The sequence below is a fragment of the Saccopteryx bilineata genome, chromosome 1 (genome assembly GCF_036850765.1).
Source record: "Saccopteryx bilineata isolate mSacBil1 chromosome 1, mSacBil1_pri_phased_curated, whole genome shotgun sequence".
NCBI lineage: Eukaryota > Metazoa > Chordata > Mammalia > Chiroptera > Emballonuridae > Saccopteryx > Saccopteryx bilineata.
In genome coordinates, this window is record NC_089490.1 from 142,383,728 (window position 1) to 142,455,022 (window position 71,295).

The 71,295-nt window shown below is 48.0% G+C and overlaps 2 protein-coding genes across 9 annotated transcripts in view; one reads left to right on the forward strand and one right to left on the reverse strand.

Annotated features, from left to right (window-relative positions):
* The window catches only part of EPS15L1 (epidermal growth factor receptor pathway substrate 15 like 1), a 127,184-nt gene extending 123,931 nt beyond the window's left edge, over positions 1 to 3,253 (forward strand). For 5 of the 7 annotated variants that reach the window (XM_066270920.1, XM_066270929.1, XM_066270966.1 and 2 more), the window contains one exon: positions 2,684 to 3,253. In XM_066270920.1, coding sequence (XP_066127017.1) covers positions 2,684 to 2,830 — 147 coding nt within the window. In that variant the 3' untranslated portion in view covers positions 2,831 to 3,253. The remainder of the gene's footprint in view (positions 1 to 2,683) is intronic. The other 2 variants (XM_066270957.1, XM_066270976.1) reach the window with 1 other exon arrangement.
* A 28,112-nt stretch (positions 3,254 to 31,365) lies between these two features.
* Positions 31,366 to 33,830, reverse strand: KLF2 (KLF transcription factor 2). 2 transcript variants are annotated; one of them, XM_066270806.1, is made up of 3 exons: positions 33,637 to 33,830; positions 32,618 to 33,425; positions 31,366 to 32,039 (listed from the first exon to the last, which is right to left on the reverse strand). In XM_066270806.1, exons 1-3 carry the CDS (start codon positions 33,709 to 33,711, stop codon positions 31,864 to 31,866), a joined length of 1,059 nt encoding a protein of 352 aa, XP_066126903.1. In that variant the 5' UTR covers positions 33,712 to 33,830; the 3' UTR covers positions 31,366 to 31,863. The 2 variants fall into 2 exon arrangements, with proteins under 2 accessions (XP_066126903.1, XP_066126894.1); XM_066270797.1 differs by lacking the exon at positions 33,637 to 33,830 and having other exon boundaries at positions 32,618 to 33,627.
* Positions 33,831 to 71,295: the final 37,465 nt, after the last annotated feature.

The window sequence follows — 71,295 nt, forward strand, 5'->3', positions numbered from 1 at the left end:
AGTTAATGGGAGGTGGTTAGAAGTGTCACCGCAGGTGAAGGGGTGGTACCGTTAGATGTCTTGGGTGCAGGTGTCAGTCCCCAGTGAGGAAGGGCACCCTGTCCTCGTGTGAGGAGTCATCTGAATCATGGATCAATAAACCCGCCCCGCGTTTATGCTGAGCAGGCGCCCTCGGGTAGGAGTCTCAGAGGGACAGCATCCTCATGCTCCGCTGTGTCTCAGTTGTGTGGTAGCACAAGAGTGACACAAATCAGAGCTGCCCACAGGCATCCCAGACTCTGGCCAGGTTAGAGGACGAGAGTAGCCTTGTCCAGGTGTCTCCACCAGGGCCCAGAAAGGAGTGTCAGCTGATTTGAGAAACAGATCCCCCTTCCTCCAGTTTTCTCTCAGACATCACAGCCCACGGTGCTTCTCCAGTGCACGTAAACCATATGCCTGATGCAAGTCCACACACTGGGGCCTAGGCCGGCCCTGAGCCAGTTCACTGTGAAGGCTTCTGGAGCATCGCTGTCAGCACGCTTCATTGGGAAATGCAGGCCCATGGGCAGGTGGTGACCCAAGACACCTGGGCTGAGCAGGAGCCATGGCATGGCATCAGCCTGTCACTTGACCCCTCTGGGCCTTGGTTCCAGGCTTTGATCCAGATGCCCCGTGTCATTACCCGCCCACTCCCACCACCGCTGCTTCAGGCAGGCAGGCAGAGGGCAGGCTCCCTGTCAGCGGACCTGCCCTCCCCGTCAGCAGCACCCTGGGGTCATTTCCACCAGCAGTTGTTTTTTCCTTGTTTTTCTTCTATTGTGTTGGAAAATTCCCCACAGAGTGCAGGAGATGATGGGGCTTACTTGTGACCAGTGGTGGAAACAAGGGAGATCCATTTGACCCCTGAACATTTTGCTAGGCAGTTTCTCTAAGAAACAAAAACTCAAAACCTTTCCTTCCAGGACAGTGCTTCATTCTGATTCCTGAGCCCAGGTGAGGAGAGGCCCCCTGGGCTGCCCGTACCTCTTCCTCCAGGCCACCTCTTCTCTAGACCAGGCTCCCTCCATCCACTCCTCCCTGCTCCCCTATCCGGGTCCCCACCAACAGGCCCCTTCCCACCCCCATATTGGCCATAAAACAGTAAAACATTCAAAACTGCCAATTCGATTATCCCACTCACTGGCCCAGGGAACGTCTGAGGGGGACTCTTAGCTCCTTTCCGGGATCCACAAGCGTGTCTCAGTCCTGCCCCTCCGCCGCATCCTCTGTTTGGCAGGGCCAAGGTTGGGTGCTCAGTCCTGTCTCAGTCCAGTCCATCTGTCCCCCAGCTCTTCCTGCAGTGACAGCTGACAGCCCCCCCACCCGCCCAGGGAGAGTCCAGGATTCTGAGGACTTGGATTCTGTAGCTACCTCCCCCACCCCAGGCCTTGGTGTCTCACCTGTTTCAGGATCCCACCTCCTGGGTTGTCGCTCAGACTCAGTGTGTAGTCTGTGTGTGAAGAAGTAGCTGTGAATTCCTATCTCCCTGCCTTTTCTCAGCACTCTGGTTGGACCTGCAGGGGCTCCACAGTGGCCTGTGTTGGATTGGGATTGTCTATCAGTCTGCTCCTGCAGGCACCTGTCGGAGGACCAGCCTGCCTCTTTATTGCTGGTGTCACTCAGTGCTTAGCAGAGTCAGTGCCAAGAACAGAGATGCTAGCTAAGGGAGGCCAAGAACCCAAACAGGCCACAGCTTTGCTCAGAGCAGAGTGGGGAACCCGGGGCCCACTCTGGGAGAAGAGCATGTGAGATCTGGCTCTTCTGTTTTTTCTGTAGAGCTAAGGGACTTCAAATGGTTTGAAATTACCCATCTCAGGATCAAAACTGTTTTCTCCCTTGTTTGAAAAATATATACATATTTTAAAATTTAAACCTTTCGGATAAGGACACCAACAATGAAAATCTCGTGGACTGAATGGCAGTGTAAATTCCAGGACACCGTCCAGAGCGAGTCAGAGTGAGGCTGGGCAGGAGGAGATGCCACGTTTCAAGACCGTTGTCTTCACACTTTTGGCCTCCAGACCCCTTTACACATTTGAAATCAGAGATCTGTTCAAGGCAGACTTGCAGTCCCAGCGCCTATAACCCACCAGCGTCAGGAGCCTGCCATCGAGGCCCAGGATTTGCAGGCTCACCATCCTAGCCCCTTGGGGTTCAGCTGACCTCTGCTCCCCAGCTGCTTCAGAGACGCCCCACCAACCTTGAGAGGAGGCCGAGAAGGGTTTCTCCCACGCTCATGAAGCCTGATAGACTCAGTCCTGGGGGATCACTGGAGTTCTCTCATTGTCCCCACACTAATGCATCATGTTGCCTGCTTCAGTTCCCTGCAAGGGGCAAGGGGCTAGTAGCTCTGAGGTCCAAGGTGGTGGTTAAGGTCAGACTCAGCCCTGCTTCTCCATGCATGTGATCCTTTCCAGACTGGGTGTCAGGGCTGGGGTGTACGTGTCCCATCCCCATCCCCAACCAAGATATAGGCTTTTGGCTTTTTCTGATTGTTCACCCCTCCCCAACCCTCCATGCATCCCAGCATTGCCTGTGGTCCCCTGTCCCCTGCCCACCTTTGACAGGCCTTTTCTGAGTCGTCGTCCCCCCCCCCCATTCCTCACCCCCAACTGAGTGCAGCTCCCACACCATTTGTAACCCAACCTTTGTCTTTCCTTTGCAGTTTGGCAATGAGGAGCAGCAGCTGGCGTGGGCCAAGCGGGAAAGTGAGAAGGCAGAGCAGGAGAGGCTGGCGCGGCTGCGGCGGCAGGAGCAGGAGGACCTGGAGCTGGCCATCGCACTGAGCAAGGCCGACATGCCGGCCGCCTAGGCGAGGGCCAGCATGCGTATGCGCAGCGGCAGGACTGCCACGGGGGGGAGGGTTCAAGAGGAAAAAACTCCAAAGTCTGTATATACACACACACTCTCAGTGGTCCCCATTTCATGTTGTGACATGTCAGCCACTATAGGTCAAGGACTCGCTGGTCAGAGGGCCTCAGGCTCTGAGTGGCTTGTCCCAGGTGAGGAAATGTACCTCTCCCTGCAGAAAGGCCTGGAAAGGCACAAGCCACTACCGCCATCATCTCTCCCATGTGACATCCCGGGCTGGTGACAGTGTCCTGGGCGGAGCGAGCAGAGGTGCGCAGCATCTCCGGCCTCCCATGCTCAGCTCACAGCTGCTCTGAGTACCAGTGCCAGGGCACACCCACCACGCCACCTCCCTGATCTAAGACGGACACTGGCGATGTATGCACTCGTTGTATAAAAATTAAGTTTGAATGATTAATATAAAGTATTTTAATATAAAACACAAGAATCTCTTTCCCTTTTATTTAAACATTATTTTCCTTGCATTAATGTTTACATATGATATCACAGAGGCAGACCAGCCCCACAGTGACATGGAAAACCAGGCTGAGTGTGTTTAAATTCTGTTTGAGTAGATTCTAGGACCATAGAGAAAGCCAATTTTGGAAGTTTTTATGGGTTGCCCTGTCCCCTCAGGATGCAGCCCTTTGTCACCTCACTGCTGTTTGAAGATTCCTGCACACAGTTCACTGAGGCCTGATCTGCACGAGGGGCGAGGCCATGGGGCAGTCTTCACCCCATGGGCTCAGAGTCTGGAGACTGGGAGAGCTTTCCACTAGGACATAGCTGAATTTCCCTAGAACATTCCAGAAGCTTGGATATAACTTTTGGGATGACCTCAGGACACGCTGAGGACATTGCAGACTTACCCCTGCTTTGCTTTTCACTGTCCCCAGCCAGACAAGACAGCCTAAGCCAACTTTTTTTTTTTACAGAGACAGAGAGAGAGAGGGATAGATAGGGACAGACAGGAACTGAGAGAGATGAGAAGCATCAATCATCAGTTTTTTGTTGCGACAATCAGCTTTCTCATATGTGCCTTGACTGTGGGCCTTCAGAAGACCGAGTAAAAGCTAGTGACCCTTGCTCAAGCTAGCGACCTTGGGTCCAAGCTGGTGAGCTTTGCTCAAACCAGATGAGCCTGTGCTCAAGCTGGCGACCTTTGGATCTCAAACCTGGGTCTTCCGCATCCCAGTCTGATGCTCTATCCTCTGCGCCACCACCTGGTCAGGCTAAGCCGGCTTTTCTCAGGTGAAGGTGGTCAGGAATTTTTATTTTTTTGTAGAGAGAGACAGGGACAGACAGGAAGGGAGAGATGAGAAACATCAATTTGTTGCTGCACTTTAGTTCATCGATTGCTTTCTCATAATGTGCCTTGACCAGGGGGCTCCAGCCGAGCCAGTGACCCCTTGTTCAAGCCAGCAACCTTGGGCTTCAAGCCAGTGACCATGGGGTCATGTCTATGATCCCACGCTTAAGCCAGCAACCCCACGCTCAAGCTGGATAAGCCTGCGCTCAAGCTGGTGACCTCAGGATTTCAAACGTGGGTCCTCAGTGTCCCAGGCCGACTCTTTACTGCACCACTGCCTGGTCAGGTGAAGGTGGTCATGATTTGAGTTTGAGTGGCCTAGACACAGCCTTGGAGCAGCCTTTATCCCAAAAAACCTGACCTCAAAACCATACAAGCCTGACCAGGCGGTGGCGTAGTGGATAGAGCGTTGGACTGGGATGCGGAGGACCCAGGTTTGAGACCCCGAGGTCGCCAGCTTGAGTGCAGGCTCATCTAGTTTGAGCAAAAAGCTCACCAGCTTGAGCCCAAGGTCGCTGGCTCAAGCAAGGGGTTACTCGGTCCGCTGAGGGCCCGCGGTCAAGGCACATATGAGAAAGCAATCAATGAACAACTAGGGTGTCGCAACGAAAAACTGATGATTGATGCTTCTCATCTCTCTCTGTTCTGTCTGTCTGTCCCTATCTATCCCTCTCTCTGACTCTCTGTGTCTGTAAAAATAACAAAAAACAAAAACCATACAAGAAGGGAGCGAGATGCCAACACCAGGACTAAGTAGGCTTGGAATGTTCCACAATCAGCCCTTACTAGAAATCATAGGGCACATACAGCCCTAACCCATTTGATTGAATTAGATCTATCAATAGAAGCCCTTATGAAAACTTCCTTCTCAGTGTGTTCTGTGTGTCTGGGTCCCAGTCCCTGCTCTCTCCACCTCCTTCCCCAGCTAGCACTCCTGACCCACTCCACACTGGCTCTTAGCTGCCAGATTCCAAATGTTTTATCCCAGCCAGGAGATCATTCTGAGAGAGGTACCAGGAGGCCCTCCAGGTCTGCAGAGTCTGCATCCATGGATTCAACCAATAGTGAATAGAAAATATTGTGGTGGGGAAGTTATGCTGTTGCTGATGTATCTGTGGTGAACATGCACATTTTTTTTCCTTGTCATTCTCTGAACAATAGTATGATAACTATCTACATACTATTTACATTATATTAGATATTATAAGTCAGTGGTTTTCAACCACCGGTCTGCAGACTGCTGCCAGTCCCCCAGAAATTTCATGCTAGTCTGCAAAAGAGTTAACCACCTTGCTGTTGTATGAAGATCAGACCGGTGGTTGGAAAACACTATTGTAATGTAGGTAATCTATATTTACGTAGATTGCCTCGGAGCTGATTGATTGAAAGCATATGGGGGGATAATGCATAGGTTACAGGTAAATACTACATATTTGTGGAGATTCTAGAATTAATCCCCTGTGGATAACAAAGGATAACTTTATTTCTTTGCTTGTTTTGCACTTTTAATTTTACTTTTCAGACCCAGTTTTAGATTTGCAGAAAAATCAGATACTACTACAAAGAATTCCCAAAAGGCCTTCACACCGTTTCCTCCATTTCTAAAGTCTTACATTTGTGTGGTTCATTTGTTATAATTTTTTTTCTTTTTTCTGAAGCTGGAAACGGGGAGAGACAGTCAGACAGACTCCCCCATGCGCCCGGCCGGGATCCACCCGGCACGCCCACCAGGGGCGATGCTCTGCCCACCAGGGGGCGATGCTCTGCCCCTCCAGGGTGTCGCTCTGCTACTACCAGAGCCACTCTAGCGCCTGGGGCAGAGGCCGAGGAGCCATCCCCAGCGCCCGGGCCATCCTTGCTCCAATGGAACCTTGGCTGCGGGAGGGGAAGAGAGAGACAGAGAGGAAGGAGGGGGGGTGGAGAAGCAAATGGGCGCCTCTCCTATGTGCCCTGGCCGGGAATCGAACCTGGGTCCCCCGCACGCCAGGCTGACGCTCTACCGCTGAGCCAACCGGCCAGGGCCTCATTTGTTATAATTAAGGAACCAATATTGAGATGTTATTAATAACTAAAGTCCATATATTATTCAGATTTTCTGTTTTCCCCCTAATGTCCTTATTCTGTCCCAGGATCCCACGTTATATTTAGTCATCACATCTCCTTAGGGGCCTCCGGGCTGAGACAGTTTCTGAGACTTTCTTGGTTTTGATGACCTTGACAGTTTTGAGAACTGGTCAGATGTATGGCTTGTCCCCGACTGAGATCTGTCTAGTGTTTTGCTTGTGGTCACCCTGGGGTGATAGGTGTAGGGAGGACTACAGAGTGTAAGCACCCTTCATGTTCCATTATATCAAGAGTCAGTGTCACCAGCATGATTTGTCACTGCTGATGTTGACCATCACCTGGAGATAGATTTTAAAAGACAACTTTTTAGACACAGGCATTTTATTACATAGATTTGTCTCAGAGTGTTAACTCATGACATTGAAAGAAACCATAAATTGAGGTTTATGATAGATCTAGGCAGAGGCAGATTGAGGTCTATTGAGGTCCCGGGCACAGAAGAAAATATGGGCCCCTTAAAAAAAAGACAGGGAAAATCAAAATACATGTTAACCATATTTTTAAGTAAATAAAAAATATTATGTACTATTGTTAAAATTGCACATATGAAACCAAACGGTATCATTAGAAAAGAGTGTAAAGTTGGGGTTTTGCGGGGCCCTTCAGAAGTCGGGGCCCAGGGCCAGCATCCGCGCCTGCCATTAAATCCACCTCTGGATCTAGGGGGATGTGGAGATCAATGGGACAGACTGAGCCCTGGGCAATCTCTTTTCCAAGTTATAGGTGAGGGGCTTCTGAGATTCTGGAGAGAATGGGGTTTCCTGGTGCCTATGAGACATCAGTGCAGTGACATGGGACTGGGACCTGGTATGAAGTTTATGGGCTTCCTAATCTGTGAGGTGCCCCTAATCCTCACTGGGAGAGTGAGCAGTTTCCAGACTGTGGCTGGAGGTGATTCCTAAGGCTTCCTGCTCCTGTGGTAGAACCACCAGAATAAATCTGAAATATCTGTGCCACGTGCCCCTATAGCCCTTTAAGGAAGGCACCATAGCACCTCTCCAAGGTGGTTACAGTTCCCAACTTGAACGTGAGACCAACACTGTATTTGGCGAAAAGTTCAATTTTCAGAGAAATTCAACCTCTATCATGTTGTGCTAACCTCAGAGCTGCATTGTAGGTGAGGAGGGTGGAGTGTTAGCCCATTTTCCTGACAGGAAAACCAAGGCTCAACATCTGCAGTCATTTGCTCAGAGACCCAAAGCCAGTAGTGACACTGGCTCAGCATTTGGCTGGTCTTAGAAAAACTTTTTTTCTTGTTGCAGATTGCTTCTTTACATATCCACTGTACCAGAAAGAGGCTCTTTATGTCTCTTTCATAAGTGGGAGACCGTACAATGAATTGAAGCCCATGCAATGAATTGAAGGAGTTCTTAGCCAGGGGAATGGGGTGGGCTTCAGGGAACCTGTCAATTCTTGAATGCATGTTTGTATATTTTCATTGTTTGTTTTTGTCCTTGACTTTTTCATCCCATTCTTAGAGGTTCCCAGGTGCTCCAAAAATGGTTTTGAGCCAGTTTCAAATCTTGTGTTCTTCCCTAGCCACACATACACATAGACATGCACACACACATCTGCTGTGTACATAATCAGCCCAAATCCACCAATCTATCCCCTGCCCCACACGCTCTGGTCTGCCTCTTCCTTGGCAGAGAACACTCACACCCTTTCCTGAAAAACACAGTATCCAGTTTGAAAAAAATGTATTATGAGAATTTCCAAACACAACAGTAGCCAGAAGAGCACACTAAAGCCGCACATTCATTGCCCAGCATCAGCTCCACTGATTTCGCTTCACCAATCTCTTTCATTCTTTCCTCCTCTTAGCAGATATGCCTTAAAGCAGTGTTATTGTGACGTCATTTTACCCATCCATGTTCAAGTATGTGTCTCTAAGAAATGTGGCACCTTCCCCTATAACCGCTGTGCCATGATCACACCTAACAAAATGAAAAGTAACACCTTGTCAGTCACATCTTCAGATAAGCAGCAACTTCTGATTTTGTAATATCATGCCCTCTTGGGGGATACATGCCACCTGTGGCAGCTGTCTCCCCACCCGCTTGAGGCCCAATGATCCAGCTTCAGTAGCAGTTGGACCAGAACCCAAGGGCTCAGGATCCCTGGTCCTAACATCTTTTTGGAAAAAAAATGGTGATTGCCAACTTGCTCCAAAAAAAATGAAGTCACATCTTCAAAGTCAATTTTATTTAAAAGTACATTCAAGTCCTGGAATAGTTGTGGAAAGCTATTTTTAAAACAGGAAGTGTCTAAGAGAAACAAAGAAACTGCCTCTTGAAATAATGGAGTAAATATTTCTGCCCCCTTATCAGATCTGATGCCTTTGAAACATGGTCCTTTTTTTTTTTCTAAAATTTTCCCCAGTCCCAGCTACCAGGAGCTGTACAAATTGTATCAGGAGCTGTTGTTGGAAAAATATAAAGGGAAATGGAAACGTGATCCTTATCACAAGCTTATTCCAAAGATATTACGTGATGTGGGCTTGCCTAGTTCGAGCTGTGTTTATGTTTAGTGGGTCTTTAAATACCTCTTTGATTTGCTTTCTGGTGGCCATGCTGTGTACGCACTCTGATTCATGACCTTGGAGACACTACCTAACCTCTCGGGGCCTTAGTTTACTCATTTGGCCATGGAAGTTGGACCGGACCACCAGTGAAGCTTTACAGTTCTTAAGATTATTATTCAAGTTTCTAGAAAGGCACATATTTTAGGATTTTGGGTAACATAACAGAAGAAAATGGAATAGATGTCATCCATGCTAGCCTCATCTTTAACATATTTGGTCCACATGTAGATAACACGATTGTATTAGAATCATCAAACTTGCTAAGAAATTAGAACTTAAGTATTCCAACCATTTATAAGAACTGATAATTATGTAACATGATAGCGGTGCTAATTATCATTACAATGGCAATCATATATACATACAATACATAAATATATAAAATTAACATGTATACCTTAAATTTACCTCGTGTTATATGTCACGTATATTTCATTAAAAAATATCTTGCCCACTCTTAATAGTCATTTGATAGCTAAGGGAGAAATGCTAGTTTAAATAAATATATAATAAATACACCAATAATATAAATTATATCAATGTTAATAATATATAATACATCAATATATATTTATATAGACTTTAAAATTTTTATATAAGAAATACTAGTTTAATAAATGAATAAATCTGTAACTTTGCAATGATTTTCCTACACTAACCTTCAACTAAAGAGTCCTCTCCGAGGACCAGAAACAGGACTTCAGAGATAGTGGTCTGCAATGAATATTGTTTCTTTGTACTAACGACAAAGAGCAGAGTTTCCACTCCAAGAGCCAAAAAACGACCCAAGACAAGATGTAGCCATTGTTGAACTATAAACACGCTTTTCAAAGGATCCTGATTCTAAGAGAACAATGTGGTAGACCAGCACTCTGATTCCTCTCTGGTTCTAGATCCCGGGATAAGAGATGAAGGGCTTTCTTTCCTCTCTTGAGGGCAACCAGAGGAGTCACAGAGCTATGAAGAGGCTATGTGTGGGCTGGAAAGGGCAGAGCCCTGGAGTCAGACAAACTGGGTGGGGATCCAGCTCCCTCCTGTAAGCACTGACTTTTAGGAGCTCACTCCACCTCTTGGAATCATTCTTCCTCATCTGTCAAGTGGAGATAACAGCATCTCTCAGGGCTGTTGTGTGGATCCACAGCAGGGTTCCCAGCATATTCCAAACACTCAAGCCAGGTACTGAGAACAGTAGTAGTTTTTCTTTTTTAAAAAATTACTAATTGTGGTTTTAAAGAACACATAACATAAAATTTGCGATCTTAATAGTTTTAAGTGTGCAGTTTAGTTGTGTCAAGTATATTCATATTGTTGTGCAATAATAGCTCTCTAGAATTTTTGTCTTGCAAAACTGAAACTCTATACCCAACAACTCCCAATCTCCCTTCCCCCAGCCAGTAGTAGTGGTTTTTGTTGTTACTGATTCAGACGGTTATTATTACAGTGATGGCTCAGTGAATGCTTCACACTTTGATAGCAAGGCTGATACATTCTAGTTCTACTACCCAGGAACAAGCTGATAGATGGCTCTGTCTATATTAGCTAAATGACTATGTTAATCCTCATTATGGAATCTTTTCCCAAAGAAAACTGGTGTAGGATACAGAATAGGCAGGAGGCCAAGGCCTAACACTAACTTTCTGTGCAATCGTATAAAGATCTTCGGAGAGAAGGGCGCTCAATAGACCAAGTCCATGACTGGCCACCATATGGAAAATGGCTGTCATGTCCCAAACCAAAACGTCACCTTTAATTCAGAGGTCAGGGGACTTTCCACTTGAGGGGGACAGATGCCATTGCCCTTCTGTGGCACTGCTGGACTGTATCATGGGTCTGTCACTACGTCCACAGCGATTATTTTTATAGCTGATGATGAAACTTATGGAAATGGCTTTGCATTCATGTGTAGAAACTGCCTGCATTTAAACTTGAGGTGTTGGAGTGTGTGAGCGCTGGGATGTGGGTCACTCTTCAGGCCTTGACCAAGGCATTCCCAAAGGCTAGATCCCTTTACATTAGGAAAAATTCCAGGGGCCCTCAGGCTCTCTGGGAACCTGTTCTCTTAGAACATCTGTTTGAGGCCAGAGTCAACCTCTAAGCTATCATGGTCCTCTGACCCTCCAGGCATACCGCAGGCAGTCTGGTTGCGGCCACACTGGCCCTCCCAGGGAAGGCTAACAGGTGGAGAAAATTCTCTCATTTTCAATTTTTCATTTCACTTTCTTGAGTTGTATGAGCTTCCCAGTTGCATTCGCGCTCTCTCCTGTGTGCGCATGCACTCTCTCAAACATCAACTGGGCTAAGGACAGAGGCAGATTTAACAGCAGGCGCACTGGGCATGCGCCCTGGGCCCCGACTTCTGAAGAAACCCACTAAACCCCAATTATATACTTTTTTCTAATGACACCAAGTTTGGTTTCATATGTGCAATTTTAACATTAATAGTACATAATATTTTTTATTTATTTAAAAATATGGTTAATATGCCTTTTTATTTTTCCTTTTTTTTTTTTTACAGAGTCAGAGAGAGGGATAGATAGAGACAGACAGACAGGAACGGAGTCTTCCTATCTCTTTTTTTTAAAAGGCCCAATATTTTCTTCTGTTCCCGGGACCTCAACCGACCTTAATCTGCCTCTGGCCAAGGAAGATGGTATAGTTGATGGAGGAGGTGACAGGACCCTGATTTTAGCTGTGGGACTCCTTTCAGACAAAGAGCACATCCCTCTCATTGCAGACACCTCTCTGTTCCCATGTCCATGGCCCAGCTTGGGAGGAACTCTGTGTGTGACATTTTTTAATATTTTGTCCTTAGGGCATTGGCCACATTTCTAGCAACTCTGTTTCTCTGTCCTCCACAGTCTCTCTCACACCCACACCAAGCCCTGTGAACCCCACTTCTGCACGTGTGCTGTTGCTGACAGTACTCCCCACTACCTTTGTCAGCGCCATGTGTTTTTCCTGAACTAAACTTCTTTGGCAGTGTGGTTGACCTACGAAACAGGCATTTTCCATCAGTCATGGGCTGGGTCACCACCCTGTGAAACATACATGGGTCCCCCACTGCTGCTGTGCACTTTCCTGGGGGACCCCAGGCAGACAGGATACTTTGGCAAGGTGCCTCTACAGGTTTATGTCAGCACTAAAACTGGGGAAGCCATCCTTATTTGGCCTTCAGAGAGGACCTATGGTGGCCATGAAACTTGATCTAAAAAGTTCTTCCCACTTTAAGTCAGTTAAGCAGCCTTAGAGCCCATTCACCCCAAGTCACCCCAAGTCACCTCCGTCTGATGACCTGAGAGGCTGGGATTGCTCTGACCAAGCCCTGGGGCCTGGGGCTGTTGCCTACTGTCTGTCACTTATGGCTTTCTCTCAGGAACCTCAGAAAATCATACAAGGTAGAATTCCTGTGTTTCTTCAAGAACCAGATGCCCTCCAATGCAGTTGTGTTTCCAGAAACAGTAGATGCTGCCAGCAGCCGATTCCACTTTGAATCAGAGTTTATTCAGCAGACTTTTAGTGGCATTCACTTTGTCCTAAACCAGGTACAGCAAATTTTCTGTAAGGGGCCGCAGAGTAAATATTATTGGCTTTTAGGGCCACATGGTATCTGTAACAATTATTCAGGTCTGCCATTGTAGCACAAAAACAGCAGGAAAATATGTCAATGAACTCATGTGGCTATGTCCAATAAAACTTTATTTACAAACAGTTGAGGGAGCAGTGCACATTTGAACCTTAGGCCATAGTCTGCCATGCCAGGTCTAGGTCCTGAGCTGGGTACTTGGGAGGTGGTGATGAGCCAGACCTTTTTTTCTGCCCTTGAAAGGGCCAGCTGAATTTATTTTTTTCATTAGGGCTGAATCATTTCTGATTTCTGTGTAATTTGATTTCTATCTTTCTCTAGGGTGCAGGTGGTATTACTCTGAAGAATGAAAATTACTTACTACATTGTTCTCAACACCATTAAACCAGAGATTCCCTTCCTGTTTCCCCATACGTTTAGAGTGTTTTAAGAAGAAATTATGCAAGCTGTGGCTGGTTGGCTTAGCTTTTGGCATCGACTGGGCGTGTGAAAGTCCCAGGTTTGATTCCCTGTCAGGGCACACAGGAAAAGCACCCATGTGCTTCTATACCCCTCCCCCTTCCACTTCTTTCTCTCTCCTCTCTCTCTTCCCTTCCTGCAGTCATGGCTCGATTGGAGGCTCCATGGCCTCTGCCTCAGGTGCTAAGAAGAGCTCGGTTGCTGAGCAATGGAGCAATGCCTCAGATGGAGAGAGCATCGTGCCCTAATGGGCTTGTTAGGCGGATTCCAGTCAGGGCACATGTAGGAGTCTGTCTCTGCCTCCCCTCCTCTTGCTAAAATAAAAAAAATTTTAATAAAAAAGAAATTTTGTGAAATAGGAACAGCTCCTCCTGTGAATCTGAGGATAATGTTAACATTATTGCATTAAAAAAATTTTATTGATTGATTTGAGAGAGACAGAAACATTGACCTGTTGTTCTACATATTCATGTATTCATTGGTTGATTCTTGCATGTGCCCTCACTGGGGATCAAAACTGCAACCTTGGCCTATTGGGATGATGCTCCAACCAACTAAGCTACCCAACCAGGGCTTCACTGCATTTTTTTTTATTCCCCACTCTCCATCTTAGGGCCTCTCTTTCCCATCTTGACTCAAGGCTGACAAAAGTATAGGATGAAAAGATTTTTTTTTAAACCATAAAATGGGAAGTCCATTGTTTTCCTTTTTTTCTTTTTTCTTATTTTCCAAGTGAAAGGAGGGGAGATAGAGAAACAGACTGTCACATGCACCCTGATGGGGATCCACCAGGCAACCCCATCTGGGGCCAGTGCTTTGCCCATTTAGGGCCATGTTCACAACAAAGCTATTTTCAGTGCCTGAGGCAGACTCCACGGAGCCATCTTTAGTGCCTAGGGCCAATGTTCTCAAACCACTTGAACTATGGCTGCAGGGAGGGAAGAGAGAGAGAGAGAGAGAGAGAGAGAGAGAGAGAGAGAGAGAGAGAGAGAGAGAGAGAGAAGGGGGAGGTGAAGGGGTGGAGAAGCCGATGGTCTCTGTTCCTGTGTGCCCTGACTGGGAATCGAACCAGGGACATCCACACACACTCCAGGTCGATGCTCTACCACTGAACCAACCGGCCAAGGCCTATTGTTTTTCTAAAAATCACTCATGTAGCCAATTATGCACATTACTAGCATTCTCTATGCTATTACCTAAAGAAAACGGAAGGGTTTGAACTATCACAGTTTCTCTGTACGTCTGGTGTTACTATAACGAGCAAATGTTACTGACAGCCTAGCCAATGAGCAATTACTGTTTGGGAGTCTGAGAAGCTGCAGGTTAGTTCCTTGTCATTATGTCTGATTTTTCAAGTTTTCCTTCCCTCCCTCCCTCCCTCCCTTCTTTCCTTCCTTCCTTCCTTCCTTCCTTCCTTCCTTCCTTCCTTCCTTCCTTCCTTCCTTCCTTCCCTCTTTCTTCCCTCTCTCCCTCCTCCCTTTCTTCCTTCCTCTCTTCCTATTTATTTATAAAATTGTGGTAAAATACACAGAAAACAAGTCACTGCCATAACCATTTTAAGTGTCCAGTTCAGTGGCATTAAGTACATTCACACTGTTGAATAACCATGCCCAGCCTGACCAGGTGGTGGCACAGTGGACAGAGCGTCAGACTGGGATGCAGAAGACCCAGGTTCAAAACCCTGAGGTCACCAGCTTGAGTGCGGGCTCATCTGGCTTGAGCGTGGGTTCACTGGCTTGAGTATGGAATCATAGATATGACCCCATGGTCACTGGTTTGAGCCCAAAAGTCACTGGCTTGAAGCCCAAGGTCGCTGGCTTGAGCAAGGGTTCACTTGTTCTGCTGTAGCCCCGGGTCAAGGAACATATGAGGAAGCAATCAATGAACAACTAAGAAGCCATAATGAAGAATTGGTGCTTCTCATCTCTCCCCTTTCTGCCTGTCCCTCTCTCTGTCTTTGTCAAAAAAAAAAAAAAAAAAAAAAAGAATTACCATGGGCCTGACCTGTGGTGGCGCAGTGGATAAAGCATCGACCTGGAAATGCTGAGGTCGCCGGTTCGAAACCCTGGGCTTGCCTGGTCAAGGCACATATGGGAGTTGATGCTTCCAGCTCCTCCCCCCTTCTCTCTCTCTGTCTCTCTCTCCTCTCTCTCCCTCTCTGTCTCTCTCTCCTCTCTCTCCCTCTCTGTCTCTCTCTCCTCTCTCTCCCTCTCTGTCTCTCTCTCCTCTCTAAAAATGAATAAATAAAATTAAAATTTTTTTTTAAAATTAAAAAAAAAAAGAAAAGAATTACCATGTCCACCATCCATCTCCAGAACTGCTTTTACCTTATACAACTGAAACTCTTGACTCCATTAAACACTAATTCCACATTCCCCACCCACCCCCAAGCCCGGGCTCCTGCCATTCTACTTCTGTCTCCCTAGAGCTGACTACTCTAGGAAGATCATGTAAGTGGAGTCACATAGTATTTGTCCTTTTGTGACTGGCTTATTTCACTGAGCATAATGTCCTCAAAGTTCATCCTTGTTGTAGCAGGTATCAGGATTTCCTTCCTTTTTAAGACTAAGTAGTATGTCCTTGTACTATATATTGTATACATTGTATACACATTGTGTACATGTGTATACAATGTTTTGTTATCTATGCTTACCACCATGAATTTTATTTTATAATCACATTCACAAAAATAATTTCATTTAAAAAAGTGTAAAGTTTTACAATTGAAGCTCCTATTTTCAATTGCTTCTTAAAATTTTTTTTTTCTTTTAAAAGGGGCAGGGAAAGGGAGAGAGAAACATTGATTTGTTGTTCCACTTATTTATGCATCATTGGTTGATTTTTATATGTGTCCTGACCGGGAATAAAACCTACAGCCTTGGAGTATTGGGATAACGCTCTAACCAACTGAGCTACCCTGCTAGAGCAAAACCATTTTGTTTTTGAGGTGAAATTCACATAACATAAAATGAACCGTTTAAAGTGTACAGCTTGGCCCTGGATGATTGGCTCAGTGGTAGAGCGTCGGCTGGGCATGTGGACATCCCAGGTCAATTTCCAGTCAGGGCGCACAGGAAAAGCGACCATCTGCTTTTCCACCCCTCCCCCTTCTTTTTTTCTCTTTCTCTCTCTCTCTCTCTCTCTCTCTCTCTTTCTCTCTCTGTCTCCCTCCTCCTACAACCATGGCTCAATTGACTCCAGTGAGTTGGCCCCTGGAGGTGTGGCTGGCTCCATGGCCTCCACCTCAGGCACCAAAGATAGCTCAGTAGTAGAGCAACGGAGCAATGCCCCAGATGGGCAAAGCATTGCCCCTTAGGGGGCTTACAAGAGTCTGTCTCTCTGGATCCCCTGATCTAACTTTTTTTTTTTAAGTGTACAGCTCTGTGGCATTTAGTATGCTCACAGTGTTGTGCGACCACCACCTTTCTCTAGTTCCAGAACATTTTCATCACCCCGTAAAGAAACCCACTTCCATCAGCCCCTAGAAACCATGAATCTGCTTCTTGTCTCTATAGGTTTTCCTGTTCTGGACATTTCATATAAATGGAATCAGACAACATGTGGCCTTTTGTGTCTGGTTTTTCTCAGTCCGTGTTTGAGGTTCATCCCTGTTGCAGTGTGTGTTAGTGCTTCATTCTTTTTTATGGCTGGGTGATATTTCACTGTGTGAATGGACCACATTGTGTTTGTTTATTCATTCTTTGATGGACACTTGAGTTCGCTCTACTTTTTGGTTACTATGAATAGTGCTGCAACAAACATTCCAATTGTTTCTTTTTCTCTTTTTTTTCTTTTTGTATTCTTTTGAAGCTGGAAACGGGGAGGCAGTCAGACAGACTCCCGCATGCGCCCGACCGGGATCCACCCGGCACGCTCACCAAGGGGCGATACTCTGCCCATCTGGGGCGTCGCTCTGTCGCAACCAGAGCCAGTCTAGCGCCTGAGGCAGAGGCCATGGAGCCATCCCCAGCGCCCGGGCCATCTTTGCTCCAATGGAGCCTTGGCTGTGGGAAGGGAAGAGAGAGACAGAGAGGAAGGAGAAGGGGAGGGGTGGAGAAGCAGATGGGCGCTTCTCCTGTGTGCCCTGGCCGGGAATTGAACCCGGGACTTCCGCATGCCAGGCTGACACTCTACCACTGAGCCAACCGGCCAGGGCCTCCAATTGTTTCTTAACCAAACAAACCATCAACAGCAATAACAATAATAAAGCAATTATGAAAAATTTCCTCTAAGCAAGAATATTTCAGGGTCCCTCCCACTTAAAAAGGCACCCACAAAATGCTCATTTACACTTGAGAAAGGCTCGATACAAGGTCAGGTCCTACAGTGACACTGTTCCTGAGTAGAAGTCAGCTCAGGGCAGACAGTTGCTGGTGACATTGAGATTGTCATGCCAGTATCCTACCTCTAGTCCCACCTTCAAGTTACCAGCAGAATTAAGTAGAATGAGTGGGCTTACTCCTTTAGGGTTCTACCTACCATTTTTCTCTTAATAATGGCCACCCTTCATTCACTACTATATGCCAGGCATAGTACAGAGCTGTCCATCAGAGAGTGCCCCACCAATACAGCTGCTAACGACCACTTTTTGCAGAGGAGGACATGGGAGCCAAGAACCCAGGTTATCGTGGTGAGCTCAGAAGCTCAGCTCAGACCTGTCAGTGCCCCCAGCCCCTGCCTTGTCACTAGGGCTGCTCCACTGACACTGAGGGCCCAGATCCTGGCAGGCAGAGCAAAGTCAGCCCGTGGGCTCCTGCAGCAAGTCCCACAGAAGCAGGCGAGGGCTGGTGGGAACCGACCATGCTTGATGAAACAGCCGGTTACTTTTGAGATGAGAAACCCTTCCTTCAACAAACCACGCTATGACTCAAAATGAACAGATGAGCCTCCACAAGCTGGCCTAAGTCACCCGGCTGCGTTGAGGAAATGAGACATCAGGATGTGTTTGAGGTTTGGGGTTCAACGGAAACACACCGGGAATGCAGAGAATTCTGCTTGGAGAGTCAGGATTGGTGCTTCTGGGCAGGTTTTAAAGTCCAGCTGAGGGAAGGGGCTGGCTGGACTCCTGATTCCTGCTTTTCCTCCTCGCTTTGGAGCATCACAGAACCCAGAGGCCATAGACAAGGAGTTTGGCCCAGGAGTGTGTCTTTCAACCTTGGGATAGTCCCCAGAAGGTCAACTTGGGGTCAAGGTTGAAATCACGGGTGATTGAGGTGGAGACAATCAGGTTGTGCCCAAGAAGGCAGGACGGCAGCCTATAGGACAGCAGCTGATGTTTGCTGAGCACAGAACTATTTCCTAAATGACTGTGACAGTTTAGAGCCAAGTGTCTTCAAATGTGGCCCACAGACGGCTGAGCCAGTGCCCCAAGGTCACTGCTCACATGCCAACTTTTGAGTCCTGCTCGAGGCTCCCAGATGGGATTCCTCCACTTACACTGGAGGATGGGGCAGGGGTGGGGAAAGGGGGCGGGGGCGACAGCAGGGCTGAGCACACAGCGTGGAAATGTGACTTTCTGATTGACTTTTCCTTTTAATTGAGGTAACATTGTTTTATAACATTACATAAGGCCCTGGCCAGTTCCAGTGAGCTTAGTGGTAGAGCATCAGCCCAGTTTGTGTATGTCCTGGGATCAATTCCCCATCAGGGCACACAGGAGAAGCAAACATCTGCTTCTCCACCCTTCCCCCTCTCCTTTCTCTCTCTCTATCTTTCTCTTTTCTCCTCCTGTGACCATGGCTCCATTGAAGAAAGTTGGCCCCAGGTACTGAGGGTGGCTTCGTGGCCTCGTCTCAGGCGCTAAAATAGCACAGTTGCCAAGCAACAGTGCAACTGACCCCAGATGGGCAGAGCATTGCCCCATAGTGGGCTTACTATGTGGATCCCAGTCTGGGCGCATGTGGGAGTCTGTCTCTCTGCCTGCTCGCTTCTCACTTAAGAAAAAATAATTCATAAATTTCAGGTGTACAACATTATAATTCAATATCTATATACACTATAACATGCTCACCCTAAAAAAATCTAGGTTTCTTCCATCACCATGTATTTGACCCCTTTTACCCATGCCACCCTCCCCCCATTAGCTGCCCCCTCCTTGGTAACCACCAATCTGTTGTCATATCTATCAGTTTGTTTTATTTTGTTTGATTTTTTTTGTTTGTTTTATATACCAAATATGAGTGAAATCATACGATTTTTTTCACTTTCATTCTGACTTATTTCACTTAGTATAATACCTCTATGTTCATCCATGTTGTAACAAATAGCAAGATTTCATCTTTTTACATTTATTTATTTATTTATTTATTTTTGATAGTGGAAAGAGAGAGGGGAGGGGAGAGAGAGAGAGAGAGAGAGAGAGAGAGAGAGAGAGAAGCATCAACTCTTTGTTCCACTTAGTTGTGTACCCATTGATTGCTTCTCATATGTGCCCTGACTGGGGCTTCACCAGTGACCTGAGACTGAGCTGGTACACTCAGTGTTGAGCTGGCACCCTCGGGAACCAGCTGGTGTCCTTGGGATCAAGCCAACAACCCCGGGATCGTGCCAGCAACCTCAGTGCTCCGGGACAATGCTCCATGTACTGAGCTACTGGTCAGGGCAAGATTTCATCTTCTTCTTCTTTTTTTTTTTTTTTTTCATTTTTCCGAAGTTGGAAATGGGGAGGCAGTCAGACAGACTCCCGCATGCGCCCGGCCGGGATCCACCTGGTACACCCACCAGGGGGCGATGCTTTGCCCATCTGGGGCGTCACTCTGTTGCAACCAGAGCCATTCTAGCGCCTGAGGCAGAGGCCACAGAGCCATCCTCAGTGCTCGGGCCAACATTGCTCCAATGGAGCCTTGGCTGTGGGAGGGGAAGAGAGAGACAGGGAGGAAGGAGAGGGGGAGGGGGGGAGAAGCAGATGGGTGCTTCTCCTGTGTGCCCTGGCTAGGAATCGAACCCGGGACTCTTGCACGCCAGGCTGACGCTCTACCGCTGAGCCAACCGGCCAGGGCCAGATTTCATCTTCTTATGGCAGAGTAATATTTCACTTTACACACAAACACACACACACACACACACACACACACACATATTACATAAAAAGATATTTGACATCACTAATTATTAGGGAAATGCACATCAAACCACAATGAGATATCACTTCACATCTGTCAAAATGGCTATTATCAAAAAGACAGTATGTGTTAGCAAGGATGTGAAGGAAAGGGAGCCCTTGTGCACTGTTGGTAGGAATGCAGACTGGTGCAACCACTGTGGAAAGCAGTACAGACGTTCCTCAAAAAATTAAAAATAGAGGCCCTGGCCTGTTGGCTCAGTGGTAGAGCGTCGGCCTGGCGTGCAGAAGTCCTGGGTTCGATTCCGGCCAGGGCACACAGGAGAAGCGCCCATCTGCTTTTCCACCCCTCCCCCTTTCCTTCCTCTCTGTCTCTCTCTTCCCCTCCTGCAGCAAGGCTCCATTGGAGTAAAGATGGCCCGGGCGCTGGCGATGGCTCCTTGGCCTCTGTCCCAGGCGCTAGAGTGGCTCTGGTCACAACAGAGCGACGCCCCAGAGGGGCAGAGCATCGCCCCCTGGTGGGCAGAGCGTCGCCCCCTGGTGGGCGTGCCGGGTGGATCCCGGTCGGGCACATGCGGGAGTCTGTCTGACTGTCTCTCTCCGTTTCCAGCTTCAGAAAAATACAAAACAAACAAACAAACAAACAAAAATTAAAAACAGAACTATCATATAACCCAGCAATTCTATTCTGGATTAGATTATCCAGAGAAATCTGAAACACTAATTAGAAGAGATATATGTACCTTCATGCTCACTGCACACAGCATTCTTTACAATAACCAAAACATGGAAGCAACCTAGGTGTCCATCGCTGCATGAATGGATAAAGATGTTTTTACTTTTCTGACCTTCCCAGGGGGAAACTCTGGCTCAAGGGGACTGACAGTTGCCCAGGGATCTGACAAGGAGGTAAACATCAGAGCTGGGGGCTGACCTGGGGCCCTGGACTCTGTCTTATCTACACTGCACACTAGCCAGCATCACTGGATCAACCTGTCCTAAGGACTCTAGATCAGTGGTCCCCAACCTTTTTTGGGCCACGGACTGGTTTATTGTCAGAAAATATTTTCACGGACTGGCCTTTAGGGTGGGACGGATAAATGTATCACATGACCAAGACAAGCGTCAAAAGTGAGTCTTAGACGGATGTAACAGAGGGAATCTGGTCATTTTTTAAAAATAAAACATCGTTCACACTTAAATATAAATAAAATGGAAATAATGTAAGTTATTTATTCTTTCTCTGTGGACTGGTACTGGTCTGCGGCCCGGGGGTTGGCGACCACTGCTCTAGATCCTATCTACTCTGCACACTCTATTCAGGATCATTTTGGAGTCTCTTGGAGTCAATAAAAAATTCTGCATTTTGGATTTTGTTCCTTATGGGAACCAGGGAGCAAAGCCATATGCCAGTTCACAGGGCTACCAGATACCCATCCCAATGCCTCTACCTGATGAGTTTGGGCCACATGGCAAAGACCAGAAGTTCTGCTTGGTGAGTCATAGCAGGCTTCCTGTAGGAGGGGACATAGCTAGGCTTGAAAGAATGGATTAGGATTTGTCCTATAGACACATGGGAAGGGCTTTTTGACACCAGGAACAGCATGTGTAAAGATACGGGGTTGGGGATGAGTAAGGGTGAGTTGGAAGTGAGATGGGGGGACTCAGAGAATAGGATGGGGGTGGGGGCATCATGGTAGGAGTAGAGGCTCCGAGGCAGGGGAGTGCTCATCCTAAAGGGCCAGTATGCTGGATGAAGGAATTGTAGCATGTTCTTAAAGAGCAAGGGAAGAGTATAACTGGATAGCTGGCACAGGCTCTCAGAAGCAGACCCCCCCAGTGGGGTACCCAGTATCAGCCTCAGAGCCATGGGGAGCGCTCTCAGGGCCCCAGCCGCTGACTAGCTCATTCTGGACACTACAACCTCACAGGAGCCCTGGAAAATGCTTGGGGACACCAGAGACCTCTCAGATTCCCCGAATCTACAGACAAGTCCTGGGTGCACCCAGGTTCCCACCCCTGTGCCACCCCTTCAAAGCCAGATCTCCCCCCCACCCGACCCCGAGCTCAGGCGCTCAGGCCCCAGCATGTGCTCCCAGCTCAGAGAAGGTTTTCCCGCACTAATGTTACTCCCTTTCCACAGATTTCTTTATTTGCCAAATTTCCTTCCATTTGGATTTCTATTTTCATCTCAATCTTTTCCAGTTGACTGTGGTTGGTTTTGTGGTCTAGCCTGGGAATGTTCCCTGTGCACTTGAGAAGAATGTGTCTTCTGCTGCAGTTTGGTGGTCTGTTAAATCTAGTTGCTTTATAGACTCTCTATATTAAAAAAGAAGAAGAAAGAAAATGGGGGGGAGAGTAAAGAAAGGCTTGTCAATAGAATATTCTGTTCACATTGTTTTAGGTTAAAAGGGAGTCAATTCTGGCAAGCAGTGTGTCTTGGCAGGAGCTAGGGTGGTGTGCTCAGGTCCCGTGGGATCAGCACTGTGGCTCAGGAGGGCTGAGGGACCTGTAGGCTGGGCTGCCTGTCCCCCTGAGTGGCCTCTGGAATGAGGGCAGATGGCATCAGCCTATACAAGGACCAGGATTTCTGGGCCCCAACCCAGCTTAGACCCCACCCGGTGGAGGGTCTCGGGGTCTAGTGTCAGGCGTTCATGTCCCCTCTCTGGGAGGCTATTCTGGGATGCTTGGGCCTGGTGGGGCAGCGTGCTCGCTACACACAGAGCATCCTGCCGGCTGAGCAGGCGGTGGGTGTGCCAGGTGCGAGTGGCACCTCGACCGCAGGCCTGTCCAGCTCGTGGTGATGTTCTGCCCCCGCTGCTGCAAAACCCAGACTTCCAGCCAGCCCCGAAGCTGGGTCACTGGCAGCGCTCACCTCCTCTCCGGCTGTTGCTCCCATTTCACAGAAGAGCAAACCAAGGCCCAGAGAGTGTCTGGCTGAAGCTGACACCGCAGTGAGAACTGAACACACTGGGGTGTTTGCAGGGGCCTGGTCTTAGCCATTGGCTCCTGAGTAAGCTGCCCAGAAAAGGAAAATACTTCTGAGTGTCCAAGCAGCAAGGAATGATGCTTTAAAGAGAAAAACAGGGATCCAGCAGCTCCACTTCTCAGTAGGTTTCCAAAAGGACCTAAAGCAGAGCATTGAAGATACTTGCACATCCATGTTCATAGCAGCATTATTTACAGCTGCCAAAAGGTGGAAGCAACCTGAGCATCCTCTGAAGAATAAAAGGATAAACAAAATGTGGCCCATCCATACAGTGGAATATCACTCAGTCTTAAAAAGGAGGGGCATTCTGATACCTGCCTATAGCATGATGAACATTGAGGACATTACGCTTGTGAAATAAGCCAGACACAACAGGACAAATACTGGGCGATCCCACTTATATGAGGCCCCTAGAGTGGTCAGATCCATAGAGACAGAGAGTAGAATGATAAATGTTAGTGGCTGGAGGGAGGGGGACAGGGAATTAGTATTTAATGGGGACAGAAATTCAGTTTTGTAAGACGGAAAAAAAGGCCTGGAGATGGGTGGTGGGGGTAGCTGCACACAGTGTGAATGTACTTAATGCCACTTAATGTTCATTTAAAAATAGTTAAAATGGTTCATTTTAAGTTATGTGTATTTTATAACAATAATAAAAGACAGAAAACAAAGGCTGGAAGGGAAGAGAAGAAGCTGATGGGGGAGCTGGAGGCTGGAGACAGTGGTCAGCCTGGGAGAGGGTCATGGGGCCATGGGGTCGGCCTCTTCCCTCTGACTCCCTCATGAACTGGGGGAAACCTGGCCTTTGGGCTGAATAGCAAAGGGAAAGCCCCTACTTTCAGAGTGGGAGTCCTAGCACCAGTGTTTGACTCTGGGAAATACTTTGAGGGCCTCAGTTTCTCTTTCTGCAAGATAGGGAGATGATACCTCCGAGGGGCTTTCCCCAGGCTGTGGCCTACGAAAGGAATGATGTAATGAGGGTCAGCAAGGGGTCACTTGCACGTAGGCACAGAGCAGGAAGCAGGGGGGCTGGGAACTGAGACCCCAGGGCCAGCCTCTTCTAGCCCCTGCCTGGAGAGGGCTCCCGAGATCCCAGACCTTTGTCCAGCAGCCTCCTGTTCTCACTTGAGGATCTGGTATCTGGCTTCAAGTGTACAGAGATGGCCTCAAGACAGCTGGGGTTGGCTGCTACCAGTGCTTTGGGAAGAATGCAGGGAACTGTATTCCAGGCTCTGGGAACAGCAAGTGGAAGGCCCAGAGGCAGGACTAAAGGGGAGCGTGTTTGGTGGGCAGCTAGAACCCAGAGGGGCTGGGTGAGCACGGGAGAGTGAGAAGGGAGGCACTGCAATGAAGTCTTTAGATTTATTCTAGAATGATGGGGATGTCATCTGATTTTACTAGGGAGGCAAAATTGTCCCCATATGGGGTCCATGTACAGGAACCATCAGGTCCAATGCCTTTGTGATTCAGATGGGGAAACTGAGGCCCGGAGAGACCCAGTGACTGCCCATTGCTAAGGTATTTCAGTGGGAAAATCTTTCTCTTCAGGCAGATTCAGGTTCAAATCTCAGCTTCATCATGTGCATGACAGCCTTGCCCCTCCACCCCCATCTCCCACCTGTACAATTGGCACTGACACCAGAATATATTCCATCCAGGGTCAGACTCACTGAAACCTCACTCCCCATATGGAGACTCCCAAGCCTTTTAAAAAAATTGTGGTAAGAGCCTGACCAGGTGGCGGCGCAGTGGGTAGAGCGTCGGACTGGGATGCGGAAGGACCCAGGTTCGAGACCTCCAGGTCTCCAGCTTGAGCGTGGGCTCGTCTGGTTTGAGCAAAGCTCACCAGCTTGGACCCAAGGTCGCTGGCTCAAGCAATGGGTTGCTCGGTCTGCTAAAGGCCCACGGTCAAGGCACATATGAGAAAGCAATCAATGAACAACTAAGGTGTTGCAAGGAAAAAACTAATAATTGATGCTTCTCATCTCTTCGTTTCTGTCTATCTATCCCTTTCTCTGACTCTCTCTCTGTCTCTGTAAAATAAAAAATTAAAAATTGTGGTAAGATATACATAACATAAAATTTACCATTTTAATATTCAATTTAGTTTTATTCATTAGATTCATACTGTTATGCAACCATCCCCATTATCTGTTTCCAAAGCTTTTCTTCACCTCCAACAGAAACTCTGTCCCCAAGAAACACTAACTGCCCCTCCCCTCCCCCACCACCTGGCACACAACATGTACTTTCTTTTCTTTTTTAAATAAATAGAGGAATTGGGCTTGCCTGGTCAAGGCACATATGGAAGTTGATGCTTCCTGCTCCTTCCCTCTTCTCTCTCTCTCCTCTCTCTCTAAAAGTGAATAAATTTTAATAAATAAATAGAGGATTACTTATTATTATTACTAGTTATTGATTTTAGCAAGAGAGGAAGAGGGAAAGAGGGTGGAGGAGGAACATTGGTCTGCTCCTGTATGTGCCCTGACCTCGGATGGATCTGGCAACCTCTGTGCTTTGGGACAACGCTCTAGCCAGCCAAGCCATCCGGCAGGGCTCACACTAACTGGCTCTGAGGCTAAGTCACTTGTGAGTTACTTCTGTTTCCCCCCGACTTCACTTGGGGCTGAGGCATTGGGGTCACAAATGAATGGGAGGGAGATATAAATATATATATATATATATATATATATATATATATATATATATATATATATATATATATATAAAGAGAGAGCGAGAGCCCTGGCCGGTTGGCTCAGTGGTAGAGCATTGGCCTGGCGTGTAGAAGTCCCGGGTTCGATTCCCGGCCAGAGCACACAGGAGAAGCGCCCATCTGCTTCTCCACCCCTCCCCCTCTCCTTCCTCTCTTTCTCTCTCTTCCCCTCCCGCAGCGAGGCTCCATTGGAGCAAAGATGGCCCAGGCGCTGGGGATGGCTCCTTGGCCTCTGCCCCAGGCGCTAGAGTGGCTCTGGTCGCAACAGAGCGACGCCCCGGAGGGGCAGAGCGTCGCCCCTGGTGGGCGTGCTGGGTGGATCCCGGTCCGGCGCATGCGGGAGTCTGTCTGACTGTCTCTCCCCGTTTCCAGCTTCAGAAAAATACAAAAAAAAAAAAAAAAAAAAGAGAGAGAGAGAGCGAGCGAGAGAAGAGGGCAAGGGAGAGAGGGGGAGACGGTGAGACAACACCTACTCTCTGTCTGTGGGTTTGCCTGTTCTGGATGTTTCATCTAAATGGAATCATACAGCATGTGTCCTTTGTGATCGCTCCTCTCACTCAGCATGTGTTTGAGGTTCATCCACGCTGCAGTGCCTCAGTCCTCTTTATGGCTGAATAACAGTCACTTGGTGAATAGACCACAGTTTGTTTATCTGTTCATCTGTTGAATATTTGAGTTTTTTCCACATTTGGCTGTTGTAAACCCTGCTGTTGTGAACATGATCTGTCTGAGTCCCTGTTTTCAATTCTTAGAGATTTAAGCCAAGGAGGTAAGGGCTGGATCACGTGATAACTCTGTCTAGCCTTTTGGGGAACTGCCACCCAGGTGTCTTTTGCTTCCTATTGCAGCCTCTCAGGGAACTCCACTTGCTCAGCCAGGCTACCCTGAATACCTGTTACCTGACCCTGTTCCTTCCAGTTCACAATTGTATTGGAAAATGAGCTTTCCAAAGTATTCAGATGGAGGCCTCAAGGGCACTCACTGGGGCTTCCAGGAACCCTCAGATCATGTGTGTGGAGGAAAACTGGGCCAGTTTGATGCAGTTCAGTGTGTGGACATTTTTAGGCTTGAATAGGAGCTCTGAGATCAGGACTGGGCTGAACTGGGTTCCAGTGTCAGCTCTACCACCTGCACCAGCTTCAGGACCAGGGTAGCCTTCCCTCCTCTGAGCCCCACTTTCTGCCTCTGGAAAACGGGGGTGGCTATTTTCCCACTACTCCAGTTTGTTGGGAGGGTCCAAAGCAAGAAAGTGTGAAAACTGTCTGGGGTGAAGGCACCTGCTCCAACCCCCGAGCTCAATTCAAGTCAGCACCAGATTATCAACAAACACTAACTGGCTCTGGGGGAAGGGCTGAGGCTAAGTCACTTGTGAGTTACTTCTGTTTCCCCCGGACCTCACTTGGGGCTGAGGCATTGGGGTCACAAATGAATGGGAGGGAGATATAGATATATATATATCTATAAAGAGAGAGAGAGAAGAGGGCAAGGGAGAGAGGGGGAGACAGTGAGACAGGAAGGGAGAGAAGGGGAGAGAGGTTGAGAGAGAAACAGAGAAAGAAAGGGAGGAAAGAAGGAGAGGTTGAGAAATGACAAAAAAAGAAAGAAAGATTGAAAGATTATCTATCATCTATATCTATTTATCTATCATCTATATCTATTTATCTTTTCATCTATCATCTATATCTATCTATCTATCTATCTATCATCTATCTAAAGAGACAGAGATAGAGACATACAGACAGATGGTGGGGGGCAGGAAGACTTAAAATGCAAGCACACCAACCTCATCAGGGGACACACGGTGCTGGCCACACCGGTGCTGGCACTGGTTCCCATTCTGTTATTGTATCCTGGCTGCAGCATTCTTGCCTTCAGATGAGGAAACAGGCCCACACAGCAGACCTGCGAGCTGCCATGGGAAGAATAGTTTTGCCTAAGCACTGTTTATCACTGCAGGTGATTCTGTCCCCTCCGTCTACAGGGAACACGACGATGTCTAGAGACACTTTGGTTGTTCCAATGGGGGGGGGGGCTGCTGGCATCTCATGGGTCAAGACCTGCTCAACACCCTACAGTACACAGAAAAGCCTCCACTCTATAGAATGATCTGACCCCGGATGTCAGCAACATCAAGGGTGACAAATGTTGCTAATTATTTTGCAAATAAATTGCTTTAGGTCCCTAGTTCACACTACAAACCAAAATAAATTCCTGATGGGTTTGAAGGTATTCACTACAGTGATTCCCCAGCATCTGTGAGTCACCTCCTCTCTCCCTTTCACTCAGTTTGTATATTTACATGTGTGCAGCAACCTGGGCCCTTAGTAAGCCAGATAATTGCAAATGTGAAGTCCCTTCAGTATCCACAGAACCCCTAACCCAGTGGTTATCAATCTGGTGCTATCTAGAGATATTTTTGGTTGTTACAAGTTGGGTGATGGGTGCTGCTGGCATCAAGGATGTTGCTCAACATCCTATAGTGCAGCCTGACCAGGCGGTGGTGCAGTGAATAGAGCATTGGACTGGGGTGCTGAGGACCCAGGTTCAAGACCCCGAGCTCGCCAGCTTGAGCGCAGGCTCATCTGGCTTGAGCAAAAAAAAAAAAAAAAAATGCTCACCAGCTTAGACCCAAGGTTGCTGGCTCAAGCAAGGGGTCACTCAGTCTGCTGAAGGCCCCCGGTCAAGGCACATATGAGAAAGCAATCAATGAACAACTAAGGTGTCACAACGAAAAACTGATGATTGATGCTTCTCATCTCTCTCCGTTTCTGTCTGTCTGTCTGTCCCTATCTCTGTCTCTCTCCCTGTAAAGAAAAAAACAAAACAAAAACAAACAGCCCCCACCCCAGAGAATGATCTGGACCCAAATGGCACACCCTAGCTCAGTGTGGGTGCAGGCCTGGCTCAGGTGCCTTTACAAAACATTTCTCTAGCCTGGTGCCTTCCAGCTCCCCGGGGTGCTGGAGGGCCTGGGTGCTAACTCAGCTTTGCTGGTGGTGCAGGGTGCTGAGTCAGGCAGGTGCTGGGGCTCACCTTACCCCCTGATAGCTCTCCTTTCCCCCCTTCACACCACACCGTCCTGTAGGATGCCAGGGCATTCTAGCATAGAGAAAACCCCAGCACAGGAACAGCTCCTGTATCCAACTCCCATCATCACTGGAGTCACTTTTGGGAGATCATTTTGGTGTTGCCCAAAGAACACCCCCCCCAGAAAGAACATCATCCCTTCCAATTGTTCACTGCCCCCCACTCTTGCCCCAGGAAAATCTGAAACATGGCCAAGTATATATATGTATATATACACACACACTCAGTGCTTGTTTGTATAAGCAATTCCTGGCACATCTAAATGGAATATTATGCAGCCTTTTAAAAAAATAATAAAAACATATCATGGAGGAGAAACAAACAATGGAAAAATGGTTGTAACTCTGCCTGGAAAAAAAGGGAGGTACATTAATAATCACAGCCATCTCAAAGCAACTGAACTACTGAATGACAACCCCTCCCTCCTAAAAAACCATGATTGGAATTGGGCTATAGAATGCAGGGTGAATATTTTTTTGTTTTTGATTTTAACATTTTCTCAGATGGACTCCAGGACTCCATTCCTGGGAAGGAGAAGTCTTCAGGTTGTGTGTCTTCTCAGAGATCTGAGCCTAGGCCTAGCAGGGAGGCGTCCTCCGCTCAGCACCTCTCTCTAGGCAGCATCTGCCATGGAAGCTTGCTTCTTGGGACAGGGCCATCTCCTTGGTCATAAAAGCAATGACTGATGATGACTGTTTAAGAACCAGAGCAGATTTCTCCACCTTGGCACTGTTGACACTGGCACTGTTGATTGTTTTCTGTGGTGGGGATTTCCCTGTGCATTCTAGAACGTTTTTGCAGTATCTCTGGCCCTCACCCACTAGATGCCAGCAGCACCCCCAGTTAACCAAAAATATCATCGCCCCTGGTTTAGAACCTCCCATCCAGAAGCTATTAGATGGAAGTGGACACTTCGGTTTCGGATAGGGGCAGATGAAACGAGGACTTGCTCTGCCTCAGTCAGCGTTAGCAGACCCTTTGCCTGGTGGAGTCTCTTGCTGAAACGGACAGCTGGGCTGGAGGATGACATTTTCTACTCTATCAGGTGGAGGCACCCAGGAAACAGAAACTCAACAGTCCCGTTACAACTGGCCTCTCATTGGACTCACAGGCCAAGGTGCAGGGGACAAGTTTGTTTTCAAGTAAGCAAAAAAAAAAAAAAAAAAAAAAAGGCTTTCCAGGTGAGTTTAAATGGCAACAGGGAAGACTGGAGACTCTCCCAAAACTGACTGAAAATTTGTCTTTCTTTTGCCCCCAGTGCCTCTGAAACCAGCTCTGAGCAAGGAAAGGCATTTCTGTAGGTTGAGGGGCCACTGTCTTGCTCTGGAAAGTTTTTGCAAAAGCTGCGGAGAAAGAGGGTACAAGAGGCTCCTGTTCATACACACACACACACACACACACACTCACACTCACTCACACGTCCTTCCTTACCAGCGGAAGTGGGGCCAGGTTATTTACTTGAGAAGAATGAATCAGATTGTCATCTCCCATTTCTGCTTTTTTGGATTACCTAACACTCTCAGCTGTTTCCAGGGCTGCCCTGCAGGGTAGGGGGGGGGCGGGGACAGAGGGAGGGAGGAAATCCCAGCCTCTGTCGCAATGGGCGAGAGTGTTTTAAAACAAGCACTGCTCATGAGCTATTTTCACTTTCTGGAAAACACTTGTGCAATTGTTGGTGACCATGGTTACCCACCCAGGGCCCTGAGAAGGGGGAAGATGAGGGGTGGCAGGGCAATATGTCAGGAAGAGACAACTCCTTGCTCAAGTGAGACATTCAGGGTTGAAGGCAGGGGTCGTGTCGTCCCTTGCTAACAAGGTGGGTTTCTGGCATGGCCATCTCTATCCACTAAGGCTCTGATGTGACCCCTTCACACAAGGCACCTGCAGGGGGGAACTCATGCCCCTCTAATGCCAGCAACAGGTGACGTACTTCAGAAATCTGATTTCCTCTAGTGGGGTTTGGCAACCCCCGGGAACCAGCCAGATCAGGCTAGCACCTGAATGTCATTACTCCATAGCTACCTCTCTGGGCCTCAGTTTCCCCATCTGGAAAAAGAACACCCACCACACTTGGCCTTCAAATGTGGATTTTTTTCCTAACAAGACGGGAAACTCACTCCTTAAAAAATAATCCCACTTAAAAGCAAGACTAGTAAAAGGCAAAGCATGTCAGAGACTTAACATTTTGTCTCCCCAGCCCCCGTGAAAGGGCCTGCACACTCCAGGTGTTTGGCTAAAACCTCAGAAGCTTCCGAAGTAGGTAAGGCTTTTTTTTCAGCCCAGAGGAGGCCACGTTGGTGGGACCATAACTTTCTCCAGCCCTGGGGAAAAGGAGGCAATTTATGGCTCAGGGAACAACCTTAAAATAGCTTTCCCTCAGTCCGAAAATGCAGTGTTTAAATTTATAGAAAAACCCACAGGTTCCTGGCAGCTGGGCGCTGCAGCTGGCAAGCTGAATGCTGGCCAGGGCAGTACCCACTTTCACTCCCCCCCCTCTGCCAGGCTGCCCTCCATCAAAGCCACCCATTTTCCCAGCCCTTTCCAAGCACGCCTAGCCCCAGCTCCCAAACAGCCAGACTAGCGCCATGATTTTTAAAAAGATGCAAAATGTTTTTAATTAAAAAACCAGCAAGTCTTATAAAAATGAACCAGGCAGCGAATGCCCACCTGTCTCCTTATTTACAGTAATACAATATCTGTCACAGTCACTATGTACAATATTATAAAAAAAAATGTTGCAGACAGTACAAATGAAGGCTGGATTTTTTCACAAGGCATCAAGCCTCGATCCTCTAGTGTAGACCCGGTGGGGAAAAAACAGCACTTAATTATTGCACCATTTTGAAAACAAAACTCGTCAAGGAGGATCGTGGTCTTCTCCCACCGGGCCTTCAGTCTCTGATGAGGGCCAGAGCGGCGGCATCGTCGTCGGGGGTTGTCAGGGGTCGTGGAAGTCTCCTCGGTGGCCACGCTGTGCCCAGCCCGGTCCTTAGACCCAATAAATACCAGTCACAATTTGGGAGGAGTCCGCGCCCGGTGCGTGGGACCTGCCACGACCGAGCGCTAGTGGGCGGGTCGTCCAGGCTACATGTGCCGCTTCATGTGCAGCGCCAGGTGATCAGAGCGCGAGAAGGCACGGTCACATAGGTGGCACTGGAAAGGCCGGTGGCCCGTGTGCTTGCGGTAGTGGCGCGTGAGTTCGTCTGAGCGCGCGAACTTCCAGCCGCAGCCGTCCCAGTTGCAGTGGTAGGGCTTCTCGCCTGCAGAGAAGGGCGAGTACGGGCCTCAGTTTCCCTCCCTGTGACTCGGCTGCCCAACTGTGGCCCCAGTGCTCAAACCCTGACATGCATGCATAGTAGTGGCTACTTAGGAGTGCGCAACCTAACCCATACCAGCTCCCTGAGGCAACGCCCCCTACGTTTTGAACCTTTAAGGATCTTAGGCACTTGTCTCTCCATCCTCCTGATTCTTGCCCCCAGCGGCTCCGAAGCCCGCACTGTCCGCTCCCCAGTGTTTGGAACCACGCCCTCTAAGCTCGCAAGCTCTCCCCAACATTCTGAGACAGTCTCCCTAAGGCTCCTAAGTGCGCACCTCCTCCCCAAAGTTCTGAGCCACACTCCCAGGAGGGTCCTAAGCGTGTGCCTCCTCCTCAGCATTCTGCGACAGTTCCCCTAAGGTTACTAAAAGCATTACTCTTCCCCAACCTCCCGAGCTACGCGCCACCGGAAGTCCTAAAAGTGTGCGCCCCCTGCCCAATCTCTTGGACCACGCCTTCCAGGGGGTTTCTGACCGTGCCCCTCCTCCTGCACCGTAGCCCTCGCCCACTCTCGCCTCTCACCTGTGTGCGTGCGGAGGTGCGCCTTGAGGTGCGAGCTCTTGGTGTAGGTCTTGCCGCAGCCGGTGTAGCTGCAGGTGTGTGTGGCGGTGCGCTTGCGGGGCCAGGAGCGGCGGCCGCGCTTAGGCTTGGTCTCCAGCAGCTCCAGCGGGGACGCGGGCGGCGTGAGAAGACCTCGGGCGGAGGGCGGTGCCAAACCCAGAGCTGCAGCGGCCGCAGCAGCTGCGTCGTCGAAGAGACCGAAGGCGGCGGGCGCGGGCGGCGCGTAATGCAGGCCCGGCCCGGGAGCGCCGAAGCCGGGGGCGCCGAAAGGCGGCGGGTAGGGGGCGCGCGGACCAGGCGCAGGCAGGCGCGCGGGGCCGTCGGGGCTGAGCGGCGGCGTGTCGGGCGGCGGAGGAGGGCGGCTCCCGGGGCTTCGCATGCATGAGGGTGCCTGGCCCGGAGCGCCCTCGCGCTTGAGGCCTCGCGGCCCGCGGGCCAGGCCGGTCGCGCAGCCGTAGCCTCCGCCACCTTCCGCCTCGGGGGGCTCGGCCTTCACCAGGCGGCCGGGAGGCGCCAGCAGGAAACGGCCGTGCAGCGCGGGCCCCGGCGGCACGTCTAGGTCCGGAGGCAGCAATTCTGACACCAGGCCGCCCCCCGGGGCACCGTACGGCGGCGGCGCGCCGGGCTCGGGGTAGTAGAATGCAGGCGGAGGCGGCTCCGGGGCGGCTTCAGCGCCCAAGCCGTCTAGACCCATGGACAGGATGAAGTCCAGTACACTGTTGAGGTCGTCGTCGGTGCCGCCTGCCTCGGGCTCTGTGCGCGACCAGCGCTGCGGGTGACAGGGCGATGGAGCACGGGCGTGAGCGCGCGGCGGGACCCGGGGACCGCCTCCCGCCGCCTTCGTTCTAGTACTTTCTACCGGTACTACCCTGAACTCGCCGTTTTCGCCTCCAAGATTCTGCCACCCTATACCCGCCATCCCCGCCGCCTGCGTTCTACTACCCTGAGCCGGCCGCCCCCGCCGTCCCTGCCGCCCTCACCTCCTGCAGGCCGCGCTCGCGACACGGGCTGGCGAAAGTGGAGAAGGACGGCAGGATGGGCTCGCTCAGCGCCATGGCCGGGACCCGGGGCTGACGCGGTTTCGGACACCGGTGAACGACTGGTGGGGCGCAGGCGGGCGGGGACAGATCTGCGGGCCGCGGCCCGGCCCGCCCAAGCCTTATAGATGCGGCGCGCGGGGGCCGGGCCAAGGCGGCGGCGGCGGCGGAAACGCGTCCCGGATGGGGACGAACTCCGGGCGCAGCCTAAATTTAGCCGCGGTATATAAGCCGGCGGGCGGCGGCAGCCCTGGCCACTGCGGCCGCCAGAGCCCTGCTCTGCTAGCCGGCCCCTCGGGTGAGGACAGGCCGCGCCCACAGCCCGGGCCCGCCCCTGCGTGTCTCCTTGGCGACAACATCAACACACACTCCACAACAGCCTTGGGACGCCCGGGATCCCCCGGGGAACCCCGTGGGCTCCCGCCCGCGCGCCGACGGGGAGGACCTGGAGCAGGCTTGGCATCCGGGCCCTGGGACTCTGAGCTGGGCCCCGCGGGCTCCCAGGATCCCTGATAGATGGGGTGAATGGGCCCTAACGTCTCAAAGGGTTCCCTAGAACCTCTGATGGGTGACGCGGTTGGCCACAGTCTCAGAGAAGTCCCCAGAATTCTAGATGAATGGGAAGACTGAGTCCAACAACCTCAGGATGGGGATCCGCAGAAACCCCGATGGATGGGGAGATTGGGGTTCCCAGGACTCATGATGGATGAAGAGACTCAGCCCCTCATTTTCTGGGGGTCAACCTAGCCTGACCCGCTGTTATGCCCATCACCCTGAAAAAATCTTGCATGATGACATCAGGAAATGCTCAGTCTTGGAGACACTGTCCCTCAAGGAAGCCCTTCAGAGAAAGGAAACTGAGGCCCAAGGGGCACCGGGACAGGCTTTAGGCGGGTGTGGTGACTTTACTGACTTACATGAGTGAAGAGACTCAAGACAAGATGACAATCTGCTCCAGCACAGATGTAGCACTGGGTGGGGACTCGGGGAACAAGATGCCTGCTGGGCATCTTAAATATACCACCTCAGTTCCCCACACCACAGCCCTGCCAGCAAGGGACTGTCACTCCCTTTCTCACTGTATGGGCACAGGGAACACAGCAGCTAACAGACAGATAAAGACCCCTGTCCTTGGGGTCTTCCACTCTAGTTGGGAGAGGTGTAAAATAAACAGGTATATTGGGGATAGGGGCCTTTTGGAAAAATAAAGCAGGAGAGGGAGATAAAGTGAGTGTGTGTGATGGGGGAGAGACAGGATGGTGAGATTTGGAACCTCACCCAGGAGGAGTTGTGTGAGTCAAGACCTAGAGAAAGGGGGAGCCAAGTGGATATTAGATAATGTCTCATGATAGGACTATGTCCAGCCTTGGTCTCTTGACACCAGGGCCCACATTCAGGCCTGGGTCAATGACCAGGATTAGTGTAGTCAGTCCCATGGCCAGTTGACAAGAGGTGCAGGCAACTCCTGCCCTGGAAGCCTTCCTTGGGAGCCAGAGGGTTTTGTCACTGGCAGCAGTTGGAGTGCCATAGACCAGGGCTACTACAGGGGGGTGGCCTTTGCACCACACAGGCGCCAAGGAACCTTTTTTGGGCCCACAATCCTGGACCCTCCCAGCTGCAAAGGAGCCTTAGAGGTGAGCCACCTCACTGTGATTCATCCAACTGTAGATTAAACAAATACTTGCTGATAAACCCTATTTGCCAGGCATTACGGACCCAGAAGTGCTTCAGTGCCGGGCACAATTTCTGGAGGAGGCCGAGAGCTTTACCAGGCTGCTGGGGGCTTCAGGTTGAGCTCAGATGTGGCTTCCGCTGTGATGGTTGAGAGCCTTGGCCTCTGACTCCCGCTGAGTGACATGAAGCCAGTGGCTTTGCCCCTCTAGACTTGCTTCCTCATCTGTGGGATGCAGACAGTAATAGTGCCTTACCCCAAAGGGATACTGTGAGGGTCTAAGTGGGCTCTTTCTTTTTTTGTGGAAGTGTTGATGACATCCCAGGAACTCTCTTTTAAGTGTTTTTCTTGTTGCCTTTCTCTGAGCCTCAGTTTCCATGTTTGATAACAAGGGGAAAATTTAGGGAATTGAATCTGGTCCCTAAGATGCATGATTCTCAGGCAGTTGCAGGCTTTGGATCTCTCCTCTGCCTCCTCCAGCTCCTGCAGCTCACTCCAGCCCACCTCTGTCACACTGTTTCCTCACAGGACCTGGAACGCAAGTACCTTTCCCCCTCTAGGCCTTTGTACTTGCTCTGCCTTCCACCAGGTCTGCCTTCCTCTCACTTTCCAGTTGCTTGGCTCTGGCTTATCCTCCCCAACCCCCTAATTAATGAACTTTTTTTTTTTTTTTTTTTTTTTAGAGCAGTGTTAGGTTTATAGAAAAAAAAAAAAAGCAGATAGTACAGAGTTCTCATATAATCCCACACCCTTACACACGCAGTTTTTCCTATTAGTAACATCTTGCATTAGAGTTGTACATTTGTTACAATTGAGGAGACACTGTTGCCTGACCAGGCAGTGGCGCAGTGGATGAAGCGTTGGACTGGGATGCGGAGGACCCAGGTTCATAGACCCCGAGGTCACCAGCTTGAGTGCAGGCTCATCTGGCTTGAGAAAAAGAAAAAAAAAAGCTCACCAGCTTAGACCCAAGGTCGCTGGCTCCGGCAAGGGGTTACTCGATCTGCTGAAGGCCCACGGTCAGGGCACATGTGAGGGAGCATTGGTGAGTAACTAAGGTGTCGCAACGAAAAACTGATGATTGATGCATGCTTCTCATCTCTCTCCGTTCCTGTCTGTCTGTCCCTCTCTCTGACTCTCTCTCTGTTCCTGTAAAAAAAAAAAAAAAAAGACACTTGACTCATTATTAACTAAAGCCTGCAGTGTAGTTTAGGGTTCATTCTTTGCATTGTGCATTCTATAGGTTTAGAGGAATGCACAGTGTTTATATATCTACTGTTACACTATCATACAGGATCATTTCACTGTCCTTTAAAAGTCTCTTGTGCTCCACCTCTCCACCCCTCTCTCTCCCTGGTTGGGTTCTACAGTTTTGCCTTTTCCAGAATGTTATCTAATTGGACTCATACAGGATATAACTTTTTCAGACTGGCTTCTTGCACTTAGCAATATGCATTTAATGTTCCTCCATGTATTTTTGTGGCTTGATAACTCATGTCTTTTTATCACTGAGTAAGATTCTGTGGTCTGGATGTAACACAGTTTATCTGTGGTTGCTTTCAGTTTTGGGCAATAGTTGCTATATTGAATATATATTGAATATGACTGCTATACACAAGATTTTTTTCCTGGACATAAGGTTTCAAATTAATTGGATAAATACCTAGGAATGCAATTGATGGATCATAAGATAGACTACGTATAGGTTTGTAGGAAACTGCCCAAAAGTCTCCCTAAGTAGCTGTATCATTTGCATTCCTGTCAGCAATGAATAAATCAGTGTTCTGGTTGCTCCTCATCCTTAATAGCATTTGGTGTCAGTTTTCCCCATTTTAGCCATTCAAATAGGTGTGCAGGGGTGTCTCATTGCTGTTTTGATTTGCAGTCTCCCTATGACATCTGCTATGGAGCATGTTTTCATATGTTTATTTGCCATCTGTATATCTTCTTTGATGAGGTGTCTCTTTCAGATCTTCGGCCCAGTTTTTAATTGGGTTGTTTTATACAGTGTTAAGAGTTGTTTATATATTTTGGACACTAGTTCTTTATCTGATAGGCATTTTGCAAAGATTTGCTTCCAGTCTGTGCCTGTCTTTTGCAAAGCAGAAGTCTTTCATTTTGATGAAGACCAGCTCGTCAATTATCCCTTTCACGAATTGTGCTCTTGGTGTTGTATCTAAAAAGTCACTGCCAAACCCAAAGTCATCTGCATTTCTCCCTATGTCATTGTCTAGAAGATTTATTGGTTTGCATGTGTATACCTGGTGGTTCCAAGACCATTTGTTGAAAAGACTGTTCTCACCCTGGCCAGGTAGCTCAGTTAGAGCATCATTTCCATATGCCGAGTTTGAGGGTTCATACAAGAATTGACCAATGAATGCATAAATAAGTGAAACAGGAAATTGATATTTCTCTCTCTCTTTCTTCCTTCCTTTCTCTCTAAAATATTTCTTTTTCTCCTGTCTTCTCTCTCTGCCTTCGTCTTTTTCTTTAAAATTAATCAATAAATTTAAAAAAATATAATAAAAGAAAGAGAAAGAGCCTGACCAGGCGGTGGTGCAGTGGATAGATCATTGGACTGGGACGCAGAGGAGCCGAGTTCGAGATCCCGAGGTTACCAGCTTGAGTGTGGGCTCATCTGGTTTGAGCAAAGCTCATCAGCTTCAGCCCAAGATTGCTGGCTCGAGCAAGGGGTCACTTGGTCTGCTGTAGCCCCACAGTCAAGGCACATATGAGAAATCAATCAATGGACAACTAAGGAACCGCAATGAAGAATTGATGTTTCTCATCTCACTCCCTTCCTGTCTGTCTGTCCCTCTCTGTTCCTCTCTCTGACTGTGTCTGCCAAAAAAAAAAAAAAAAAAAAGAGGGAAAGAGAAAGATGTTCTCAGCTCTGTGTGAGTGTGCGCTTCCAGCTCTAGCCCCACCCAGCCAGCTCCTCCCCAGGCTGTATAGTTCCTTTCTCCAACTCCTTCTTTTGTTTGTTCTACAGCACTTTTCACCATTAGTTGTTTAAAAAAAATTTTAATTGATTTTTTTTGGGTATTTTTCTGAAGTTGGAAACAGGGAGGCAGTCAGACAGACTCCTGCATGCGCCCGACCAGGATCCACCCGGCATGCCCACCAGGGGGCGATGCTCTGCCCCTCTGGGGCGTCGCTCTGTTGCAACCAGAGCCATTCTAGTGCCTGAGGCAGAGGCCATGGAGCCATCCCCAGCACCCGGGCCAACTTTGCTCCAATGGAGCCTTGGCTGCAGGAGGGGAAGAGAGAGACAGGGAGGAAGGAGAGGGGGAGGGGTGGAGAAGCAGATGGGCACTTCTCCTGTGTGCCCTGGCCAGGAATTGAACCCGGGACTCCCACACACCAGGCTGACGCTCTACTACTGAGCCAACTGGCCAGGACCTTAATTGATTTTAGAGAGAGAAACATTGATTTGTTGTTGCACCTGCAACCTTGGTATATTGGGAGGACATTCTAACCAATTGAGCTACCTGGCCAGGGCCACCATTGGTCATTATTTTTATCCACCCCTTTGCTTTTTTACTGACTTCTCAGCAAGTAGTGTGTGAGCTGTGGAGAGGGTGGGAGCTGGGTCTGTATTGGACACACTGTGCTCTTCAAGCCCAGCCCAGCACACAGTAGGTGCTCGGTAGACATTCATTGATAAACAGACAAACCAGTAAGAGGATCTATCTCTTGTGGGTTCTCAGAACTCCTGAGAGTGCCTCTCCACTCCTGCAGGATTGTCCATACTTTCTCCTCCTCAGCCCAGCCTTCTATGGACTTTTTCTGTCACCATGGTAATAGGTTGAATATATCCCCCAAATTAAGATATGTCCAGATCCTAACCCACAGTACCTATGAATGTGACACAGAAACACAAGCACAGAGAAGACAGCCATGTGAAGACAGGGGCAGTAAGGTAGCTACTGCCAAGGAACACCAAAGAGTGCCTGGGGCCACTGAAAGCGGGAGAGAGGCCTCGGATTGATTCTTGCCCAGACCTCATCAGAAGGAACCAAACTTGTCGACACCTTAATTTTAGACTTCTGGCCCCTAGAATAATAACAGAATGCATTTCTGCTGTTTTAAGCCACCCGGTTTGTGTCAGTTTGTTGTGGCTGCCCCAGAAAGCTCATATATCATGGTAACTAGCTGCTTTGCCTCACTTCCTCTCCAGACAGGGAGCCCTGTAAGGTAGGGACCTCCCTGGATTCAGCTCTGTGTCTCTCAGGCCCAGCTATGGACCTGGTGTTGAAACAAACATGATACGAGAATGCTGGCTACCCACCAGCACCTCCCAAGGTAGTATGAACACTTCAGAGTGCCCAGTGAATAGAACTAACACACAGAGTCACCAATGACTGGAAAGAGCACAGACTTTAGTTGACATTTTTGCTGTGTGACCATAGGCATGTCCTTTAACTTCTCTGAGCCTCAGGTTCATTGTGAAATATGAGATGACATGAGTATTTGCTCAAGAGTGCTTGCTGTTGGCCCTGGCCGGTTGGCTCAGTGGTAGAGCGTCGGCCTGGCGTGCAGAAGTCCTGGGTTCGATTCCCGGCCAGGGCACACAGGAGAAGTGCCCATTTGCTTCTCCACCCCTCCCCCTCTCCTTCCTCTCTTTCTCTCTCTTCCCCTCCCGCAGCTGAGGCTCCATTGGAGCAAAGATGGCCCGGGCACTGGGGATGGCTCCTTGGCCTCTGCCCCAGGCGCTGGAGTGGCTCTGGTTGCAACAGAGCAACGCCCCGGAGGGGCAGAGCATCGCCCCCTGGTGGGCAGAGCTTCGCCCCTGGTGGGCGTGCCGGGTGGATCCCGGTTGGGCACATGCGGGAGTCTGTCTGACTGTCTCTCCCCATTTCCAGCTTCAGAAAAATAAAAAAATAAAAAAAAATAAAAGAGTGCTTGCTGCCTAATTAAGGGCATGAACCAATGAGCCAGAAAGGGGATGCTGAACAGGGCACCATGGGAGAGGCTCAGTGTTGGGGCAGGGTTGTTTGGAGCATGGCTCCTCTCATGCTGCAGTTCTATCACCCTGCTATACAGGCCAAACCTACCTGTGTGGGTATATGTCCCAGTGACATCTCTGGTGACAGTGCTGTTGAAGACAGTCTCTAGAGTTGAAGTCAGGTTCCCAGTGCTGCCACTTACTAGGTGGGTGAATTATTCTTGTCAAAGATTTGAAGACTGAGCAACCTGTCTCATCAGCTGCTGGAGGGCAGAACAGGAGCCTCCTGTTAAGGTATAAGGCACATCTCCAGGGATTATGTGGTCAGTAAGTGAATTGATGATGCTGAGACACAAGGTGGGTGCTAAGTGTCATGAGTAAGTTCCGAAAAGGTAGGGAAAGGCTGTGTCTGTGCCTTGTCCCCATCTCCTGTTTGGGTCTAATCCATTGATTATGTTTTGAGCCCTGTGCTGGCACAGATTCTAAAATTGCATCCAGGTTCAGTGCTAGGAAACACTATTATGATTGATTAATGATGTCTGTCTGTGATTGATTGGTGATGTTTGTCACTGGTGGAGGCTTGTATGAATAGTATGTATATCTTTGCACTTATAATCTGCTAGCAGGCTGCCTATAATGGCTCAGGAAACTTGCGAATCAAAAGTTTTCCATTTGAGCAGCAAATAAACATTAAACTCCCTCTCCATGATCTGCTGGACATGGAGAGGAAACTAAAAAAATACATGGTCCATTTCTCCTTACAGAGAATCTTGACCTGGGTCCTGGCCATTCCTTATTTCCTTTATTTCTTTCTACTTTTCTACTAGAGTTTAGTCTTCCTCTCCCTTAACCAGCTGTTCCACCCCAAACAGCTATTGTGTATATCTGGCCCAACTCCCAAGAGCAAACACTCAGGAATTCTACAGAAAACACGTCACCTAAAATACAGCTGAGCTTCCAAGACAAGAGGAATTACAGTCACATGATAGCGCCAACTGGACAATGACTCCCAGCTGGGTTGATTGGGGTGTTTCTGCTTAGGTTTGCGCAACTCTTTTCACAGTGTCTTGCCAAACTGGGCTCCCCATACTGCAAAGATGTTTGGCAGCTCAGCGTTTCTTAAGGATGGGAAGTATTGCTGCCAGGGATGCCCCTGAAAGTGGGCTTCTTATTGAGCTCATCGCCTCGCTGCCGCCATGCTCAGAGCCAAGGCTCAGTGAGACAGGGCATTTTCCCATTTGTCTCGCTGTTTCTGGGGCTTTCTTATTGCTGTGAACAATTAAGTAATGCAGGGGTGGGATTCAAATAATTTAACAACTGGTTCCTCTGCCCTAATGACCATTTTAAGTATAAAAAATGATATACCAATAGGTAGTTTATTACTTCATGCATTTAATACTTAAATAACAATAAAAGAGGTACACAGAACTAGATTATAAGAGTTTTAAAATATTAATTAAAAATATTAAATAATACCTGACAAAAACAATTAAACTGTTATTTAAGATATTTACATATTGATTCTTTTTTTTTTTTTTCTTCTGAAGCTGGAAACGGGGAGAGACAGTCAGACAGACTCCCGCATGCGCCCGACCGGGATCCACCCGGCACGCCCACCAGGGGTGACGCTCTGCCCACCAGGGGGCGATGCTCTGCCCACCAGGGGGCGATGCTCTGCCCCTCCGGGGCGTCGCTCTGCGGCGACCAGAGCCACTCTAGCGCCTGGGGCAGAGGCCAAGGAGCCACCCCAGCGCCCGGGCCATCTTTGCTCCAACGGAGCCTTGGCTGCGGGAGGGGAAGAGAGAGACAGAGAGGAAGGAGGGGGTGGGGGGTGGAGAAGCAAATGGGCGCTTCTCCTGTGTGCCCTGGCTGGGAATCGAACCCGGGTCCCCCGCACACCAGGCCGACGCTCTACCGCTGAGCCAACCGGCCAGGGCCTTTTTTTTTTTTTTTTTTACATATTGATTCTTGATTGGCATCCTCACTTGCAATTTTTTTTTACCTATGGACAGAATGAACATTATTACTACGGGTGCTTAGAATACACACTGTTGCACAGAGGAATGTTAAAAAAGAGTAAGGAATGTAATTTGTGATTTCCACATTAGGCAGTTGCCTAGGTGCCCACCTTAGAGAGAACCCTGATTACAAGTGCCATTTTAACAACTGGTTCGCCGAACTCAACAAAAAGTTAGGTATCGGTTCTGCTGACCTGGTGCAAACCAGCTGAATGCCACCACTGAAGTAGTGACTATATGGGGAAGGGACAAGGTTTATCTGGTTGATGGCTAATGGATCTCCATAAAAACTCAGCTCCCACTAGCCAGACATGACTACTTTAGTCTCTAGTTCAACAGAAGACAGGAGAAGGGGAGAGAGCAGCATTGATTAAGCACCTACTGCGTGCCAAGCCCTACACTGAAGAGCTGCCTATGTTTTTTCATTTAATTCTCGAAACAGGTCTTTTTAGCATAGTAAGTGATGGATATAACCAGGGGCTCAGCCAGGAGCCCCAAGTCATTTTTCTGGCCTTGGCACTTGCTGCTCAGTGACTTTGAATGAATAGCTTTCTCATTTTGGATTTTAGTCTCTTATCCATCAACAAGGCATGAGAATGCCAGCCTTCTCATGTGGATTAGAGGGAGAAACCATGTATAAAGGACTTTTCCTAGAAGAGGCCCTTCATTCCTGGTAGCAATTTTTATTGACCTAAATCAAGGGCTAACCCACCCTGGCTTGCAGCTTTAAAAAAAATAGTCAAGTGAAATAAGTAAATCAGAAAAAACCAGGAACTGCATTATTCCATACATAGGTGGGACATAAAAGTGAAACTAAGAGACATTGATAAGAGTGTGGTGGTTAGGGGTGGGGGGGAGAGGGAAAGGGGGAGGGGGGGCACAAAAAAAAACTAGATAGAAGGTGACAGAGGACAATCTGACTTTGAGTGATGGATGGGTATGCAACATAATTGAACAACAAGATAACCTGGACTTGTTATCTTTGAATATATGTATCCTGATTTATTGATGTCGCCCCATTAAAAAAATAAAATTATTTAAAAAAATAGTCAAAATATCAATAGTATTATTCTTTAGATTTCATGTATATTCTAATGTTAATTATGTACATGTATATGTGTTTTATAATTTTTTATTAAGGTGAAATTTATATAATATAAAATTCTCCTGATCAGGCGGTGGTGCAGTGGATAGAGCGTCGGACTGGGATGCAGAAGACCCAGGTTTGAGACCCCGAGGTCGCCAGCTTGAGTGCGGGCTCATCTGGTTTGAGCAAAGCTCACTAGCTTGAGCCCAAGGTCACTGGCTCGAGCAAGGGGTTACTCAGCCTGCTGTAGCCTCATGGTCAAGGCACATATGAGAAAGCAATCAATGAACAACTAAGGTGTCGCAACGAAAAACTGATGATTGATGCTTCTCATCTCTCTTCGTTCCTGTCTATCTGTCCCTATCTATCCCTCTCTCTGACTCTCTCTCTGTCTCTGTAAAAAAAAAAAAAATTCATTTTAATGTGAAAAATTCAATGGCATTTAGGATATTTACAATGTCATGCAACTGTCACCTCTATCTAATTCCAGAATAATTTCATTACCCCATTAGCAAGCGCAGATGTGAGGGCGATCTGGCTGCAACATCTGTCACCCCATTGATCGCCAGGGTTGATTCGGCTGATCTGGCTGGCTAGGCGGGTGTCCCCTTCCTCCCTCACCGCTCCATGTGCGTCCCTCTGGAAGCTGTGCGCTAGCTCAGTTGAAGAGGACGACCTTCCGGATAGAGGAGAGGACCGTTCTTCCGTCAAGGGTATAGGAGTGGCTGCGCTTCCCTGCTAGAACCTCCAAACAAGTCTCAAGCAAGCGCTCCCCATTCCCGCTCCCTCAGTCCCTGACAACCCCTAATCTGCTTTCTGTCTATGGATTTGCTTGTTCTGGACACTTCATATATATACTGCTCCCAAAAATTAAGGGATATTTCAAAATGAATATGAAGCTATAAAATATCCGCTAATTTTTGGGAGCAGTTATATATACTGAATCATAAAATATGTGACTGCAGCAGCTTTTGTTTGGCTAATAGCTGAGCAAGATTTTAACATTTATGATTCTTGAAAAAAGTTAAAAGAAGACATTTCATGATACATGAACATTTTGTGAAAGTCAAATTTCAGTGTCCATAAATACACTGGCACACAGCCATGCCCTTTTGTGGGTCTATCTATACTATGTACAGAGAGAGACTACATGGTCTGCAAGCAGAAAGGGTTGAATCTCTGGTCTGAAGCTTAGAGAAGTTGACTCCGTGGAGAGAAGCTAGCCAGCTTCCTTTGGACTTGAGTCTGAGCTGGCCTCCACAAACTACTGCAGCCTCTCCGTATGCATCTAATAGACATTCATGTAATACTTCTTATTGGGCAGGTGCCATAAAGAGCTGTCAGCCAGAGTGAGCTGGTCTCTGCCCTTGGGCAACTCCCAGGCATTAAACCAATAATTAGCCAAATAAAGATGCTGATGAATTTGAAGACATCCTTTCAGTCAGTGGTTGGACATTCACTATCAGCATGTCTCAAGCACCTGGTTGTAAAGGTACAATTTTTTAGTGATGACCAACTGAAAGTGACTTTTTTTCTTAGATTTCTTTCTTTTTTTAATTTATTATTTATTATTATTATTTTTTTGTTACCTGTTGGCCATAACATCTAGGGGCTGCTTTCTTGTCTTATTTTTACTTTATTGAATTTTTTGTTTTATTTGGATTTTTTCATTTCTCTTTTTTTTAATTTTCCATTGATTTGGGGGGGGGGAGGAAAGGAAAGAGAGAGAGAAAGGGAAAGGGAGAGAAGTATTAACTCGCCATTCCACTTAGATGTTCCATTTAGTTGTGTACTCATTGTTTGCCTCTATGTGCCTTCACCCAGAATTGAACCTGTGACCTCGGTGCACCAGGACAATGTTTTATCTACTGAGCCACCTAGCCAGGGCCAGATTTTAAAGTGTCTATTTTTTAGATTTATCTATATTTTATTTAACCATTTTTTTATTTATTTAAAAATTAAAATTTTTTGCCTGACCAGGCAGTGGTGCAGTAGATAGAGCATCGGATTGGGATGCAGAACACCCAGGTTTGAAAGCCCGAGGTCCTTTGGCTTGAGTGCAGCTGTTCCGGCTTGAGTGCGGGCTCATCAGCTTGAGTGTGGTGTTGCTGGCATGAGCGTGGGATCATAGACATGACCCCATGGTCACTGGCTTGAGCCCAAAGGTTGCTGGCTTGAGCAAGGGGTCACTTGGTCTGCTGTAGCCCCTCGGTCGAGGCACATATGAGAAAGCAATCAATGAACAACTAAGGTGCCACAGTGAAGAATTGATGCTTCTCATCTCTCTCCCTTCCTGTCTGTCTGTCCTTCTCTCTGTCTCTGTAAAACAAAATTAAAATTTTGATCTTGGCCAGTTAGCTCAGTCAGTGAGAACATTATCTTGAAACAATTGGGTTGCAGGTTCAATCTCTGGTCAAGGACCATATGGAAGTGACCAATGAATGTACAACTAAGTGGAACAATAAATGAATGCTTCTCTCTCTCTTCCTCTCTCTGTCTCTCTAAAATCAATCAATAAACAATAAAAAGTAAATTTTATTTAGATTTAAAATTTTAATTTAGATTTATTTTTATTTAAAAAAATTTTTAAGCCTGACCTGCAGTGACGCAGTGGGTAAAAGCGTTGACCTGGAATGCTGAGGTCGCTGGTTCAAAACCCCAGGCTTGCCTGGTGAAGGCACATATGGGAGTTGATGCTTCCTGCTCCTTCCCCCCTTCTCTCTGTCTCTCTCTCTCTCTCTGTCTCCTCTCTCTAAAAAAAGAAAATAATAAAAAAAAACCCTCAAAATGCTCACTAAGGATATTAAAAAATTTTTTTTAACTTTATTTATTGATATTAGAGTGAGAACAAGGGAGAAAGAAGAGACAGAAACATTGATCTGTTCCTGTATGTGCCTTGACCAGGGATTGAACCTTTGTGTATCAGGACGACACTCTAAGCAACCAAGCTATACGGCCAGGGCTTTATTTAAAAGTTGAAAAATTTTATTTAGATTAAACTTTTTTTAGATTAAAATCTTTATTTATTTATTGACTTTAGAGAGAGGAAGGGGGAGAGAAACATTGATTTATTGCATTTATTTATGCATTATTAAAGCACTTATTTATGCATTAATTAGTGATTCTTATATGTGCCCTGACCAGGGATTAAATCTTGATGTATCAGGACAATGTTCTAACAAATTAAGCTACCTGGCCAGGGCCTAGATTTAAAAATTTTTGATTTCACTAAAAATTTTAACATTTATTTAAATTTACATGTTTATTTAGATTTATTTTTATTTAAAATTTAAATTTTTATTTCTATTTATTGCTATATCATCTATATACTGTAAAAATTTACCAAGTGTTGCAACCCTCACTGTGATCAGCTTTAGAACTTTCCATCACCCCAAGGAGATCCCATTCCTTTGCAGTCCATCTAGCTTGCACCCCGAGCCCCAGGCAACCACTGATGTGTTTTCTGAGTCTGTAGATTGTCCTTTCTAGACATCTCATAGAAATGCAATCATACGGTGTGGTCTTTTGGTTCTGGCTTCTTTCACTCAGCATAATTGAAGTTTGGTCATTCTGCTGTGTGTTCATTCCTTTTCATTGCTGAATAGTATTTCCTGTATGGATGGATCATAGCTTGTCTGTACCATCACCTGCTGACAGATGAAGGCTTCCTCTAAGGGTGCAATAGTTCTGTGTTGTCCCTGCAACTTCTTGGAGCCCAGGGATAACCTCATACCTATAGCTTAGAAATGTACAGTGATGTCCTTTCCACCTCAGGTGTCCTGGTTTCTTTTCCTCTTATTGGCCTGGGGCTCCGGTGCTGTTGCCTGTGAAGTCACCCCTTTGCACACCTGGTCAGATCTGTTGGGCTCCCTGGCACACCTTACCAGGAGGAGGTGTCCTGCTCTCCTGGCCACCCATGTGTTCTGTACTCACTGCCCACACAGTCATGTGTTTGACGTGATGGGGACAACACAAGAGGCCTGGAGAACGAGGGCACAGAGGCTGAGTTTGAGCCCCACACAGTCTTGGCACCTGAGGTCCCTCTTCCTGAGAGACTGGCACAATTCCCTGACCTGCCTCTGACTTCAAGAAGGTTTGCTACTGGCTCCTATGGATAACCAGCCTGCACAGAGCCTCCCCTTTCCCGGGAACATCGCCTACACCCAAGCAGCTTACCCTGGTTCCCTGTCATCAGCCAGAGGAACTGGCTCTGAATCTCTCTCTGCTCAGCCCCTTCCGTGGTGAACAGCCTCGAGCACATTGCTTCACCTGCTGATCTGCAGTGCCCTCTTTGGGGTGGAAGATAATAATGTTATTATGTCATTTTATCATGACCACATATTAATAATGTCAGGACCACAACAGGCTGGCCAGCATTCTGTGACGGGTGAATTTCCTATGAAGCCCATTTAACATTTTTCAAGTTTATTTGTAAAGTTCTTCATCTTTTGGGACAGGCAACTGGTTATTTCTGGGTGCCTGGAACAATTTCTTTGGAAAACAAAGGAGTATAAATGCGTTTCAGATCAATTTTCTTTAACTTTCAATTTTTTTAAATTAAGGTGAAATTCACATAATATAAAGTTAACCATTTTATTTATTTATTTATTTATTTATTTATTTATTTATTTATTTATATTTTTCTGAAGTTGGAAACAGGGAGGCAGTCAGACAGACTCCCGCATGCACCTGACCGGGATCCACCCGGCATGCCCACCAGGGGGTGATGCTCTGCCCATCCGGGGCATCGCTCTGTTGCAACCAGAGCCATTCTAGAGCCTGAGGCAGAGGCCATAGAGCCATCCTCAGCGCCAGGGCCAACTTTGCTCCAATGGAGCCTCGGCTGCGGGAGGGGAAGACAGAGAAAGAGAGGAAGGAGAGGGGGAGGGGTGGAGAAGCAGACGGGCGCCTCTCCTGTGTGCCCTGGCCGGGAATCGAACCCGGGACTCCTGCACGCCAGTCCGACGCTCTACCACTGAGCCAACTGGCCAGGGCCTAAAGTTAACCATTTTAAAGTGAACAACTCAGTGACATTTAAGTACACTCACAATGTTGTACAACCATCAACTCTATCTCATTCCATTAATATTCCAGAACATTCGCATTTCCCCAAAATGAGACCCCGTCCCCATTAGCAATCGCTCCCCATTCCCCTCCCTGAGCCCCTGCTAATCACCAAATTGCTTCCTGTCTCTATGGATTTGCCTGTACTGTACACTTCATCTAAATGGGATCATACATGTGGTCTTTGGTGTTGGCTTTTTTCACATGGTGTCATGTTTTCAAAATTTACTGTGTTGTTGCATGTGTCTGTGCTTCATTCATTTTCTTTCTTTCTATTTTGTTTTTTAATGAGAGAGAGACAGAGAGAAAGACAAAGAGAGGGACAGATAGGGACAGACAGACAGGAAGGAGAGAAATGAGAAGCATCTGTTCTTCATTGCGGCATCTTAGTTGTTCATTGATTGCTTTCTCATATGTGCCTTGACTGGGGGGCTACAGCAGAGCAAGTGACTCCTTGCTCAAGCCAGCGACCTTGGGCTGAAGCCAGTGAGTGACCTTTGGGATCATGTCTATCCCACATGCAAGCCAGCAACCCCCGTGCTCAAGCCAACAAGCCTGTCCTCAAGCCCACAACCTCGGGGTTTCAAACCAGGGTCCTCAGCTCCTAGGTTAATGCTCTACCCACTGCATCACCAACAGGCCAGCATCACCAGCATTAATAAGAGTCATTATTGGCCTCTGTAAAACAGGGACTCAGTACCCCCCCCCAGCCCAGCCCCTATTTCCTACCCCAGGTAATGGAGCCCCTTCTTCCATCTAGACCAGTGGTCCCCAACCTTTTTTGGGCCACAGACCGGTTTAATGTCAGAAAATATTTTCACGGACCGGCCTTTAGGGTGGGACGGATAAATGTATCATGTGGCCAAGACAAGTGTCAAGAGTGAGTCTTAGACGGATATAACAGAGGGAATCTGGTCATTTTAAAAAAATAAAACATCATTCAGACTTAAATATAAATAAAATGGAAATAATGTAAGTTATTTATTCTTTCTCTGTGGACTGGTACCGGTCCGTGGCCCAGGGGTTGGGGACCACTGATCTAGACTAAAGCTGCCAGAGCAAACACGGGATGCCCAGTTAAATTTGGATTTCAGATAGACCAGGAATGACGTTTACGCCTCAGCATGTCCACTATGAGTTTTCCCTTTCCAGTTTTAGCTTAAAGTCATCGTTGTTTTTACAAATAACCTTTTTAAAATTTTGGAGTAACAAAACTAATTGCATAAAACATGCAAAGATAAGCCAAAGGGTTTCTGTATCCCTTCCGCCCAGTTTCCCAGAAGTTAACACCTCACAGGACCGCCACACATTTGAGGAAACTGAGAAATTAACGTTGGGATGATGCTGTTGACTAAACTCCCGACTTTATTTGGATGTCCCCAGATTTTCCACAGGTGTCCCCTTTCAGTTCAGGATTCCACATTGCACCAAGTCGTCCTGTCACCTCGGTCTCTCCTGGTCTGTGATAGTTTTTCTCAGACTTGCCTTGTTTTTTTTCATGTCTTTGGCAGAATTGCAGCATGCTGGTCAGTACCCCCCGGAATATCTAAATGTCCCCCAGTTGGGGTTTGTGTGATGTTTTCTTGTGATTAGATGGGGGTATTGGGTTTAGTGGGAAGACCACAAAGGCAAGGTGTCCTCCACGTCACATACCTGGGGCACCTGCTCTCTGCATGGCTAATTAACCTTGTGCTTTATGGCTGCGGCCCTGAAGGAACCTTACTCAAGTATCTTCAGAACCAGAGGAAGGTCTGGTTCCTTAAAACCAGATATGAGGACAGCCTGTGCCAGGTACTGGGCCAGGTGCCAAGTTGTGCCCCCTTTGTGGGGCTGCTCTGCTGGAAGGTGAATTTGAACAGGAGAGTCTGGAAACCCAAAACAGTCCTCTTATTGTCTCCCCTGCATGGTTTCCTGATGTGGACACCTCCCAAGCTCAGACACGGATAAGAGGCAGGTGCCTCTGGGTGGCGTGCCTGAGGTGTGCTTCTCCAACTTATAGCCTCAAGGATGTCAACTGAGCTGTTTTAATGCTCAGAGTTGATTTCATCTGCACAGTAACTCTGTGAGGTTAACTGAATTATCTGAGGAGAACGGAGGCTGAGATACCTACAGAAGCTCACATGGCAACTTGAGTCTGCTTACACCTGCCAACTCTAGTCCCTATTGCAAGAAAAAGGCTCTGTGGTGAAGGTGCAGCCCCCAGAATATGTTCTCAAAAGTGGGGGGGGTGGTTGTGAGCAGATTAGGAAAAGAACTGGTTTACAGGATTTTCCAACCTCGGCACTGCTGACAGCTGGGGCTGAACCCATGCACAGTGAGGCGTCCTGTGCAGTGTAGGATGTTGGGCAGCATCCCTGGTCCCCAGCTACAGATGTCAGTAACATCGCCTCCTTGTGATAAACATGTCCAAGTTTTCCCCTGGCATAAGTGGGGAGACCTCCGTCTAACCATGGGGGGCCAGGCTGCTTCTCAAATCTGTGGTTTGCATTTCCTGCAAACTCCTGGGCCCTGCTGGGTGGTTGGCCCCTCCCCAGCTCTGGGAAGGGAACCTCCTTCCGCTGTCACCAGCCAGCATGAACGATGTTGGACACTTGCACTTCAATAAGAAAACTCTGGGCTCCTCTGACCCTGGGGAACCATGTGCTCAGTGAGCTGTACTGTTTACCCCAAACAGTGACTTGCGAGCTGCAGAAAGAAGGCCCGTCTCATGCTGTAATGTACGGAGCAAGAGAAAGCAGAGGTACAGTCACCTCCCAGCTTGACTCACGCATTGTCCGGCTGGGAGCTCCGCCAAGGCCTGACTCATGGCCTATGATGTCACACCTGTGCCCATGCCCCCTGAGAAAATATTGGGTGGGGAGGGGTGGGGGACCCATGTTGGCTTCGCACACTTGGGGGCCCCGGCTGTTTGTATGAGGGAGGCTGAGTCATCTGGGGGTGCTGCTGGACAATACCTCTGGGGAAAGAGTGAGGGGAGTGGAATTTTGGTCCTGTGCATTCATTCTTGTTTTTAACTTTTCTTTTTAATAGTTGAGGTAAAATTCATATAACATAATATTAGCCTGATTTAGTCTGTTTGGGCTGCTCTAACAAACCACCAGCAATGTGGGGATAGAGTGCTTATAAATGCCAGGGGTTCATTTCTCAAAGTTCTGGAGGCTGAATATCCAAGATCAAGGTGCCGGCAGATTCAGTTTCTGGTGAGGGCCCCTTTCTGGTTGGTAGATGACATCTTCTTACTGTGTCTTCACACGGTCACATGGTGGAAGGGTGACAGCACGCTCTGGGTTCCCTTTTATAAGGGGACTAATCACATTTATGAGGGCTCTACCCTTATGACCTAATCACCTCCCCAAAGTCTCAACTCCTATTGCCATCACTTTGGGGGTTCAACATATGAATTTGGGGGGCATACAAGCATTTGGTCTATAACATAACCATTAACCTTTTTTTTTTTTTTTTTTTTTTTAGATTGAGAGAAAGAGAGACAGAGAGACAGACTCCCACATGTGCCCTAACCGGGATCCACCCGGCAACCCCTCTCTGGGGCCAATGCTTGGACCAACCAAGCCACTGACTGCGAGAGGGGAAGAGAGAGAGAAGGGGAGAGGGAGGGGGGAGAAGCAGATGGTTGTTTCTCATGTGTGTCCTGACCAGGGATTGAGCCCAAAATATCCTCATGCTAGGCCAACACTTTATCCACTGAGCCAACTGGCCAGGGCTCATTAACTATTTTTAAGTGAACAATTCAGTACATTTAGTACATTTACAGTGTTGTGCAACCATCACAATCATCTAGTTACAGAACAGTTTTATTACCCCCTCCAAAAACCCCATCCCCATGAGCAGTCACTCTCACCCTCCTTTCCCAGCCCTGAACGAATACTGATCCGCTTCCTATCTCTATGAACTTGCCTGTCCTGGACATTGCATATAAATAGAATCAATACATCGCGTGGCTTTTGTGCCCGCTCCTCCCTCGGCATCATGTTCTCAGGGGGTCCGTTCACGTTAGAGTGGGTGTCAGTTCACCACTCCTTTTCATGGCTGAATAATGTTCCCCCGAGTGGTTGGACTACATTTTGTTTATCCCCTCTTCCAGGGATGGATATGTTATTTTTCTGGCAATTATAAATAGTGCTGCTACAAACAAGTATGTATAAGTATTTATTTGAACATCTGTTTTCAATTATTTTTAGTCTATACTTAGGAGTGGAATTGCTGGGTCACAGTGGTAATTCTATGTTAAACCTTTTGAGGAACTGCCAAAGTGGTTTCCATAGTGATGCATCATTTTTACATCCCCACCAGAAACGCATGAGGGTTGCAATTTCTTCACACCAACTGTTATTCCCCTCTACCCCCTTTTTGGCCAACCTAGTGGGTTTGATTTACATAAATTTTTAAACATTTGCTGGGTGGAGGCTCTGTCCCAAACATTGGTGGTGGTACTGAGGGGGTTCCACTGGCCTAGAAGAATTTGCCGTCTAGGGTGACAGTTCTTAACTTGGGACAATGGGAGTATTTGTAGCTTCATAAGACCAGGAGGGGTATCCAGGAAGACTTCCTGGAGTGGATGATGGGTATGAATTGATTAGGTCAAGGATCTCAAACTATGGCCAGTGGATGGCACAAGTCCCTACCTTGTTCCCTGCTGTTACCCATGGGTGGTTATGGGAGGATTGCTGATGTGACCCGTGGGTAGAATTGGGATGGGGGCCTTTGTTTCCTGTTATAAACACAGCCCAATGCCTGTTTTCTGGATAAATACAATGAGCATGGAGAAGGTGAAAGTTTGTTGTTCTCTGGGCAGTGAATCTCAATACCCCTGGATGACAGGAGCTCCCCAAGACAAGAATGGAGGGGTCACATCCATGTTGACAGTCCTCTGTCCCCATGTGCAGAGGAAGCATCTGTTCACTTCTGAGGACTTTGGAGATGACTGATAATCGGCTTTTCTCCTCATCAGGTCCAAAGTAGGCAATTTAGAAAGCTTTCTTGAGGGGTTTGCCCAACAACTGCCAGGGCTTCTTACCAAGCTGATTGATTTGTGCCCAAAGGGCGTCGTTGCAGGTAACCTGAGGGCCACGTCCCCATGACTCACTATGTCCCCACCACCCAAAGGCTGTATGCTAAAGGTGGTGACGATAGGGGGAGGCTACGTGCCTGTGGACAGCTCTCAGACACACCTTGTCCTGGTGTGTGCTGAGTCACCAGGGAAGCCAGCCAGCAGTGGGGACCCTGCCATCTTTGGATCCAGTTTGGAGACCTCAGGCAAGTTTGTTGACACTCCTGCCAAGTAGGGCTTACGAGATGCGTGGCATATAGGTGGGCACTTACCCACAGTGGCCACCATCATAGGTGACAGCTCCCCCTGAGCAGGGAGGTGGCCCCAGTGAGCACAAGTTTCTTCAAACCTTCTCTCTACCATCATCCTCCCCTCCCTGGCCAGCAAGGCCTGTCCCTTCTCTGTAGAGTCTCTGTCCTGAGTCAGGGTTTCTAATGAGATGACTGTCAAGATGGGGCTGCAGCCATATGAAGATTAGAACTAGACAACTGTTTGTAAGGTAACTCACTTGAATGGCTATGGCAGGAGGTCTCAGTTCCTTGCTATGCAGACTCTGCCATAGTGGCAATTAGAAAGACAATGAGCATGGAGAAGGTGAAAGTTCGTTGTTCTCTGGGCAGTGAATCTCAATACCCCTGGATGACAGGAGCTCCCCAAGACAAGAATGGAGGGGTCACATCCATGTTGACAGTCCTCTGTCCCCATGTGCAGAGGAGGCATCTGTTCACTTCTGAGGACTTTGGAGATGACCCCAGGACAGAACCAAGTGCTTTTTCTTCCCAGGTAGAGCAGGGGTTCACTGGGGCCCGGTGTGGCAGGCCTCCGAGTGCCTGTGCTGACAGTGTGTGGAAGGTTGTACTGAACCCTCCTGCTCTACCCTCTGCCTGGTGCTTCTACCTGTGGGTTGCCTGACACCTGAGCTGACAAGAGGGATGGGTTTTTTTGTTGTTGTTGTTTTTTTACAGAGACAGAGAGAGAGTCAGAGAGAGGGATAGACAGGGACAGACAGACAGGAACGGAGAGAGATGAGAAGCATCAATCATCAGTTTTTCATTGTAGCACCTTAATTGTTCATTGATTGCTTTCTCATATGTGCCTTGACCGCAGGCCTTCAGCAGACCGAGTAACCCCTTGCTCAAGCCAGCGACCTTGGGTCCAAGCTGGTGAGCTTTACTCAAACCAGATGAGCCCGCGCTCAAGCTGGCGACCTTAAGGTCTTGAACCTGGGTCCTCCGCATCCCAGTCTGATGCTCTAGCCACTGCGCCACCACCTGGTCAGGCGGGGATGGGGTCTTTATCATCACTGCTCATTCATTCATGCACTAGGTTCTCAATAAATGCCTGCCTGATCTTTCCAAATGAAAGTATAACTTGCATGTAGCTGAGTGTGCATATCTGAAGTATATGGTCAAAGGATTTTGCTGATGTAACCATCACCCAGATCAAAACGTGGGCACATTCAGCATCCCAGAAGGTGCCTTCTGCTGGCAAGGGAAGCCGCACTCCAGTCCTCTGTCATGAGAGATGAGTTTGTCTGCTTTTGATTCCATTGATGTGGAATCACAATTATGCCCTCTCTCACACTTAGCTTCTTCTTTTTTTTTTTTTTTACAGAGGCAGAGATAGACAGGGACAGACAGACAGGAACGGAGAGAGATGAGAAGCATCAGTTTCTCGTTGCACGTTGCGACTCCTTAGTTGTTCATTGATTGCTTTCTCACATGTGCCTTGACCACGGGCCTTCAGCAGACCGAGTAACCCATGCTGGAGCCAGCGACCTTGGGTCTAAGCTGGTGAGCTTTGCTCAAACCAGATGAGCCCGCACTCAAGCTGGCGACCTCGGGGTCTCGAACCTGGGTCCTTCCGCATCCCAGTCCGATGCTCTATCCACTGCGCCACCACCTGGTCAAGCACACTTAGCTTCTTTTCTCAGCGTTGTACCCACTGGGTTCCTCCACAGCAAGCAGGTGCCTGTCCCTTTTCAGTGGTGTGTAGTGTTCCATCAAGTGAATACGCTGTATAGTTAACTCATTGAACACATTAAGGTTGTTTCCTTTGGGGGGGCATTTTGAATAATGTGGCAACATTTCTTTTGTGCCAACATATAAATTTATTTCTCTAGGGGTGGGATTGCTGGGTCTTAGCTTTAGCAGATACTGAGAAATGCATTTCCAAAATGGTTATATTGATTTATTACTTGTGAAAACAAAATCACCACCCAAGGATAGAGCACAGAGCATGGCCCACCAAGTCTGGAAGAAAAGAAACAAAAACCCGAACCCTGAGCACAAAACCTGAACCGTATCTGACAGCATCCTCCAGCCGCCTCTGGAGACCAGACTGGGAGGCAGCAGTCAATAATGCTCAGGTTTGAATTTTGTGAAATGAGACATCCTTGCCACCTCTGAGCTGCAAGCCAGTTGTCATCCCACTTTACAAAGTCCTCAGGTTGTTGGGAGATAGCTGGTCTTTAAAGAAACTATAAAAAATACTGACTGTGGCATTGAGTATTGAATCTAGCTTAAAGGTTCCTGTGCTGTGTGTGACTTTCCTGGGGCAAGTTGCCTCTCCCTCTGCACTTTGGGTTTTGTTTTCTATAAACTTGGAAGGGTGTTCTGGGCGCAGGGGAACCCCCAAGGGTGCTAGGAGGAACAAAAGAGAAAGTAACAACAAAAACCTAGACTGCTGTGGGAGACGTGTGCTTGTGCCTGGGCCGTCCCTGTTCACGGCTGTTAGAGTCGTTTCCATGGAAGATTTGTGACAGTTTACAAGAACTCGGCCTTGCCAACATATTTCAAATATGCACTTGGCCTCCCAGTCGCAGCCCACATTCCCCTTATCACTTCATGGAGGAGTCGGGATCCTTGCCAGAACTCTCCTTCCCCTTCTCCTGTCTCCCTGCAGCCAGCACAGCTCCCACCTGCACTCAGAGCCTCGGCGGCTGGAGGAGCCGCTAGATCTGTGTTCAGGGGCCAGTTGCAAAAACTCAGTGTTACGTAAGTCCTGAGCTGAATTTTGGAAAACTTCCCTTTTTTTTTTCACTCTCCAGAAGATTTTCCAGTGTCACCTGAACAGCCAGCTGTGGGGGCAGTGGTTGTTTACACGTCTTGGTTAGAACACCGTGTTTGAAGGCCAGGGCAAGATCTGTGTGAGCGCTTTCAATTGTGGAAAAACAAATGTGATTTGAAAAAGGGGGGAAAAAAAAGAGGAAAAATGAAATGGAAAACAACGGTTCACAGGGCTGGAAATTTGAGACAGCCCCCGACTGTATGATTTCTGATTACATGAGGAAGAATGTTTCAGAATGTTCTAGAAGATTCCTTGTGCTCCTGGCAAGCTGACAGCTTGTGCCCCTCTCCTTCCGCACCACATCACACGAGCCGCTGCGATGTACATGCAGGACACATGGCTTCTTTTCATGGGTTGCAGGCATGTGTCTCCCTGGATGGCTATGTGCTTATTGTAGACAAATTGAATAGTTGGGTTGTTCTTAAATTATAAAAACTTTTCCACCAAAAGGGCAGATTTTAAAAATATGTATAATATGAGGGGGTTTTTCTTTTTCCTTTTTTTCCCAGGAGTAGATGGAAATGTCTCAAGTTTAAAACAGTCCAGTGTGTGTGTGTGTGCATGCACGCATGCATGCGTGAACTGATGAGGAAACAAGGCTGAGGGACGGGTGTAAAAATCCAATGTTATGTGAATACCTATTATGTGTCAGCCCCGGCATGGAGCCCTCTTGGTCCTCGGAACTTGGATAGCCAGTAATATTTCCATGACTTCATTGTAAGGGAGGGTAAACTGAGGCACAACTGATTTTCTGTTGAGCCAGGAGCCCAAGTGTCTGATTTGGAAGTCCTGACCCAGGCTTGTTCCTCTATATGAGCTTCAGCGGGTCTATGGACCCCTTGAAACTAAACTCGAGATACTGGGACATTTTTCCCTACAATGAAGTATCTACGACTTTCATCACAGGGGGGGCCCACGACATCAGAGATACAAAACCATTGCCTCAGATGAGGTTTTTAAGAGAGCCACAGCCTAGAGCTTGGTCAAGTTGCTTCTCTTTCCAAATCTAAGTTTTGTCATCTAAGAAATGGGCTGTATCCCCAGGTACCTCCCCACATTTACACGTGTGGAGTGGATATTGATATATGTTCAGAGGCGAGGGGTCCTTTCTCTGCTTTCATAGTACAAACATTTAAAAAGACCATCTTGATCTTTGTGGAAGAGGCTCAGGGCTGCAATATGACTTCTGGGGCGTGGGAGGGGCTGGGCAAGTCTGCTTTGCCTTAGTTGCTGCCCGGCTGTAAGAGTCAGCTATCACAGAAAGACCAGGTTGCCAGATTTAGCAAATAAAACACTGTGGCCCAGTACATTTGAATTTCAAATAAACAACACATGCTTTTAAGCATAAATATGTCCCAAATAGTTCATGGAATGGGATACACTCCATTCATTTAAAAGAAGTTAAAATAATTGAGTAGATTTTCGTAGGACCTAAATATTTTATTTACCACCTCCCAGAGGCAAGAACTAAATAAAAATGTGTTTTTCTGCAATAAAAGTTCTTTTTCTTCTGATTTGAAAAGAAATTAAGAAAAAAAATTTAAAGAATTTTGTATCTGTTAACTTTGATTTGATTTTCATGTTGGTATTTTTCCCAATCATCAAAATAAAATAAATTATAAAAAGAAAATCAGCTCCTAAAAGTCCTAGGGCCCTGGACCTCCTGTCCTTGTATCAGCCCACCCTGGAAAAGGTACCTTTCTTCAAGCCACGTCTTGTGATGGACGGTGATGGCAATGGTTTCCTTATGTGGTACTCTTCAACATCTTCCAAGCCTCTGGTGCAGGGCCTGAAGCCAGTTTCTGGGAAAATTCGAAGGAGAGAAGTGTCGCCTATGCAAGCCAACCTGCCCCTCACATGGATGCTTCCGGCCCTAGTGGGTTCTGTTTGAACACGAGGAAGCGTAAATTAGACCTCAGTGCCGTGGGAGGGGTCCTTTCATGGAGCCACCCTGTGCCCTCACCCCTTTGCTCCCTGGCCTTCTGACAGCCTGGGTTGGGGACCAATTTAGATCATTTGTCATCTGATTGAAATGGACCTCAAAGAATTCCTAGGGTCTTAACAAAGTCTTTGTCACCAGACCTTACTCCAGGGACCCATAGTGATGTGGGGACATCTCAGTGGCTCAGGCCCTGGAGAGGATTTGCTGAAATGAGACAGGTGGGCCAGATGGTAGGGGCCAGAGAGGCAACGGTGTCTCCGCTGTCTGCCTGGCAGTGATTTCTGTGAGTTCTGGGGTTTCCATCAGGCTTTGAGAAGCAATGGTCACAAATGCCAGTCTCCAGATTTAGCAAATAAAATATAGGACACACAATTAAATTGGAATTTTAGATAAACAAAAATTTTTTTAGCATGAATACATCCCAAAGTTTGCACAGAATGGGAAAATTTTCTTGTGTCTATGAAATTCAAATTTATCTAGTCATTCTGTGTTGTTGTTTTTTTTCTGGCAATACTACACAGAAGAGATGAAAGTGGGGGGGAGGAGGAGGGAGCAACCATCTTGGTTTAAGGTCCTAGTGGATGCCAGGCCACTGCAGGGGCTTTTCTTTTCTTTCTTTCTTTTTTTTTTTTTTTTGTGACAGAGACAGAGAGAGTCAGAGAGAGGGACAGATAGGGACAGACAGACAGGAAGGGAGAGAGATGAGAAGCATCAATTCTTCATTGCAGCACCTTAGTTGTTCATTTATTGCTTTCTCATAAGTGCCTTGACCAGGGGCTACAGCAGAATAAGTGACCTGTTGCTCAAAGGGCTTTAAGCCAGTGATCATGGGGTCATGTCTGTGATCCCACGCTCAAGCCAGCGAACCCACACTCAAGCCAGATAAGCCAGCACTCAAGCTGGCAACCTCAAGATTGCGAACCTGGGTCCTCTGCATCCCAATTTGATGCTATATCCACTGCGCCACCACCTGGTCAGGCCAGGGGCTTTTCTTACACTATCTTCTTAAGCCATTGCCATGACCAGTGCACAGAGAAGGCAGACGAGGACTGAGAGAAGCTAGTGCCATGTAAAGGGCTTTCCTGGTGGCAGTTAGGGGTGCTGCGGACAGCAAGTGTGTCCAAGGGGGCACGGAGAATTCAAGCTTAGTTTGATCAGGGTCAAAACAGAGCATGATTCCTCAAAATGTTAAACATAGAATTACCATGTGACACAGCTATTCTGCTCCTGACTACCAGCCCCAAAGAACTAAAAACAGATGTTAAAACAAATCCTTGTACACACATGTGCATAGCAGCACTGTTCATAATTGCCAAAAGGTAGTGACAACCCAAATGTCCATCAATGGCAGAATGAATGGATGAACAAAACCTGGTCCATCCATACAGTGGAATATTACTTAGCTATAAAAAGGTATGAAGTACTGACATATACTACAATGTGAATAAATCTTGAAAACATTATGCTGAGTGAGAGAAGCCAGACACAAAACACCACATAGTATATGATTCAGTGTATATGAAATGTCCGGAACAGGCAAATCCATAGAGACAGAGAGCAGATTAGTGGTTGCCAGGGGCTGGGGGAGTGGGAATCAGGAGTGACTGCTAATGGGGACAGGGCCTCCTTTTGGGCTGATGGAAACACTCTGGAACTAGATAGGACTGGTGGTTGAACATACTGAATGCTTCAGAATTGCACACTTGAAACTGATTCAAATGGCACCAGTTTTATGTTATGTATATCACACCACAGTTTTTTGAAATATCAAGCAGGGGTTTGAGGTCTCTTCAGGCCCATAGCCAGAATCCTGGAAAAGTGGCGAGCAGGGAACAGGAACCCTCTTTGGGTGGATAGCTGCTTCCAGGAGATATGCTGGATGCATTTCAGTTGCACTTGAAATTCAGTTGCATCTGAAATTCAGGTGCCTTTTAGAAACAGAGATCATGTGTCTCTTTAATAAAAGTGGAAACTGAGGCCCCGGAGGTCAGCTAGCTTGCCTGGTGACTCAGCATGACCAGCTAGGATTCTAACGTGGGCCTGTGGACCCCCTCCAAATCTAGGGGTTTCTTCCAGGGAAATGTCATCTACAGTCTGAGGGTGCTCAAGTCACAACTGAGGGTGGGCCCACAGGAAAGCCACCATGGGACAGATCCTCACCTGAAGATAGGGGTATTAAAGAAGGAGGGGGCTTAGGACAGGCAGCCTCACAGGCTGTGACCCCCTATCCCAGGCAGGAGTCAAGCCCCCAGCACAGACTCCATATGCAGGGGCCAATTAATGGCCAGCAGAGCTTGAATTCCAACCATCAGGAGACACTTTGGTGAATAGCTCAGTTTCCGGTGCCAAGCAGCTGTCCCTGTTGGGCTAGGGGAGGTACTTCACCTCTTTATGCCTCAGTTTCCCCTCTGTTCCTTCCCCCAGGCCCCGGTGGGTTGGTGAAGCATTAGCAGAAGGTGTTCTTCTGTATATGGGCTTGTGTGCAATTAAGCACAGCTCCTTGGGAGTTTGAGGTTTTCCAGGACATCTCAGCAGGAATGGGAAATTCCTTCCCAGAGGGGCCTGGACATCGGCTTACTTATTTAATAGAAAAACTCGAATCACAGAGAGAACACGGGTTTGTTCTGAAATGTTTAAGACAGAAGTCAGCGAACCCTGCTGGAACACAGGGGCGAGCGGTGGTTGCGCCCAGAGCTCAGCCTGGCACATGGACTCTGGGCCAGAGGTCTCGGAATAATTAACCCATCAGTCAATCAATGATATTTTCTCCAAATAATGAAAATGGTGCAGCACAACTGGTCTTGTTCTGGGAGTACAGAGTGGTCCCTGTGCAGACTAGGTGGTGCAGACTTCCGCGTGCATCCTGCGGAAGAGATACTGAGAACGAGAGAAGAAGGGGACAGGTGAGCAGAAACACAGAGACAGAGAGAGGCGAGAGAGCAGGGCCCTTGAGACTGGCTAGTGACGGAATTTGGCCCTCATGTTACTTTGGAATTAAAGCCCCTGATGAAATTCAAACCTTCATTTGACAGATGAGGAAACTGAGGCCTGGAGCATGACTGGATGTGGGATGTTTCCAGCACTCAAGCCCGTGGGTCCTGCCCCACATGGAGCCCCCAGCCGGCCTGCCACAACTCTCGGTCTCACAGACATCCCCCTATCTACTCTCACCGTGGCCCCCAGTTCATAACAATTCCCCTTTGGCCAGTTAAAAATAGCTGGTGGAGGACTCGGGCGACTTCTGAAAGAGGCCTCAGAGCCCAGGCAGCCGCGATCTGCAGGCCACTGCCAGGTGCTAATTGTGGCAACACTCCGGGTACAAAGGCGCTGTTCAAGAGACTGGCACGTCTGGATCCGATTTCTGGAGAGCAAATGTTTCTTTCATTTCCCCAAGTCCGGAGGGGATCTGCCCTAACAGCAGAAGAAAACATCCCCTTGAAGAGAACACGATCTTTATGGGGTAAAGGGTGTGCAGCCCCACTGCTCTGCTGAACAGTAAGTATACCCACAGCAGCCCCCCATTTAGAAGGAGTTGCCAAGCCTTCCTTGCTCTCCAGTTTTATGAAAGCATCTGTGTAAATATGGCATTATTTCTTCCCTAAACGTGTGGGGAAATTGACCAGGGACGCCATCCTGTCATGGAGGTTTCTTGGTGGGAAGTTTTCAACCACACTGTCGATTTCTGCCATGGATACAGGGCTATCCTGGTGTACTGTTTCTTCCTGAGTGAGCATTGGGAGTTGGTGTCTTTAAGGAAATTTGTCCATGTCATCAGAGCCATTGATCGGCATAAAAATGTTTATAAATTGTGAGCCTTTCAATATGTGTACATACTGTCATGAGTTCATCTCTCTCTCTCCTGACATAGGTCATTTGTGTCTTCTTTTATTTTCCTCATCTGTTGGCTCAGTCTAGGAAGAGATGCCCCAAACCCTGGTGCTGGGTTTGTCCCCAAATGCGGGCAGTACCCAGGCTTTGTTCTAGCTGTTCTGAAGGCAATGACAGTCTTACGGGAAGGCAGCCTCCACCTAACCCCGAGCACAGAAAACCTGTCTACATAAAGGATGATGGTCCACCTCCCCACGGCACCCTCCTCACTCCCAATTTTTAACTTCTATGGCTAGAGCGGAAAGAACATGGGCCCTAAAGTCAGGAAAACTCTGACTCAAATCTTTGCTACTTTCCATCAGGGCCAGATAGGGTGAGGCAAGTGAGGCCTCCTGGTGCAAAATGTGAGGCAGTGCTCCATTGGCTCATGAAAGGCAAGGCTGAAAAATACTCCTCAGACAACTTGGCCATGTGGTCTTGGGTCACAATGACAGCAATGATGCAAACCCTCACTTGCTATACCCGTGAGGGGCGGGATGATACTTGAACTGACACCCAGGATAAATGAATTAATATATGAGCACACCTTGCCCAAGGAAGTAAAGATATTAGAGATAATCCTAAGAATTCATAGTAATTACTCAGCCCTATATAGCACCCATTCTAGGGTCTCCTCTGAGTGTTCACTACTTACAACTATATAAAAGCTCTTTGTTAGTCCTATTTTTACAGATGGGGAAATGGAGAGCCAGAGTTAAGGGGCAGAGCCAGGATTTGAACCCTGGCTGATAGCCCCTGTGCCTGTGAGCACACACCCCTGAATCAACCCCTGGAGGTTGAATTCTTTGCGGGAGAAAAAGGATTTAAAAAGGGAACAACCACAATGTCCCTAACTGTGCGTTAGTTCTGAAAGTGAGGCAGCCTTGGGACTCTGAACCTGGCTGGTTTTCCCGGTCCCAGGGCCCAGGGACAGTGGATTGGCCCCACTGAGGTCCCAACCACCTGCTCTGCCCGGCATGCAGCTGGCCTCCGCGAGAGTGAGGGAGAGAGGCGACCCTCCGCTTTCCTTATATACCTGGGTTATTTTTAACCCGGCCTTCCAGAACATTACAGCGCTTCCTCTCTCCGACGAGCAGGAAGCCCTACTTGGCTGTGTTTCCTGCTAACACGCGGCCGAGATTGCTGAGAACAACAGGCCCAAGACTGCTCGGCTCCGGGGGGGGAAAACCTGGCCCCCTTTCAAAGCCCTGACAGAAAACCTTTGAGAACCCTACACTCCCGCCAGCCCAAGGACGGCCCCCAGAGCGCTGACAAATTGGCAGAGACCATGCCCAGGGCTCCCACGTCAGGGTCCCTGACTCCATGGTCATTTCTCAACGTGGAAAAAAAAATATGTGCCCACCCCTCCAACTGGATGGACAAATACTTGCATTGGTGGGTTTTTAATGCTTCTGTTTTTAAAAGGTTTTTATTCGTGTATTTTTATTGAGGTGAAATTCACATAACATAAAATTAGCTGTTTTAAGGTGGAAAATTCAATGGCATTGCATACATTCACAGTGTTGTGCCACCACTACCTCTATCTAGTTCCAGAACATTTTCATCACTCCAAAATAAAACCCTGTCCCCATGAGCAGTCTTTCCATCTCCCACCCCCCAGTCCCTGGCAGCCTCTGCTCTGCTCTCTGTTTTTATGGATTTGCCTGTTCTGGACACTTTGTATAAATGGAGTCATTCACTCTGTAGCTGTTCGTGTCTGGCTTCTCTCACCAGCATCATGTGTTGGAGGTCCATCCATGTTGTAGTGTGTGTCGTGTCAGTGCTTCACTCTTTTTTTTGTGTGTGTGTGTGACAGAGACAGAGAGAGGGACAGATAGGGACAGACAGGAAGGGAGAGAGATGAGAAGCATCAATTCTTCGTTGCAGCAACTTAGTTATTCATTGATTACTTTCTCATATGTGCCTTGACCAGGGAAGAGGCTACAAGACTGAGTGACCCCTTGATCGAGCCAGCGACCTTGGGCTCAAGCTGGTGAGCTTTTGCTCAAACCAGATGAACCCGCGCTCAAGCTGGCGACCTTGGGGTCTCGAACCTGGGTCCTCCGCATCCCAGTCAGACGGTCTATCCACTGCGCCACCACCTGGTCAGGCAAAGCTTGGGTTTGAAAAAAATTATTTTTCTGGATGATTTTCTTCTTGGAAATGTTGCTATTTGCAGAAGAGCAATTCACAGATGCTTGTCTGCCGGTTGGCTGGCGGAAGGCTCAGAGAGGTGCTCGGAGACAAAGCCCTCTCCACACTTCCATTCTGCTGTGATGTGTCTTTCTTCTCGCAACCTCTTTGTGCAGTAATGGTTTCTCTCAGGAGCAGTGGGTGCAGTGGGAAACCAAAAACTGGTTCAAATCCAGCCTCCTTCACTTACCAGCCGTAGAATGCTGGACTAAGTCCTTGGGTTCTCTTTGAGCCTATAACCAACTCTTGTACCCTGACATTGGCCCCCAGTACCCAGAGGAACTTTTTGCACAGGGATGCCCTCCCTTTGGCAGATGGGGAAACTGAGGCTTGGAGACACTATGTGACTGGCTTGGGTTGTACGGGTACAACAAGGTGATGCAGCCCTAGTCTCCACTTAAGTGTGCTCCTTTTCTGGGGGTGAGGGTGGGGATTGTCATGAACCATGTCATCTGGGTTTCACACACTTTTATTCCCAGAGCCAAACCGTATGGGATGGTCCAGCGGTCTGCAAACTGGGGCTCGGGGACCAAATTTGGCTCACTGTGTGGGACAGACAGAAATGGGAGAGAGATGAGAAGCTTCAATTCCTCATTGCGGCCCCTTAGTTGTTCATTGATTGCTTTCTTGTATGTGCCTTGACGGGGGGGAGGGGGGACTACAGCAGTCTGAGTAACCCCTTGCTTAAGCCGGCAACCTCGGGGTTTCAAACCTGGGTCTTCTGTGTCCCAGTCCGACACTCTATCCACTGCACCACTGCCTGGTCAGGCTCTTTTCCTTTTTAAATTGTGATAAAATACACATAACATAAAAGTCACCATCATAATCATTTTTAAGTATATATAGTTCAGTGACATTAGGTACATTCACACTGTGGTGCAGCCATCACCAACATCCGTCTCCAGAACTTGTTCATCCTCCCAAACGGAAACTGTCTCCATTAAACACCGACTCCCCCTCCCCCTCCCCCAGCCCCTGGCACCCACCATCTACTTTCTGTCTCTATGAATCTGACTCCTCTAGGGACCTCATATAAGTGGGGTCACACATTATTTGTCCTTTTGTGTCTGACTTCTTTCACTCAGCATAATGTCTGCAAGTTGCATACATGTTGTAGTATGTGTAAAAACTTCATTCCTTTTTGTGACTGCTAATTTCCATTGTGTGGATGAACCATATTTTTCTTATCCATTTATTTCAATGAACAGTTTGGGTTGTTTCCACCTTTGGCTATTGTATGCTTTCTTTTTATAACAGTCTTTTAAAGATATAATTCACATACCATACAATTTCACCCAATTAAAGTATACAATGCGATGACTTTTAGCACATTCACGGACTGTACATCCACCACTACAATCAATTTAGAACATTTCAGTGTACTGCAAAGAAACCCTGCACCTTTTAGCTGTCACCTCACCCCTGGTAAGAATGCTGTTTACACTTTAACAGTTGAAAAATAAATTAAAACAAGACTAATATTTAAAGGCCCTGGCCAGTTGCTCAGTAGATAGAGCATCCACCTGGCATGCAGACGTCCTGGGTTCGATCCTTGGTCAGGGCACTCAGGAGAAGTGACCATCTGCTTCTCTTCCCCTTCCTCTCCTCTTTCTCTCTCTCTTTGCCCTTCATAGCCACTGCCTCAATTGATTCAAGCACTGGCTTGGGGAGCTGATGATAGCTCAGCTGATTTGAGCATTGGCCCCAGACAGGGGTTGCTGGGTGGATCCTAGTTGGGGAGCATGCAGGAGCCTGTTTCTCTATCTCCTCTCCTCTCACAATAATAATAAAAAAAAAAGCGCAAGACTGACCAGGCGGTGGCACAGTGGACAGAGCATCGGATTGGAATGCAGAGCACCCAGGTTTGAAACCCTGAGGTTGCCGGCTTGAATGCACGCTCATCAGCTTGAGCGTGGGGTCCTGGCTTCAGCATGGGATCATAGACACGACCTCATGGTCACCACTGGCTTGAGCCCAAAGGTCACTGGCTTGAAGCCCAAGCTTGCTGGCTTGAGTCCAAGGTCGCTGGCTTGAGCAAGGGGTCACTGGCTCTGCTGGAGTCTCCTGGTCAAGGCACATGTGAGAAAGTAATCAATGAACAATTGAGATGCTGCAATGAAGAATTGATGCTTCTCATCTCTCTCCTTTCTGTCTGTCTGTCCCTCTCTGTCCTACCCCTTAAAAAAATGACGTGACAATTCTATGAATTCAAATTTTGGTGTCTATCAATAAAGTTTTATTGGCACAAAGCCTTGCCCAGTTATGTACATTTTGTCTGAGGCTGTTTTTGAGCTACAAGGCAGGGTTGAGTCATTGAGACAAACTGTGTGTGGCTGCAGAGCTACCTTCATCTTGCCCAGGGATACCAATGCCGGCCTTTTGCTTTCTCCCCTGCTGAGCCCTAGTGTGTGAGTGTCAACTGTACCCTCTGCCTGAGCCTGCAAATATCACTTAGGGTAGCATGTTCAGATCTCAGCTCAAATGTTCCCTTCGATTGGCTCCCAGGTTCAGGAATTTGCACTCTCGGCACAGTGACTTCTGGGCTTGCATTCTTCTTTGCAGTGGGGCATCCTATGCACTGGGGGGTGTTGAGCAGCATCTTTGGTCCCCACCCACTAGATGCCAACAGTACTCTCCTCCTCTCAGGTGTGACAATAAAAAATGTTCTTACATTGCCAAAGGTCCCCTGGGGGCAAAACCACCTCTGAGTGAGAACCATTGCCATAAGAACCCCTTCATTTTTTATCTAATCAATTTAATAGTCAATATCATGAATATATGCCGGTTGTGTTTAGCTGTTTCCCCACCGATAGATGCCTCAGCTTCCTCCAATTTTTCACCATTATTAGGAATAATGTAACATACATCCTTACATGTAACACTGAACTATATTTAAATCGCAGTGACCTACATGAAAGTCACCTGGATACACACAGCTCTCACCCTCAGCACTGCTGGGTCTGTGGTTGGTGTCCTGTGCACTCGGGGTGTTGAGCAACGTCCTTGGTCTCTATCCACTTGATGCCAATAGCACCGCTCCCCAGCTGTGACAATCCAGAATACTTTCAGACATCACTCAGTGTCCCCTGGAGGTTAAAATCACCACTCTGCCCCTACCTGCCCTGGTTGGTGATGTGTATAAGGGGAGCATGCGGACAGACAGACAAAACTCGACAGAGGGCTGACTCTGCGGTGGACTTTTACATCCAGCATCCTTCCCAACTTTTATTGCCCTCCTCCAAGGTGTGTGTTACTTGCCCCTTTAGCAGATGGGTAAACTGAGGTTCTGTGACGGAAGCCAGTAATCGTCCGCCTGTTCCCCACCTCCCAGGTGTTCTCAGAGCAGCAAAAATTACAGCCCTCAAAACCCAAAATAGCTCCCCTGGCTCCTCTCTCTCTCCCTCTACAGCAGCCACCATACACAGTGGCCTGTGGTTCAGACTCCAAAGCAGCAGGGATAAAATAAGAGATTGAAATTCCATGCCCTGGATGTCATAAACTTCAAATAAGTCAAGGTGGTCTGGTTCCTGGTGATGAGGACCTGAGCACGTTTACCTGCTGCACTGGGGACCTGACACAAATGTCTGATGGGGGGAGTCACAACAAGCCCCTGGCTGGGTGAGCTGAGAAGGAGGCTCCCACAGAATTTGCGGTGAGAACCTAGGACTCCAGGATGGCATTGGGTCCATCTTATTTGCATTCATGGCTTAGAGGTCTCCTCCTCTAGAAAGCCTCCAGGAATGCACCCCATCTATCTTCACATGGTCCCTTTTACAACTCTTGTCAGGGTCAGGGAAGGGTCTAAGGTACTCCTGGGCTCTGTTTGTTCTTTCTGGCCTGACCCGATAAAACATCAGGGTGAGGGATCCCAAGACGATGTAGATGGCAAGTGGAGGTTTTTTGTTTTGTTTTGTTTTTATTTAGTGAGAGGAGGGGAAGCAGAGACAGAATCTGGCATGCGCCTAACCAGGATCCACCTGGCAAGCCCACTAGGGGTGATGCTCTGCCCATTTGGGGCCCTTGCTCTGTTGCAACCAGAGCCATTTTTTAGCACCTAAGGTAGAGACTATGAAGCCATCCTCAGTGACTGGGGCCAACTTGCTCCAATCAAGCCATGGCTGCGGGTGGGGGGGGGGGGAGGGAGAGAGAGAGAGAGAGAGAGAAAAGTGAGAGGAGGAGAAGGGGTGGAGAAGCAGATGGAGTTTCTCCTTTGTCCCCTGACTGGGAATTAAACTCAGGCCGAATTTGAAGCTCTACCACTGAGTCAACTGGCCAGGACCGCAAGCAGAGGTTTGAGAGTTTCCAGCTGTGCCTGGACATTAAATACTCAGGGGTGAATCTAAAACATATGATTCCACCACCCAAACCAAGAGAGCACAGTTTTAACATTACCAGCAGTGGAGCAAGACAGTGAGAGGCTCCTCCCGAGACGATGCCCCGGCAAGGACTAGCATGACTCCTGTGGGTCCTGCCTCAAGATACACAACCCGAACCCAGTGAGAGGAATCAGCAGTCCAGGCCACTGGGGTCATCCTACTAAACAACTGCCTGGGCTCCCTCACAATGTCAACACCATGGAAAACACTGACAGGCTAAAAGCCTGCTCCTGGTTAAGGGTAGGTCAAAGAGAAATGAAAACAAAAGACAGCAGGTGAGTCTGGATTAGATCCTAACTGAGAAAAGAAAATGTTGAGCCCTGGCCGGTTGGCTCAGCGGTAGAGCGTCGGCCTGGCGTGCGGGGGACCTGGGTTCGATTCCCAGCCAGGGCACATAGGAGAAACGCCCATTTGCTTCTCCATCCCCCCTCCTTCCTCTCTGTCTCTCTCTTCCCCTCCCGCAGCCGAGGCTCCATTGGAGCAAAGATGGCCCGGGCGCTGGGGATGGCTTCTTGGCCTCTACCCCAGGCGCTAGAGTGGCTCTGGTCGCGGCAGAGCTACGCCCCGGAGGGGCAGAGCATCGCCCCCTGGTGGGCAGAGCGTTGCCCTTGGTGGGCGTGCTGGGTGGATCCCGGTCGGGCGCATGCGGGAGTCTCTCTGACTGTCTCTCCCCATTTCCAGCTTCAGAAAAATACAAAAAAAAAAAGAAAAGAAAATGTTGCCATAAAGTATATCCTCTTAATCCATTAGAGCTACTGTAACAGAATATCACAGACTGGGCGGTTTATAAATACAAACTGATTTCTCACAGGCTGGAGGATGGAAGTTCAAGATCAAGGCACCAGCAGATTCAGTGTCTGGGGAGGGCCCACCTCCTGGTTCATAGATGGCACCTTCTACTCTTCATATGGCAGAAGGGACAAGGAAGCTTTCTGGCATTTCTTATATAAGGGCACTAATCCTATTCATGAGGGTACCACCCTTATAACCTAATCACCATCCAAAGGTTCCCACCTTCTAACACTATTATATTGAGGGTTAGGTTTAAATATATGACTTTTAGGAAGACAAAAACTTTTAGACCATAGCAGATCTAACTAGGGCAGTTGTGCTCATTTGACTACCAAATGACTAGATAATGGTATTTCTCAATATGAAATTTGAGGAGTGTGACACTTTTCCTGGGTCTGTGTGGGAGAACTTCCTGGTTCTTAGGAAATGCAGGTACAAGGATATAGGGGTTATGGAGCATGATGTCTGCAGTGTACTCTCAAGTGGTTGAAAATGATATATTATATTGCTAAGGACTAAATATTTGTGTTCCCCACCTACAAGTCATATGTTGAAATCCTATCCTCTCCCCCAAGTACTTCAGAATGTGACTGTATTTGGAAGTAGGGCCTTTAAAGAGGTGACTAAGTTAAAATGAGGCTGCAGAGTGAGCCCTGATTCTATCTGACTGATGTCCTTATAAGAAGAGAAATTTGACACAAAGCAACAGGGCTGGGCATGCACTCAGAGGAGAGACCTTTTGAAGAGGCAGCAAGAAGGAGGCTATCTACACATCAAGGAGAAAAGCCTCAGGAGAAACAAACCCTGCTGATACTTCATCTGGGACTTCCAGCCTCAAGAACTGTGAGACAGGAATTTCTGTTGTTTAAGTCACCCAGTCAGTGGTATTAATACAATATATAAATATATGAATTATTTACTGTGTATATATCACTTATATCAATTGTATTACATATACATACATATGTACATATATACACATAGTTGCATATACGAATAGAGAGATGGTATGGGTAAATCGTTGACAATGTGTGAGTCTGGGTGCAAGGTATGTGGATGTTCATTGCATTATTTTAGCCACTTTTCTGAGGTTGCACATTTTTCAAAATAAAATGCTGCAAAACACAAAACAGAGCCTTGGTTCCCTGGCCCCACTGAGCCCAATTAAGTCAGACCCTTTGAGTATGAAGTGGGCACCAGGAGTTTTGGAAGCAGCACACCAACTTCAGAGAGGGGGTTCGAGAAAATGTAGAAGCACCCACAGTCACAGCAGAGGCAGGAGTCCTTGTTCGTAGGCCGGCGAGAGGGTCTGGGGGCCCAGGGTGCAGGACTGGGCAGAGGTCTGCGCTTCCCCTTCTTCATCCCCTCGCTCCTCTTGGTGAGCTCGCATCCACTTCACTGTCTGCTCTCCTGAGTGGCCCTGCCTGGGGTGAGAGCAGTGTTGCTTTCATTTTTCAGAAATGGGAGACAACAGGTCTGCTGCACGTGCCCGAGGACAGCGAACTC

Coding starts and splice junctions, on each gene's coding strand:
- KLF2 (XM_066270797.1), bottom strand. CDS start 33,575: ATGGCGGGTATAGGGTGGCAGAATCTTGGAGGCGAAAACGGCGAGTTC. Junction 32,040..32,617: donor GCACCTCCGCACGCACACAG/GTGAGAGGCGAG, acceptor CCTTCTCTGCAG/GCGAGAAGCCCTACCACTGC.